Below are 72089 nucleotides of genomic sequence, written 5' to 3' on the forward strand. Positions count from 1 at the left end.
CTCAATAATAATGGGTGGTATCAATATTGATAGTCTTATTACTGATACTTGGTGAATAATGTTGAAAGTGGGACATATAAATTCTAATAGGTAAAAAATTTAAAATTAGCTAGAAAGTGATCAGAGGGTTGATTGACCTTACTAGTTTATTTTTTTTTTATCAGACACTATTATCTGAAGAATCTTTATCTCATTTAAGCCATATGATTGTAGAATTTGTAGTTTGAACATCCAATAAACTTCTTTTTTTTTGTGAGGGTTTTAAATCTATTGTGAACGTTTGGATATATGAAGTCAATTGGAGTCACAACTATTGGTTGCGATTCCATACTGTGAAGTTGGTACAATGTCTTGATGCATTGTAAAGTAAAAATTTATTTTTGATGTTCAAACATATTAGAGATGGCATTTACACACAATCAGATACATTATAAATCTGTATTGAAAGGTCAGGTTATATTTGATTATGAATTTTTCTCCTGTTTTTCTGTTTTAGTTGAGTTATGATGTGGTTTTACAACATAAACAGTGACGATGGCCACATTTAATGCTGCCTTTGCGAGTATCTTCCCTTGTTGTTTGGTTGTGTTATTTTAAATGACTGGGGGCATGAATGTTTTTGATTGTAGGAGCTCTTCTATGGATTAATCTTGGTCTTTCAAGGATGCTCAGTTTTGAATTAGGGTTTGTTTTTGAGAATATGCCAGTTCTTCTGGAGAATCTTTTGCAACTGGTGCCAAAAAATTTGTTAAATGTGACGATGTAATTCTATTTTTGTCCTTTTGGATTCCCATTTAGAGGTTTTTTTTTCTCCAGGCAGGATTTTCAAAGTATTTTTGTCCTGTAAAATTCATTAGAGTTTAATTTTTTGGCCAGCCTTTTTCGTGAAATCATTTCTCTAGAGTGTTTCTTGAAGGTACTGTCTAGGGTAAAGTTTTTCCTGATCCTTTTGTATTGACTGAAAGATATATTTTACAACCATTATGGTGTCCACTGGTGAAGTTCAGGTAACTGTTAGTATCCACCTCTTTGAAGTAGGTTAATGTAATAAACTATCCCTCTTTGTGGAAAATACGTAGATCCAGAAATTCCATTTCAGTATTGTTTGTGCCCATGGTAATCCCCTAATTATTTTAATTTTTGCTTTGGCAGAAAAGTTCTGTAAAGGTGGTGTCACTCTTTTTGACGGTTGCTCATATGTAAGTCTAAGCATTTTGTTAGGAACACTATTTGCTAAGTGGGTGTCTCAGGGTCTCCTTCCTGGTATTTCACTGGGCATTTTATTCTGATTTTGTATTTATTATTTATTATTTGTGTAGAGTTAGATGACATCCATTGTTAGTAGTAGGAAGTCACTTTCTCATTTGAGGCTTTGCCGTTCTTGGATTAATGCATCTGAGTCCTTTAGAAAACTTGGCAAATTTACAATGTATTCCTGTAGAAAAAGATTGAGGTAGTGAGATACGTAGATAGCTGGTAGCTGAATTCACGTTTGAGATAATAGGTTTTCCTTGTGGATTCTGTAAATATTTGTATATTATTTGGAGGTTTAAAAAAAAAAATGCTTTGCATGATTGTTGAATGATAAGAACATTTCTTTCATCTTCGGTTAGACTCTATTGTAGCGGCAATGAATATTTCCTGACATTTTTTCTCCATATTTGGAAAAGGATCATGGGTAATAGGTTTATAATAATTAGTGTCCGAAAGCATATTCATGGATTCTTTCTCATAATAGTTTTAATTTTGAATAACGTAGCAAAGTGTGGAGAACCACCTATCACACAATATCGTAGTCAGATCACATTGGTGTACACCACCCAGTATAGCTATATGTATGAGGGAAGGGAAGAGGGAGAAAGTATATGATCTGAATAAGGGAAGGGAAGAGGGAGAAAGTATATGAATTCAGATCATATACTTTCTCCCTCTTCCCTTCCCTCATACATATAATTTTGAATAACAGTGCCTCCTTCTTTGTCTGCTGCCAGAAGAATAGATACAATTTTGTTTTTACAGTTTTTTAGGGCAGTGTATTATACTTTGTTGAGTTTCTGACCCCTAAATTTTCCTTTTTGAATTACTATTCAGATTGTTAAATTCGTTAGCTACCAAATCATGGAATGCTTTGGTTATTTGTCCTTTCAGAAATGTTACAGGAGTGTCCGTGTCATGCTTAGTTTCATCTCTTTGCATAGCATAATGCCTCTGAAGAGTCAGTTTACGTGCAAACTAATAAAGATCTATAAAAAAAGGTCTGATGTATAAGCAATAACTTGATAGGTAGAAGATTTTCAAGGTTTTAGTGGAGGGTTTATCTTTACAGAATATCCCTAGATTATTTTTCCTTTTCTGCCCCCCCTTGATTCCCTCTTCTCCTCTTTTTCTTTTTCTTTTGGTTTTCGGCTGAAAAAAGACGTGATCGGTTAGTTTGAGATTTCTTGATTATTGGTTTTCCTTGGTCTGAAAAATTATTGGAGGAGGTGGGGTTCTGAACTAATTGTAAAAATGGTACTGAAACATTAGGACCAGCCTGGGAATTGTCAATAGTGTCCAAGAATTGGGAATTTTCTTCTGCAACAGATGATTCATGTATGTTGAGAAGTGAAATATTGTTAAAGTCTAAATTTGTGGTATTTTTTTAGAAACTCCAATTTGGAGGGGGACAATGCTGAATCTTTTTGAATATTTTTAATATGGCATTCGCCAATCACTTGTATTACAGATTTGGCTTCTAGCAGCAGCAGGCTGCTTATAACTCTTCAATGGGAGACAGCGCATCCTGCTCATCTCCATGGCTTTCGTATGCAGAACGGCCACCAGCACTAGTGCATACGGGAGCTATGGAGAAAAGCGGTTGTTCTGTCTTTCACTAAAGAATTATGAGCAGCCGGTAGCACAGACTTTACACTGTCCGTGCTGCTGCTAGAAGCCAAATTGGTAATACAAGTGACTTTATTATTATAGTGCACACTACTTCACTATAATAGTTTTTGACTGAAAGTGGAGGTACACTTTAAATCCTGCAAAACTCCTTTAAGATAATAGATGTACAGTAAATATATAAATATAGGTAAATAACTATATTATGATTTCCTCATTAAAAAAATCTCCAAAGGTGGTGTTTCACACTGAAAAAGATGCTTAGATTTCTACTTTTTTTTAACAGGTAGTTAGTTGCTGGTAAAACTGTAAAAGCATGTTTCAAAAGCCCATTACTGGAAAGGGAAACGGAATTTTTACATATACAATATTAAAGGGGTTGTCTACAGACAATTAACGTAGGTGGTGATGTTTCTGGAAAAAAGCAGACCCTTTATTCTACCTCTGGAAAACTCCTTTAAACCAAAAAATGCTCTAAAAAAAAGTCATTATTATATACCACTTCAATAATAACCTAAGAACTAGAACATAAATGCTATTATATTCTGCTCTATGAAAAAAAAAGTATTTGATTGGTGAAATTCTCACATCTAAAACAGCATTTTGTATTTGTATACAGAGGTTGCGGATTTGAAACCTGTAGTGAGGTGTGATGGTGGTGTAATGATAGCTTCTGTCAGTCAGTGCCAGCTGGAGAAACTCGGATACGACGACAGCAGCTTTCACCTTAGTAATAACTCCAATGATTGCACATTTTCATATCCAGAAGTTATGAACAGTATTCACGCACAAAGTATTCAAGTAAAGGCAACCATAGGATGGTGTGGGAATATTGTTCAGGTAACATTATTATTATTTTTTTTGCTTTTTAGAACAGCTTTGTTATCATTAAAATTATAATTAATATTACTTTAATAAGAACTATACTTTTTTTATCTTCATTCTTATATTTAATTTAAATGTGCTATCTTTTTAACACTGCTGCATTGATTAGCTGTTGTTACCAGGAAAATATGCTGCGATCAATACATTTCCCCTGCAGGGCAAATTAAATAGGCACTACACTTTGAACAAACTTTGCATAAATCAATAGTATAAGTGAATCTAAGAAACTTGGTAATATATTGTTTATCAGGCTCCTTCTCTTTGCTCCTAATTGTTCACTCACTCTGAGTTTACTGCTATATCCGTCACCTCAAGACGAGACAGGCTATAAGCTCACTGAGGGATCAGGCTACAGCTGCCCTTACACGTTTATGCAGAGGGGAGGGGGGAGAAGGGAGCAGAGGGAGAGAGAGGCGGATAGAAACAAAGACTCTGCAGCAACTTCTGGTAATAGTTGTCTCTCACCCCTATGCTGGATTCTCGGCTACACTGCTCATTACTGCTATAAAATCTCCTCCATGCTGCAGCTTATATATATATATATATATATATATATATATATATATATATATATATATATACATATATATATATATATATATATCTATATACATATATATATATATATAGAGAGATATATATATATATATATATATATATATATATATATATATATATGTATATATATCCAAGGAAAGAGACTGGAAGCAGCACTCAGCAAAAAAAATGTGAATTTATTCACCCAACACAGCAACGTTTCACTTCCTCCATGGAAGCATTTTCAAGCTTCCATGGAGGAAGTGAAACGTTGCTGTGTTGGGTGAATAAATTCAAATTTTTTTTGCTGAGTGCTGCTTCTAGTCTCTTTTCTTGGATATATGCATGAGGAGCACGTCACTCCTTGATATTTGAAGCTAGCACCAACCGTTTCTGGCTATAGACACAGTGCTGCTCCTATCTTTGGATCTATTATATATGTATGTATATATATATATATATATATATATATACATACATGTGTGTGTGTGATAGACATAGGAGAGCAGGATTCTCCTCCACTCTATGTGTAGTGTATGGAAGACATAATAGCCATTAGGCTCTACCCACAAGCTCAGATACAACTGAATATTAAAGATAAGTATGCAGAGGGCAAAACTGCTAAATAATGCTATATACAGGTCATGTAATGGCCAGAAGTAGTATTATTCATCATGTACACACATATGACAGCTTATTCTGAAATCACCTGAAAAGTTAGGCACGCTTTAAGTGATACCTGCTAGCCATTCAAGAGTAATACACAAAGGGGCTGGGTGCGCCCAAGCAGGAGACTCCCCTTTATTAGGACCATATGGCCTAACAAGACATATGTAAAGGGGTTGTTGAGATGAGAAACCCATTTCAATGCAGAAATCTGTTTGTTAATAAAATTAGAACATTAAAACAATAATATGATGAAACAGCATTTATTCAGTTCACTTTGTAGTTTGTGGTTTTTTTGCATGAGGTTTTCAATATAGAATTACATAAAAAAGAAAAGCCAGAAGTAGTCATAGCTTATGCATGCTGCCATTTATAAAAGGCACATCATGTTTTAAAATCAGAGCAGTGCATGAGTCCCTTGCCCAGTGCTGCAACCATCATATTGTCATGGGTTTAAGGTAAGACCAAATAAACGTAAAAGTTCTAACATCCAATTTACGTATAATACGCTTAGTCCGCTTCCTCGCTATTTACAGTGCTGTTTTTCTTTTTTGTTCTTCTCCCCTCCTGTTTCTGAGTAATGATGCTCCGTACTTTAGGTGCCCGATATGATATTTGACTGTATTTAGCCAATAGGGCGTGAAATACAGTTAATCTAAATGGGTGGAGCTATCTTTACAGCCTCTGACGCTGTCCAATCAGCACGAGGTAGCTTATGCCGAGCCTTGCCCAGCGAGACCATGCTGGGCAAGACTTCTAATCAAACACATTTGTCATAAGCTGCCTCGCGCTTATTGGACAGCGTCAGAGGCAGTGAAGATGCTCCGCCCAGGGAGATTCACTGTAGTTCACGCCCCATTGGCTAACTACATTGAATTAGCATATTGGGCACCTAAAGTCCTGAGCATCATTCCAACAAAATAAAACAGGAACGAAGCAGGCTTAAAGTAACATTTGTCATTTGGATATTAGGACCTAGTGACTGGTCCTCTTTGAATGGAATAAAACTTGATAGAAAGTGCAAATTTGAAACCACACCCACTTTTCCCATCACATTTACATGTGTTGGAAAAAGTAGCACAGGGACCACTGCATTAAATCGCCAAAGTAACAACTCCAACAAAACACCCATCTAGTTTAGCCTGTGTCATAGTAAAATAATCCATACATGCCACTGTGAAGCAAATAAATTATTGTCTTTTTTCACACAGAATGATTCTACAAAAATCTATTTCACCAACACTCTACACATCGATACAATTCGAAAACCACTCATCACCAAAAATCCAATCGTCCTCAACTTTACCTGTGAATACAACCTGACTATGCAGACCAGCCTCAACTTCTCTCTAAACCCTGTCATAAGGTGATATTCTTATGTGAGATTCCTACAGGTATTTGTGGTCATGCTATAATTTTTTTGTCGGATCCCAGAAAATTGGATGGGATCCGAAATTAATTGATAGCTGTGAACACTCTCGATTAGCCCCTCCCCCTAGAGGAACGTGAATATTTATGGAAGAGTTGGAACTGATCGCTTCCAACCTACAGCTTTCACATGTCTTAGAAATAAAACCCTATTGTCCCTATTATAACAGACAACATAAAAAAACATCTTTTGTAAGTAATGTGTTTCTTAATTTTTCAGCACTGTTGTTATACCCTCATCGGAAGCTGGAACTGGTTCCTTTACTATCACTATGGCTGCTTATTCGAATACAGACTTCACTACTCCAATACAGGAGAATGAAGAAATACTTGTTGGATCAAATATCTATTTGGGGCTGTTTTGTCCCACTTTGGATGGCAGTTCATTTTCTTTAAGGGTAGAGAAGTGCTTTGCTACTCCAAGCAGTAACCGAGATGATCTCACTAGTGTTACACTCATAAGCGGAGGGTAAGTCAAATTATTCTTACCATTTATTTTTTCATATCATTGGTGAATAGATAATGCCATGATGCATACCAACATACTGAACGTGTGCATAAAAAAGCTTTTGTCTAGATAGAATACATCAGGCTCAAACTATACTAACATTGAATGGACATGAATCTGCTCTACTAATAACAAACTATTTGTAAGTTACATCAAAAAAGTTAATTTCATTGATTATAAAATAATGTCATATAATCTGTATTAACAGCTGCGCAGTTAGTGGCGATGCCCTTACTGTAGTCACAGTGAATGGAAATTCTTCTGAGGCCAGATTCCAAACCAGTGCATTTCTATTCCAAGGATTCAGTGAGGTGTATATATATTGTGATGTTACCCTATGTAGCAAAGCAGACGTATGTGATGTGGTAAGTAAGAGGACTTATTACTAAGCAAATTTGTCATGATGAACATACTGCTGTTTATAGTGCTTTACTAGTAATCTGCTGGCAAGTTCATCATTCCAGAGCTCTCTTCAAAAATCACTTAAGATTCTGACATAGAAGAATCTGAGCTAATTCTTACATAGTACGGTTGAAAAAAGACATATGTCTATCAAGTTCAACCAAGGGATGGGAGAAAGGGAAGTGATGGTAGAAATGATAAAACTTTGTTTTACCCATATTGTTCCTGCGGAAGTTTTAAAAAATAAAAATAATAAAAATAATAAATAAATAAATAAAAAATTACCCAAAAGGCATTAACCAATCTTCCCTAAAAAAGGAAATATTCCCTCCTGATCCCAAGTGGCTATGCGACTGGATCAACATTCAAACAAAAATTTTATGCATTGACATAGGAGCTGATATTTTTTTGTTCTAGGAAATTATCTAAGCCTTTTTTAAAGCCATCTACTGTCCCTGCTGTGACCAGCTCCTGCGGTAGACTATTCCATAGATTCACAGTTCTCACAGTAAAGAAGGGCTGTCGCCTCTGCAGGTTGAACCTTTTTTTCTCCAGATGGAGGGAGTGCCCCCTTGTTTTTTTTAGGGGGTTTTACATGGAACAGGATTTCACCATATTTTTTATATGTGCCATTCATATTTTTATAAGTTAATCATGTCCCCCCTTAGTCGCCTCTGTTCAAGGCTAAATAGCTTTCATTATTTTAATCTTTCCTCATAACTTAGATTCTTCATGCCCCTTATTAGCTTCGTTCCTCTTCTTTGTATTTTTTCCAACTCCAGGCTATCCTTTCTATGAACTGGAGCCCAGAACTGAACTGCATATTCTAGATGAGGCCTCACTAATGCTTTGTAAAGTGGTAATATTACATGCCTGTCCCGCGAGTCCATGCCTATTTTAATACATGACAATATCCTGCTGGCTTTTGAAGCAGTTGATTGACTTTGCATGCTGTTGTTTAGTTTATGATATACAAGTACACCCAGATCCTTCTCAACAAGTCACTCTTCCAGTATAGCTCCCCCTAGGACATATGATGCATGCAGATTGTTGGTACCCAGATGCCTAACTTTACATTTATCTACATTAAAATTCATTTGCCAAGTGGACGCCCAAACACTCAGTGTGTCCAAATCGACTTGTAATTTATGAACATCTTCCATAGACTGAACATTACTACATAGCTTGGTGTCATCTGCAAAAAAAAGAAATAGTGCTATTAATCCCATCTTCTATATCATTAATAAATAAGTTGAATAATAGTGGTCCCAGCACTGAACCTTGGGGTACACCACTTAGAACCGGGGACCATTCAGAGTAGGAAGTATTGACCATAACTCTCTGGATAGAGGTTTACAAACTATACTTTCTAAACCTATAGTCCTTAATTTACCCATTAGACGTCTATGAAGGACAGTCTCAAATGCCTTTGCAAAGCCCAAAAACACTATGACCACAGCGGCCCTTCTGTCTAGGCTTCTGCTCCCCTCTTCATAAAAAAAACAAACAGGTTGGTTTGAAAACTTCTGTCCTTAGTAAATCCGTGCTGGCTGTCACTTATAATACTATTTTTTTTGTCACATATGCCTGTATATAGTCCCTTAATAGCCCCTCAAGCATTTTTCCCATGATGGATGTTAAACTTACAGGTCTATAATTATCCGGGGAAGACCTAGAGCCCTTTTTGAAAATATCCCAAGGTTCAATTGATTTGTGGTTAAGCAAAAAGAGGGGATGCCCTTATTTCCAGCCAGCTACGAAAGTATGAGATAGGATAAAATATAACTTTTATTGGATATAGTTAAATAAATAAATAAATAAATAAATAAATAAGTAAACCAAAACAGAACGACACACTTGTTAAAAATTAGCCAATGCTCACTGGCAATGGGAAATTTGCATACCTAAGATGGAATCATTCAGTACAGATACATCTTAGGTATGCAAATTTCCCATTGCCAGTGAGCATTGGCTAATTTTTAACAAGTGTGTCGTTCTGTTTTGGTTTACTTATTTATTTATTTATTTAACTATATCCATTAAAAGTTATATTTTATCCTATCTCATACTTTCGTAGCTGGCTGGAAATAAGGGCATCCCCTCTTTTTGCTTAACTGCAAATCAGTTGAACCTTGTGATAGTATTACGCCTGCCAGCTAGCTGGGTCTCTCTCCCCCTTTTTTGCTAGACGTTTTGAAAATAGGGACTACATTTGCCCTGCGTCAGTCCCTCGGCACTATACCAGTTACTAGAGAATGTCTGAATATTATGAAGAGGAGGACAGAAATAACTAAACTAAGTTCTTTAGGCCTGATTCACATGAACGTGTTAAACGTCTGTGGGACGGCAGTTGAAACAGCGGCCGTCCCACGGACCTATGTAATTCATTGTGGCCATTCACACAGTCGTTGTTTCAACGGACCGTGTGAAGGGTCCATGGGAAAATAGGACATGTCCTATCTTTTCATGCATCACTCATCCCTCCATAGACTCTCAACTATGGTGGATGCGTGACATCGCGTCCCGCAGCACTGAGCACGGATGCACCTCAGACGTGAAAAACTGTAGTTTTTCACGTCCGAGATGCGCAGCGTTCGTGTGAATCAGGCCTTAAGAACTCTAGGGTGTAACCCATCTGATCCCGGAGCCTTGTGCACATGTACTCTTTTTTTTAGCTTGGACCATATCTACATTCAGCCAATTAACTATATTAGTTGACATATTAAGAGTACTGGCACCGGCTACATCAGCTGCTCTTTCTTCTGTTATATATACAGAGCTAAAGAACCTATTTAGTAACTCTGCTGTCTCCTGATCCCCTGTGACCAACTCCCTATTACCACTATTTAGGGGTCCTACATGTTCAAATCTTGGCTTTTTTGCAAACCCGACAATGTCACTATAGAAACCGTACTATCAATGTCCTATCTTGATTGGTGAAGCGAAACTTAAAGCATATTCTCTTTTCTACTTCCAGTGTAAGACTGCCCGCTCAGGAAATGCTGATTTCTCACAAGTGGGAATAAAACTGAATTTAGCAGGTAAATCTGATTCTTAGAGCGCTATGGATAGCACAATATTGATAGACATCTATATAGAAATCTTTGTGGTTATACAGTAAATCTTTGTGGTTATACAGTAAGCAGAGTATATCAACCTTCAGTAAGACAGTACAACAACCAATTAGTATAATAAACTGGAAATATGAGCTGCACATAGAAGAGTTGTTACCAGGGTACATTAAACCACTGTGCATTAAGGCCTTGTTTACACAGTGCAGATTTGCTGCAGATTTTGCATGCATTATTTAAGCCAAAACAAGAGTTGGATCCATGAGTGCAGACCTATAAGGCCTTTCATCATATATTTCTTCTGCTTAAATTCCGTTCTTGGTTTTTGCAAAAAAAAAAATTTGCAAAATCTGCAGCAAATCAGCACTATGTGAAGAAAACCAAAATGGTATGGGTAACCGAGATAAGATAAATGAAGAATGCAAACAGTGCTAGTACATAATAGTCTTTTAAGTATAGGATACAAGCTTATTGAATGCATTCATGGAAGTCAATGTACTATATACTTTGTGGGAAGATTTCATATATCATTTTCTCATATGAATCATGCTATATGGTTTGATTAGAATTATTAAGAACGTTTATGTGCATATTGAGCAGAAGTTAACCTTCAATTCAACTTTACTTTAAACAAAATTCTCCCTCTAATTCTTACAAAGGCTTTTCTATTCGGGAAATTAAAGGGATTATTTGCTTTGGACAATCCCTTTTTGTTAGATGGGTCCCTAGATATGACATTGATCACAGAGTATCCTGTTGCTTGGATCCACTGTGATAAGATCTAATCTGTTGAGAAAGATGGCAGCAAGTGTTTAATTCCCCTGCAGCGCAACCACTGCAGAAATTAAGCTTTACATGAGAGATAGAGTTAAAGAGAGTTAGAAAAATATGTTCCTCCCATTAATAGGTATTTTTTATAAGAGGTTACTGGTAAGGAGAAAAAAAAAAGCATTTAATATTAATAAAAAGTACATTATAATGCTCACTAGACTAGCACTAGACCATTTTACAATTTGACTAAAGTAAGTCTTATATGATATGGCCTCTTATATTGTACAGTACTTTTCTACTTCATAGTCATATGTCTGCATTATGCTCTTTTGTGTCCTGTAGATGCATTATATCAATTACATAAGGAAGAACAGAGTTATATGATATAACAAAATGAATATATACATAAAGCAGAACTGAGCTATGTCATATCAATTATCAAGGAATATTGTTTTTAGCATTTCTGATATCCAATGTTTGATTTTTCGCCTTTTTTTCAGCTTATGATTACAGTAACTCTGGATATCACACAGGTAAGATCATATTATTATACAAACAATAATAGCTTTCTTTTCATAAAGCTGACCATGCTTAGTATAATTTGTCAGAACATATAAGAAATATTCAATCATACTTACAGGTAGTTGTACATCCAAGTGACCAGATACATGTAATGAAAAGATATCTGGACACATAAGAAGCTACTAAGCATATGTCCATAATCGAGCTGCACCCAGTTAGACTTCGTTCACTTCTGCGCCAGGGTTCTGTTCCGACGTTACATCGGAGCTTTCTGTCGGAACGGGACCCTGACTGACACAAACGTAAATTAAAGGTTTTCATTTCCATCACCATTGATTTATAGCATAGTCGACTACGCTATTGATTCCGTCAAAACGACCGAACCCTTGCACAATGGAGACAAACGGAAATCATTGGCAGCGGATCCGTCACCATTGAAATCAATGGTGACGGAAACGGAAACCTATGGTTTACGTTTGTGTTATTCAGGGTCCTGTTCCAACGGAAAGCTCAGACGGAACGTCGAAACGGGACACTGGCGCAGATGTGAACGAAGCCTTACATGGCACAAGTTTTACTTTCTCCAAAATTTGTAGGATTTATTATTCGACACATTGAGCCTATACTGTATGCAACAAAACCAAGGATTAACTCAGGTTTTACCAAATGCAGGGATGGAACTATAGGCAGTGAATGGGTTGCGGTTGCATCGAGGCCATGGAGCCCGAACTGCTTGTTCCAGAATTTGCATAGGGTCCCAGAAGCTTCAAGTTACCCCTCTGATAGAATGTGATGCCCAGTATCACTATGTTCTTGGTTTCGAGTAGCGGGTATACTCCAACAGTGCGAATATATCCCTACAGTAACTATAACATAATCATGAAAAGGTGATCAGAATTTCGTTTCCTGTATTAGTGAACAACAGATTTATACAGTTTATAACATTGTAAATGTAAAACTGATATACCACGCTAGTTCTATACAGTATGTATGATATATAATAATCCCTTATGTATCTCTTTCTGTCTAGCTGCATCCTGGTCTATGTTGGCTGCTTCCCTGCTTGGATTGTTGTCTGTGAAGCTCTTCTAACAAGATCTCTCAGACTCATTCTGCTGAAACCCATAGAAATGGACTAGATCATGGGTATTAGTTGTAATGAAGGCTTTTTTTTTTTCCTTTGGGACTATAGTTAATTTATTTTTCTTCTTAACCCAGTTATAGTTGTCTAATAGGACTCTGAGGAGGTTATGAACATAAAAGGGACAATGTCTCGTAATAATAAAATACTTACTCCCTTCCTGTTAGAACTGGCATATCACTTTGCTAAAAATGGCTTCTTAGACATATTCAACATATTCTCTTCTTTTTTCTGTGCTACTCAAATCAGAATCACACAGTCCTGTATGTATTTATCCTTTCATTGTATAAAATAAATGTATTTGTAGTATACAAGATTTGTGTCTGCTCATTAATCAGTAAGTTAGTTAAGAACTAATAATGTAGGCTGTGTATTTTCAGTTTAGTCATGGACAAGTTCCACCTTTGGCCTAACACATTATTATACTGTAGTAACATATTACTATCATTATTATTATTATTATTATTATTATTATTATTATTATTATTATTATTATCATTGTGTACAAAGCGTATAATAAATTCCACTATCAGTATCAGTGTTCTAGCCTTTTCCCATTCAATCTTCAATAGCTTTCTTTAACCCCTTCCCGCTCCTTGACGTACTATTACGTCATGGCAGCTGTATCGTTCGCGCTCCATGACATAATAGTACGTCACGGGAGTAACGGCCGTTTCGGCCGTCCTCCCGACACATACAGGAGCTGTGACTCTGCTGTCTTGTTCAGCAGCTGTCACAGCTCCTACAGCGGGGACCGATCGCTGTGTCCCCGCTGATTAACCCCTTAAAAGCCGCGTTCTATAGAGATCGCGGCTTTTTAGGGGTTAAGCTGCCATCGCCGGCCTGCTACGCGATAGCGGCCGGCGATGGTGACTATGGCAACCGGACACCAAACAATGGCGTCCGGCTATGCCATAGACGGAAGCCTAGTGGGTCCTGACAACGTCAGGACCCACTATGCTTGCTGTCAGTGAGTAGCTGACCGTTCTAATACACTGCACTACGCATGTAAAAATAAGAAAATAAAAGATTTAAAAGTAATAAAAGTAAAAATCCCCCCTTTTCCCTTATCAGTCCTTTATTATTAATAAAAATATATAAACAAACAAATAAACTATACATAATTGGTATCGCCGCGTCCGTAACGGCCTGAACTACAACATTATTTCATTATTTATCCCGCACGATGAACGCCGTAAAATAAAATAATAATAAACCGTCCCACAATCACAATTGTTTGGTCACTTCACCTCCCAAAAAATGGAATAAAAAGAGATCAAAAAGTCGCATGTACCTAAAAATGGTACTGATCGAAACTACAGTTCGTTACGCAAAAAATAAGTCCTCGCACGGCTTTATTGATTGAAAAATAAAAACGTTCTGGCTCTTAGAATAAGGTAACACAAAAAGTGAATGATTTATTACAAATAGTATTTTATTGTGCAAACGCCATAAGACATAAAATAAAACTATAAACATCTGGTATCGCCGTAATCGTATCGCCACGCAGAATAAAGTGAATATGTCATTTATAGCGCACGGTGAACGCTGTAAAAAAAAAAAGAATAAAAAAACAATAGTAGAATTGCTGTTTTTTAGTCACCACGCCACCTAAAAATAGAATAAAAACTGATCAAAAAGTCGCATGCACCCCAAGAAAACTACAATGGATTCCTCAAGGGGTCTAGTTTCCAAATTGGGGTCACTTTTGGGGGGTTCCCAATGTTTTGGCACCACAAGACCTCTTCAAACCGGACATGGTGCCTAATAAAAAAGAGGCTTCATAATCCACTAGGTGCTCCTTTGCTCCGGAGGCCGGCGCTTCAGTCCATTACCGCCCGAGGGCCACATGTGGGATATTTCTCAAAACTGCAGAATCTGGGCAATACGTATTAAGTTGCGTTTCTCTGATAAATCCTTTTGTGTTATAAAAAAAATGGTATAAAGAGGATTTTCTGACAAAAAAAAAAATGTATATTTCACCTCTACTTTGCTCAAAATTCCTGTGAAACACCTAAAGGGTTCATAAACTTTCTAAATGCTGTTGTGAATAGTTTGAGGGGTCTAGTTTCTAAAATGGGGTGTTTGATAGGGGTTTCTAATATATGGGCCCCTCAAAGCAACTTCAGAACTGAACTGGAACCTAAAAAAATAAATAAATGAGGCAATACTTCGCTTCTTACATTATACTGAGAATGAGCCGTGCCCACCCCGAGATGACCCCAGTTTTGACCGTTTGTATAAACGGAGACCCCTATTAGACCGTCTCAGTGCCCGGTTTTCCCAAGAATACACCCCCGAGAAGTGTATTTCTATTGATGAGTCCCTGGTACATTTTAAAGGGAGGGTTCAATTCCGCGAGTACCTGCCGGGTAAGAGGGCAAGGTATGGCGTGAAGATGTATAAGCTGTGAGAGTGCATCAGGGTATACCTACAGGTTTAGTATAGATGAAGGAAAGGCCACCCCCAAACCAGACTGCATCCTGGACTACAATAGGTACATGGGAGGTGTGGACTTGTCAGATCAAATCCTGAAGCCCTACAGCGCCATGCGTTGTGGTATAAGAAGCTGGCCGGGCACATCATACAGATGGCTTTGTACAATGCGTACGTGCTACGTCGATGTGCAGGCCAGACGGGAACTTTCCTGGAATTTCAAGAGGTGATTATCAAGAACCTAATCTTTAGGGACCAAGAAGGGGGGGGCACCCAGTACTTCTGGAAGCGAGGCCACACGTATCGTACCAAGGTGGCAACACTTTCCAGGGGAAGTTCCCCAAACTGGCAAGAAGGGAAAAAGTCAAAAGAGGTGCAAAGTCTGCTATAAGAGGGCGATAAGGGAGGACACAATATATCAATGTGACGCGTGTCCCGAATAACCAGAGCTCTGTATGAAAGAGTGTTTTAAAATTTATCATACATCCCTTGGTTTATAATTTACCCCAATTTTACTTACCCTGATGCACTCCGCACAGCTTATCCCCCCTCGTCTTTCCCCTCTGAGCCCTGCTGTGTGCCCAGGCAGCTGATAACAGCCACATGTAGGGAATTGCCATACCCGGGAGAACCCACATTACAGTTTATGGGGTGTAGGTCTCCGGTCAAAATGCTCACTACACCTCTAGATGAATGCCTTAAGGGTGTAGTTTTTAAAACGGGGTCACTTCTTGCGGGTTTCAACTGTACTGGTACCTCAGGGGCTTCTGCATACATGACTTCGCACTAGAAAATCCCCAGTAGGCCAAATGGTGGTCCTTTCCTTCTGAACCCTCCCATGGGCCTAAACTGCAGTTTATCACAACAAATGGGGTATTGCGGCACTCAGAACAAATTGCGCAACAGAATGGGGTATTTTGTTTCTTGTGAAAATAAGAAATTTTCAGCCAAAACTACATATTATTTGAAAAAAATAATTTTGTTTTCATTCCCAGCCCAATTCAAATTAGTTCTGTGAAAAAACTATGGAGTCAAAATAGTCACAACACCCATAAATGAATTCCTTGAGGGGTGTAGTTTCCAAAATGGGGTCATTTGTGATTGGTTTCTATTACTTTGATAGCTCTGGGGCTCTGCAAATGCGACATGGCACCCGAAAACCAATCCAGCAAAATCTGGACTCCAAAGAACACACAGCGCTCCTTTCCTTCTGAGCCCTCCCATGGGCCCAAACGGCAGTTTATCACCACAAATGGGGTATTGCCGCACTCAGGATAAATTGGGCAACAAAATGGATTATTTTATTTCTTGTGAAAATAAGAATTTTTGAGCTAAAATGACATATTATTGGAAAAAATATATATTTTTTTTAATTCCCAGCCCAATTCAAATAAGTTCTGCGAAGAAACTATGGGGTCTAAATGGTCACATTACCCATAAATGAATTCCTTGAGGGGTGTAGTTTCCAAAATGGGGTCACTTCTGGTGGATTTCCATTGCTTTGATACCTCTGGGGCTCTGAAAATGCGACATGGCACCCGAAAACCAATCCAGCAAAATCTGGACTCCAAAGAACACACAGCGCTTCTTCCCTTCTGAGGCCTCCCATGGGCCCAAACGGCAGTTTATTGGCACAAATGGGGTATTGCTGCACTCAGAAGAAATTGGGCAACAAAATTGAGCATTTTGTTCCCTGTGAAAATAAGAAATTTTGATAAAAAATTACATCTTATTGGAAAAAATGTCATTTTTTTAATGTCACAGCCCAATTGAAATAGGTGCTGTGAAAAAACTGTGTGGTCAAAATGGTAACAACAACCATAAATGAATTCCTTGAGGGGTGTAGTTTCCAAAATGGCGTCACTATTGGGGGATTCCTACTGTTTTGGCACCTCAACACCTCTTCAAACCTGGCATGCTGCCTAAAATATATTCTAATAAAAAAGAGGACTCAAAATGCACTAGGTGCTTCTTTGCTTCTAGGGCTTGTGTTTTAGTCCACGAGCGCACTAGAGCCACATGTGGGACATTTCTAAAAACTGCAGAATCAGGACAATACATATTTAGTAGTGTTTCTCTGGTAAAACCTTCTGTGTTACAGAAAAAAAAATGAATAAAATTTAAATTCCGCAAGAATAATGAAATTTGCAAATTTCACCTCCACTTTGCTTTAATTCCTGTGAAATGCCTGAAGGGTTAAAAAACTTTCTAAATGGTGTTTTGAATACTTTGAGGGGTCTAGTTTTTAAAATGGGGTGTTTTATCAGGGTTTCTAATACATAGGCCCCTCAAATCCACTTCAGAACTCAACAGGTACCTTAAATAAAAGGCATTTGAAATTTTCTTAAAAATATGAGAAATTGCTGTTTATGTTCTAAGCCTTGTAACGTCCAAGAAAAATAAAAGAATGTTCAAAAAACGATGCCAATCTAAAGTAGACATATGGGAAATGTGAAGTAGTAACTATTTTGGGTGGTATAACCGTCTGTTTTACAAGCAGATGCATTTAAATTTTGAAAAATGCAATTTTTTCAAAATTTTCTCTAAATTTTGCAATTTTTCACCAATAAACACTGAATATATCGACCAAATTTTACCACGAACATGAAGCCCAATGTGTCACGAGAAAACAATCTCAGAATCGCTTGGGTAGGTTTAAGCATTCCCACGTTATTACCACATAAAGTGAAATATGTCAGATTTGAAAAATGGGCTCTGAGCCTTAAGGCCAAAACTAGGCTGCGTCCTTAAGGGGTTAAGATGAAAAGGAAGAAACATCATGGTTAGATTGCTCTATCCAATACAGTCCATACTAAAATCTCCTGAATTATTGATAGTATTATGATCTGGCAGCTAAGAAAGACTATGGACCTGACAGGTTGACTATATTAGTATCCATAGTCTTAAGGACTTCTTGTGTATGGACATCCTTAGACAGATGTCTCACCACATTGTAATTAGTATACCCAAGGTTGGACATAAACAGCAGAAGGCCCGACCCCTGTGTAAGAATATTATATAGGCCCCTTGCTTTTGAATAACAAGGTATAGAGTACCCCTTTATTTCTCTAACAATTTTCCACTCATTGTGATCTATGAACTTCATTAGCTCAGTCCCTTACATGCAATCTAATAGACAGTTGGATGCTACTTTTAAAGCAGATTTTCCAAGTTAATAAAAAAAATGTGGCCATGGGGAGGGCGGGCAATGCAATAAAACAAAAACAGTGGCATTACTCACATAACAGCTCCCCCGGAAATTCCAACGCAGCTGCTCCGGTCCTTCCCGCCGTTGTTTGTACCATAGCTGTAACAATGGCGTGTCCGTATACCCATGTGATCGCTAAACCCAATTGCTACAGTGATTGACTGTAGCAATTACGTAGGTATACAAGCACATCATCGCTTCAGCCACGTCAGCAAACCACGATACGGACAAGAGCGGCTGCACTTGAACGCTGGGGGATCTGCCGGGAGAGTAATGGTATTTTTATTATTTTTTCGTTTTTTTGCATTCCCCCATTCCCTTTGCGACTTGTTTGGTTAACTCGGAATACCCGTTTAAGGCAAGAGTAGGCCTCCTTACCTACTGGGCCCCTGTACAACTGCACAGATTACATGGTATGTCCTCCCCTGAACATACCTACAAAACCTTTCAAGAATATGTGTGATTTTCTAGTTATACTTACTTGAAGAATTCTAGAATATCAGCATAGGTATTTCCCCCTTTTCTTTTCACAGACGTACACTGTCACTAATAATTGTAAGCTATAAATGAGAATAGTTCTAGTCACATGTGTAGAAGAGAATGATTGGTTATTGTCATTTGTACAGATGTAGTCCTTTTTATCTTGGCTTTTAATGCATTAAATAAACAGCGTCAAGAGACTTAAACTTGACTTTTTTAATGACTTTTCAATGGCTTTTGTTGTGTGATATCACGCTGCAGCAAATTATCAGAGTCAAGATAAACTTGGCTACATCTGTATTCATTAAGTAATTGTAATGGAAGTCACTGTAGGTTTGGAAGCATTGCCTTACAAGTGCTAGAAGGGATTCATCACAAATGCACATATGACTAATGTTCAACCAGATATCTAATAATGTTACCAAAATGATCTGGCACATGTGCTATGGAGAAAAAATACATTGCTGCGTCTTCTTTTGTGTGTGGAAGAGCTTTATTGAAAAGGGGACATCAATAAATAGAGCCAAATGGCTCAGATTGTGAGATTTTTATCCCAACCATACAGTGACAGTGAGATACAAACTGAAGTTTTGCAGAAGCAAAAAGAAACTCTTCCGTAGTTCACACTTGCAAAATAATAAAAAGCCATTATCTGCTGAGGAATTCTCTTTAAACCACCCTCATATAGATTCTTGTGGGGAATAATGTACATGGGTGGAGCTGCAAGACGACATCTGACATACACTCTCAGGGGCCAATTAGAATTGACGCTTTTTATTTTAATGGACAGATCGGAACCTCTGAGATTAGCGGCACAGAGTTGCAGCCCAACAAATTTTAAATTCCCTACTTGAAACTTTTTTCGTTTCTAAGAATGCACTATGCCTGCACAGTTAACTGATCTTTAGGGTGGTTAAAGAGGCTCTGTCACCAGATTTTGCAACCCCTATCTGCTATTGCAGCAGATAGGCGCTGCAATGTAGATTACAGTAACGTTTTTATTTTTAAAAAACAAGCATTTTTGGCCAAGTTATGACCATTTTCGTATTTATGCAAATGAGGCTTGCAAAAGTACAACTGGGCGTGTTGAAAAGTAAAAGTACAACTGGGCGTGTATTATGTGCGTACATCGGGGCGTGTTTACTTCTTTTACTAGCTGGGCGTTCTGATGAGAAGTATCATCCACTTCTCTTCAGAACGCCCAGCTTCTGGCAGTGCAGATCTGTGACGTCACTCACAGGTCCTGCATCGTGTCGGTACCAGAGGCTACAGATGATTCTGCAGCAGCATCAGCGTTTGCAGGTAAGTCCATGTAGCTACTTACCTGCAAATGCTGATGCTGCTGCAGAATCATCTGTAGCCTCTGGTGCCGACACGATGCAGGACCTGTGAGTGACGTCACAGATCTGCACTGCCAGAAGCTGGGCGTTCTGAAGAGAAGTGGATGATACTTCTATGCACAACGCCCAGCTAGTAAAAGTAGTAAACACGCCCCGATGTACGCACATAATACACGCCCCGATGTACGCACATAATACATGCCCAGTTGTACTTTTACTTTTCAACACGCCCAGTTGTACTTTTGCAAGCCTCATTTGCATAAATACGAAAATGGTCATAACTTGGCCAAAAATGCTCGTTTTTAAAAAATAAAAACGTTACTGTAATCTACATTGCAGCGCCTATCTGCTGCAATAGCAGATAGGGGTTGCAAAATCTGGTGACAGAGCCTCTTTAAGTGCAAAGAAAATAAAAAAAGTTGATGATAGAAGTATCTTTGAGAAAATGGGAAATTAATGACAAAGATAATTGTGGTTGTTTTTAATTTGGATAGTCAATGTTCCTTGTTTGCTATTTTTTATTGAGAGTCACAACGGTACCTCGATGAGACTCAAGTTTTCCAATAAAATGGCTATCCAGGAAGCATGCCATGACGGTCCGGACTATTGTGGTCTTGTGTTAGCTGTATTTTCCCCCAAAAGCTATTAATGATGGAGGCTGGGTGAACCTCTGAACTGTATTAATATTGTAACATTGGAAGCGTCAAGATAAGACGGAAAAGTTCATTTTATTATCTTTCCATTTGGCACATGGTGGCACATGGAGTACCTATGGCTCCATATTATAGATCCGCAAGGGCTCTGTCTGGTCAGGTCATAAAACTAAAATAAATGCAACAAATCCATAAAGCCTGCACAATTCCTTATTTAGCGTTAGATGTACATGGATTAAAAACATCATGAAGCTAAAAGTCAGTGCAGTGTTACCATGTGATGTAACAATGTAAGTATTGCATTTGCAAAATCAATCAATATTTGGTGTAGATTTAAGCTGTCAGATGTAAAACGGTTGAAAGCGTTGTTTCCCTTTGAATGTATCATCTGCATCACTTTTTCTTTAGTGTAACTAAACTTTGAAAAATCTTTTGACAGAAGTTGTCAGAAATCTTGATCAGTCGGGGTCTAAGCACCAAGACCCCCACCGATCGCTAAAACTAAGCTACAGTAGCACTAGGGTGAGCGCTGTGCCGCTTAATTTCTGATTGGCTTTCCACCGAAATCCAAGAGAGTGGTGTACGGGCTCCATAGAACGTCTATAAGTCTGTACACTGCTTGCTCGAATTTTCGAGGAAATTTGGTTAGAAATTAAGCGGCACATCGCTCACCGGAGCGCTTCAGCAGCATCATATTAGCGATCTGTGGGGGTCTCAGTGCTCAGACCACCTCTGATCAAAACTTCTGACGTTACTATGACTTGTCCAAAAAATTTTTAAGTTTAGTTACACTTTAAATGGTATGGCAAACTGGAAATGATTCTCTTTGTCTACACTTACCAAAGAATGCACTTGACAGTGAAAAAAAATTGTCGATTCCCAAATTTGATAACATCCTGGCTCACAAACCTATGTATTTTGTTGGAAAAATAAGCAAAATTGTATGAACCGCAGATTGAGACATCACAAAAAATTATTTTGAATTCGACTTTGATGCAGCATAATTAACTGCAGGCTTATGATCTTAATGTGCCATACTTGCTCCATAATATAGACATATTTGGGAAGATTTCCTAAGACTGGCCTTTCATATGCCAGTCTTAGATTAAAGCCTGCATGCCTCTTAATAAATTTGTTGCATCTTCGCCAGCTATGTAAAGTTATGCCAGTTTTGGGTGTAAATTATAGTAAATCTGGTGAGCCGCAGCTAGCCCTACCCAATTTTGCTAAACCCTGCCCACAGTTTTTAAAACTGTAAAATGGCAAAACGACACAACTTATGGCACAAATATGGCATGCGCCATAATTTGTAAATTTTTAACACCAGAAAACTTGTGTGAAAGCTGTTCTTAAATTTCCCCTATTCTTCCCTAGAAGCAATGCTTTTAGGCGAGGATGCTTCCACAATATGGAGTCTGATGGACCATATCATATAGAAAAATCTAAGCATACAGAGGTACAATAGACCCCTATAGAATTATTTTGGTACTCTGTTACGACTCCAAACAACTCGGAGATTGTACAGAACTGTAATACGGTTGCGTGCATGACCCCTGAGAGGACTGAACGACAGCTGCATTGGAAATTGTAATGTTAGTCATGCTGGGTGCCATCCATTTTTTCCTTGAAGAGAAATTAATAAGACACAGCTAAATAGATTCTTCATAACTTGACAGAATATGATGATTCAATTACTTCTTTTTTATAAGTTAATAGATTTATTATTGATTTTTTTTCTTTTTAATGTTATCAGACATTAGATGTGTTTGCTTGTATGTTGAGCCAAAAATTAAGGTAAAATGGGGAGTGACTGTACTATGTTTCCTATAACATAGATTTTGCGCAAGGTATGTGTCTTCAGGCTAGTGAAGGACAGCCTTTCACCAAAAAAAAAGAGGTGATATATGCATATCATCACATTCTTTGGTTTATGTACATTCTTCAGATATTACAATAATTGCAACGAGACTAGCAAGTAGGTTACCACACAAAGGAAAGAAAGAGTTAAATGTTCACAAGTCTTCCCTCTAATTGACAAGTTCAGCCAATCCTTCAATCATTGTGAAATTCTATTAATTTCAGGTTCCAATTACATTGACCTCCTTCCTGCACAGTCCTCTCCCCTTTACCACTACATATATATATATGAAGCTTCAAAGAGAACATTTTAGCACACCCTAGTTAGAACAGTTGAGGTACGTCTTGTTTTAGGGTGCAGAGATGAAATTACTGTGTCTCTTTCTTCTGGTAGCCGCACTGAAGTATACCGGTAAGATGTTTCTATTTTATTTGCATGTTATTATACATCCATGTTAAATGTAATGTCCAATTCACACAACGTTTTTTGGTGCTGATTTTGATGCAGGATCCGTGTCAGAATCAGCGCCAAGAAACACCCCAAATCCCACTCCATTGATTTCAATGGGGGGGTAGAGGGTTTTTACCCTGCCCTAAACCTCCATGAAAATCAATGGGAGGCAGGCAAAACCACTTTGTTTGGAGCGTTTTTTGACCAGAAAACTCCCATGGTTTTTGTATTTGCTTCATTAAAAATAAAATGGGTAAAAAAAAAATCCTCAAATAACGCTTGCGTCTAAATTTTGAGGCAGATTTTTGCAGCTTTGGCAAAATATGCTGTGCGCATATACCCGAGATTATAAGCAATTCATATGTAATAATAGATTTTATTTTATGTTTGTATTATGTCAATTATAATATGGTCTCTTTTTAGCTTGATATTTTTGTTTTGTGGGTTCTGTCATTTAGAGTTGGTTTCCATTGGGGAAATGTGCAGTATTTATTTTCTTATTTTTATACCGAATGGCATTTTTCTTGCATAGAGTTTTATGCTATTTTATAATTATAAATTAGAATCTACACAGCTTTAGCAATTTTACAAAGAAATTGTTCAAAATACTACACAGGCTAAAGATTTCCTTTAGGCTGGATTCACACACAGTGTTTTGCTGCGTTTTCGATGTTTGTTTTTTCTTTTGCATTTTGTGGTGCTTTTATTCGTGGGGCCAGATGTTACATTAAAGTCTATACTAAAATATCAAATGCAATACACAACTGAGTTTTGGTTTGTCGTGTTTTTGAGGCAATTACGTGGTCAGTGGCATATTTTTCCAAATGCAGCTTGCTCTGAGTAAGGCATTTTTTTCAGGTGTTATTCCCGTAGGCTTCTATATAGGACTTTAAAAAAAATCATACAATGCTTCTAAAAACGCTAGCATTTTAAATTTTTGTATTGCCTTAAAGTTAATGTTGCAAGTCAAAGCCATGTTAAAAAGTCACTGTGTGGACTTAGGCTTTACACTGTCCTTTGTCTCTTGGATCGTGCTGTGGTTGACCATGTTTAACTGGTTGCCGACACAGGACGAGTATGCTCGTCCTGAGCGGCGAGCACTTTGCGCATTAGGACGAGCATACTCGTCCTGTGTGACAGCCGTTCCTGCGCGCGTCTGTGCGCGCGATCGAGAGCGGGGCAACAGCTGTAATACACAGCCACGGCCCCGCTCTGACAGCGGAGAGGAGAGAAACATCTTCTCTCTACCGTTAACCATTTGAACGCCGCGATGAAAGCTGATCGCGGCGTTCAAAGAGGGGGGACTGCACATTGATTGCGTCATAGAATATAACTGTGACGCGATCAAAGCCCACAACTCGTATGGCCAGACAGCCCAGGGTCCATTGAAGGACCCCAGGGCTGTCTGAACATATTTCCTGTTGTTAGGGCATACTGAGGTATGCCCTAACAACTGCCTGTGTACAATCAGTACACAGGCTAATGTACTGGCATATAGATCTATGCCAGTACATTACAGCTACAAAATCAAAATCAAAATGATAAATCCCTTTATGGGATTAAAAAAAAAAAGTTAAATGAATGTAAAAAAATTTTAATGATAAATAAATAAATAAAAAGTAAAAAAATACACAGAAACACACATTTTTTAATAATAAATAAACTTTTTAAAATATAAGTCCCAAAACATGAAATAATATAGACATATTTGGTATCGCCACGACCGTAACAACCTGTACAACAAATGTATAACATTATTAAAAAAACATTGTAAAAAAAAAAAATTAAAACTGCAGCGGAACTGCTTTTTTTCTGCATTTTCGCTAAAATAAAAATTTATGGAAATTAAACGATAATATATTTGTACCAAAAAATGGTACCTACATAAAGTACAACTCGTCCCGCAAAAAACAAAGTCTCATACAACTACATCGTACTAAAAATAAAAGAGTTATGAGAGTCGGGATGCAAAGAGGGGAAATATAAAAAAATTGCTCTGTCCTCAAGGCCAAAATTGGCCGTGTCCTTAAGGGATTAAAGCTCTAACTCTTGCTAGTTTTCTATCTATCTATCTATCTATCTATCTATCTATCTATCTATCTATCTATCTATCTATCTATCTATCGTGCTTTGGTTGACCATGTTTAAAGCTCTAACTCTTGCTAGTTTTCTATCTATCTATCTATCTATCTATCTATCTATCTATCTATCTATCTATCTATCTATCTATCTATCTATCTATCTATCTATCTATCTATCTATCGTGCTGTGGTTGACCATGTTTAAAGCTCTAACTCTTGCTAGTTTTCTATCTATCTATCTATCTATCTATCTATCTATCTATCTATCTATCTATCTATCTATCTATCTATCTATCTATCTATCTATCTATCTATCTATCTATCTATCTATCTATCTATCTATCGTGCTTTGGTTGACCATGTTTAAAGCTCTAACTCTTGCTAGTTTTCTATCTATCTATCCAGTGGCGGATTAAGTAGACCATGGGCCCTGGGCTGTTACCCAAACTTGGGCCCCCCTTCCTCACCGCCGCCCTGCCGTAACTATTTTTAACACTACCTTTTTGGGCAAGCATTAACAGTGTTACGATTTCCCTTGTCACAGCGCGGTGTCCCTACATACTGACAGTATCACACTGTGCAGGGACACAACCTCCTGACAAGGGGAATTGTCTATTAGTCCTGGACTGCAGACTTTTTGTGAAATACAAGGATTCCTATAATAAACATGTCAGGAGAGGTGACAGATTCTCTATAAATCTAGTGACTCACAGGTGACGACGTCTCAGATTCTAGTAGTTTTTTTCCTCTTTTCTTCTCCATCCGGTCCAGCACTCATGACGACTTCTCCCGGCCATGACTCATTTCTGCAGAATTTGCCACTCAGACGTCTCCTCACTTTTCCAACATTTCCACACCTATAAACGAAAATAAAGTTATCATGGTGCCACATACTGTGCCCCTAAATATAATAGCACCAAACACTGCGCGCCTGAATATAATAATACCACACACTGTAAAACACCACATACACACAGCCCCCTGTACATAGTGCCACACACAGCCCCTGTAGATATTACACACCCCCATAGATATCGCCATACACAGCCCCCTCTATATATCACACATCCCCCCGTAGAGAGTGTTACACACAGCCCCATATAGATAGTGCCATACAGCCCCCTGTAGAGAGCGCCACACAGCCCTCCCCCTCTTGTAAATAGCACCAAAAAGCCCCCCCTATAAAGAGCGCCACACACATACCACTGTGGATAGCACTACACAGCCCCCCCTTGTATATAGTGCCACACAGCGCTCCCCCTTGTATATAGTGCCACACAGCGCTCCCCCTTGTATATAGTGCCACACAGCGCTCCCCCTTGTATATAGTGCCACACAGCACTCCCCTTGTATATATCCCCCTTGTATATAGTGCCACACAGCACTCCCCTTGTATATATCCCCCTTGTATATAGTGGCATACAGCGCTCCCCCTTGTATATAGTGCCACAAGGTTATGTACACATTTAAAAACTTTATCATAATTTTATATATATATATATTAGTATGTGTGTGATTGATTGATTTTATTAAAAAATATTTTCACTTTTTGAGATACAGCTGCTTTGTATCCTGTATCCGTCAGGTCAGCAGGACTGACAGGATCAGTGACACGCAGGATCCACCTCAAATCTATCACATCTAAGATTATAATTTAGCGCAAGGCCCGTTTCACTGATCCCGTCAGTCCTGCTGACCTGACGGATACAGGATACAAAGCAGCTGTATCTCAAAAAGTGAAAATATTTTTTAATAAAACGGAATTACAAAGTTGCACCAAACACACATTTTTATAAAAAGAAAAAAAAAAAGACGTGATTTTTGCAACGTTTTTTTCCGTAGACAATGCAGGTTTCCTTTTTTATCGTTTTTATGCACACTTTTTTGCTATTTTAGAATTTTTATTCATAAAGTTTGAAAATAATAGTAAAAAAAATAAGCTTTTTTACGTTTCAGCTATTTTTTTTGGTAATAACATAGTTTTACCCTAAAATAGACCTTTTATTTGTAATCGTCATTGTTTACCGTAAATTTTAATATATTACATGTCTATATTAGGGTAATTGGGTCAGCGCTAGCGTTACAACAATGTTTGGCGGGAGGGGGAACGTTTTTTTTTGGGGTGGGTATTTTATGTGTATTTATTATTTAATTTTTTTTTGCACTTTACTTTATTATTTTTTATTACTATGGTCTGTTCCTCAAAGGTCAAAAAAGACCTTTGGGGAACTTTATATATTTTTTTTCTTTCTTTTACACCATCTTTTCCCCTGTAACTGGAGCTGCACAGCAGCCCCAGTTACAGGGGAAATCAGCCCTCTCATAGTGACGATTGTCACTAATAGGGCGGTGCTGGGTCTAGTAAGACCCAGCAGCAGTATGTTAGTAACGGCACCCGGCGATCATGTGACCAGTCACATGATCACCGGGAGGAATAGAGACAGCGCCGCTGCTGCTGTCTCTATTCCTATACACAGCGTTCATTGAACGCTGTGTAAGAAGACATCGGAGAAGACAGAAGCAGCGAAAGCTGCTTCTGTCTTCTCCTCAGGGTCCCCGGCAGTCACTGACTGCCGGAGACCCGACATTCAGCTGCCGAATCGCGCGGGCAGCAAGTTAAAACCCGAGCCGTAGAAAGTCTATGGCTCGGGTTTTAAGGACCCGTCCCTGACCGCTGGCCGTAAAAATACAGCCAGCGGTCGGGAACCAGTTGGGCAGGAGGATAAGCCGACTAACCTCAGCGCCGGTGAACGCCCGCCCGGGTCTTCTCTTGCAGCTTTAGAGCAACAGAACAGCCGTCCGTCGCTGTTCTGTTACTCATGGCGACGCCCGCACTTGTCAGGGAGGCGTGTCCTACCCCTTTCCCGGCCAATTCCCTGCTCCTCCCCTCCTCATCTTCGGAAATTAGCAGCGCTAGCGCGCTGAATAGTTTTGTACGATAATGTGCGGTTCGGGCTGCCATGGGCCCCCTGGGAGCCTCGGGCCCCGGGCGGCCGCCCGAATCGCCCATATGATAATCCGCCACTGCATCTATCTATCTATCTATCTATCTATCTATCTATCGTGCTGTGGTTGACCATGTTTAAAGCTCTAACTCTTGCTAGTTTTCTATCTATCTATCTATCTATCTATCTATCTATCTATCTATCTATCTATCTATCTATCTATCTATCTAGAAATCAAAAAATGAGCAGCAACTCCAATAGTAAGGGTGAAAAAAGTGGGTACTTTTATTGCCCGTGCAACGTTTCAGCTCCGGCTTGAGAAAGGCTCCAGTGAACGGAAATTTTTTGACTTCTGTGTATCTGGGACTTGGTCTGTCCCTCAGAGCCTGCACCCACACGCTGCCGGTGCTGCTGGACTTGGTATCTATCTATCTATCTATCTATCTATCTATCTATCTATCTATCTATCTATCTATCTATCATCTTTCTCATAGCTCTCTCTCTTCCCCTCTCCCAATTTATCTAATGCTTGTGTGTCTTTTTTTGTGGGCAGCTTGGGATAGAACTTGTGTGACAATGATTTTCTTATTGTGTGTTACTATAACATGAAATCTGGACAGGTTTGTTTTTCTTGTTTGCTGACTCTTAAACTTCGTTCTAGTTAGTGTGAAGCAATTGAAATAGCTGTATCTGCTATGAGATTTTCATCAAACCATCAAGTACTCTGAGACAACATTTACAGTACATAGAATTATTATTACATTAACACTGTTAGTAATTTTCTTTTTTTTTCTCTCTCTCTTTTAGATGCCGCATGCTACAGTGAGTATACTATTATATGTTATCACTTGGGAAGCAGATTAAATGATACCCACTACTTATTGCTTATAACATTCTTGTGGAAATCCTACTCTGAGTATTACAAAGTACTAGACACTGTACTCTTTTCATACTGGACAGCAGTTGCTGTTTTTTCCTACATCAGCATTAAAATTGTATTGTTTATTGTTTGCTATGTATAATATATTAGGAACATCATAAAAAGACACATGAAAGTTGACAATCATGAACAACGGTTATATTCTGAATAACCTATTACATCCAGATTGAAAAAATAATAATGCAATATTGCATTTAGATATATAGATGTAAAATTCGGCCTTCTACCGGCTACTTTTTTTTTTTTACCAAGATCGTGGCTTTGGGGGAAGGGGAAATGTCTGCTGGGGTCCTTGTGAAAGGTAGGGGGTAGGATGCCAGAAGTCACTCTACCTTGCTGTATTTAGGTACAAGGCAAGTGCGGTGCACTTAATCTTTGACCCTGTTGAAGGAAAACCTAGTAACATTATATAAGTGAAGTTGTCTTCTTACAACATGAGGATGAATATACAGATGTAGCCATCTTTAACTTGACTTTTACCGCATTAAATACACAGTGACAAGAAACTTAAACTTGACTTTTTCAATTGCTTTTGTTGTGTAATATTACGCTGCTGCGTCAAGATAGACTGGGCTACATCTGTACATGTACAGTTGTATATTTAAAAATGAAATATTATGCTACATAATATGTTCTTGTCTCTACAGATGGCACCATTGTGGAATGTGATAGCTGTGGTGGCTCCTGCACAACGAATGAATGTTTCTGCCTTAATGGATTAGATCCGTGTGTCCCCACAACACAGAATAATTGTCCTTCACAAGTGAATAGCTGTTGCCCCCTTAATTATTACTATAACAGAACTGCACCCTGCTGCACAGGTGAGAAGAATAGTGCAATGGCATGCTGAATTCCTTAAAAAACGATCTGTTTTACCATCAATTTATTTTAACCCTAACCTCTTCTGTTTTTTAAAGTGCCTTTTTATTTTTTTTTATTTCAGATCAAGTTTTATGTAATCCACCATGTGCTGATGATGAAATGTGCAAGGGAGAAACATGTGTGTGTGATACATCCATTTACAAGAACAAAAGTGAGTGCAGTATCTTTTTTTTTTAAACAGAATCATTCAAAATAAAAGTATTTTTTTTAATGATTATTACGCTATTTCTCTCTCTGCCGCTATGAAATATATCACGCTAGAACTGCATTTCCTGTTTTAGTAGATACTTGTATTGGCAATGAAATAATAGTCCTGGAGTATCTTTTAAAATAACTTTGTGTTGTTCTACTCCTCTGTAAGGCTGGGTTCACACGACCATGTTACGTCTGTAATGTACGGAACGTATTTCGGCCGGAAGACCCGGACCGAAGACAGTGCAGGGAGCCGGGCTCCTAGCATCATAGTTATGTACGATGCTAGGAGTCCCTGCCTCTGCGTGGAACTACTGTCCCGTACTGAAAACATGATTACAGTACGGGACAGCTGTCCTGCAGCGAGGCAGGGACTCCTAGCATCGTACATAACTATGATGCTAGGAGCCGGGCTCCCTGCACTGTCTTCGGTCCGGGTCTTCCGGCCGAAATACGTTCCGTACATTACGGACGTAACATGGTCGTGTGAACCCAGCCTTAGGGTATGTTCACACGATAGCAGGCATTTATGGCTCAAATGACAGACTGTTTTCAGGAGAAAACAGCTGCCTCGTTTCAGCCGTAAATGCTCCTCCTCGTAATATACGAGGCGTCTGTGACGCTCGTATATCTTGAGCAGCTCTTCATTTAGTTCAATGAAGAACAGCTCAAATTACGTTGCAAAGAAGTGCCCTGCACTTCTTTGCCGAGGCAGTCAATTTACGCCTCGTCGTTTGACAGCTGTCAAACGACGACGCGTAAATTACAGGTTGTCTGCACAATACGTCGGCAAACCCATTCAAATGAATGGGCAGATGTTTGCCGACGTATTGTAGCCCTATTTTCAGGCGTAAATTGAGGCATAATACGCCTCGTTTACGTCTGAAAATAGGTCGTGTGAACCCAGCCTTATAAAAGACGAACAGATCAAAGCAGTTTTTTTTTTGTTTTTTTTTAAAAAAGATGCTCCTGAGGAATGCAAGTATTTACTTAAATAGACACGCCAGGAGAGCTGATAGATCCTCAGCAAGTGTTGTAAAGTAATGTACAATAGCAAAACTGACAGCCAAGAATCAATTACATCTATTGAGGTTCACCAGTCAATACAATTTCCCTGAAGAACACTTTTATTAGTTGACATCCTGAAGTTACAAATAGCTTCTAATGGGGTACAGATGTAGACGTTTTTATCTTGACTGTTAGGCCCTGTTCACACTGAGTTTTTTTGACTATTTTTTTGGAGCGGAAACCGCTCCGCAAAACTCGTCAAAAAACGCCCGAAAATGCCTCCCATTGATTTCAATGGGAGTTGGACGAGTTTTTTTACCGCGAGTAAAAAAAACGCGTTGCAGTAAAAAGAAGCGACATGACCCATCTTGAGGCAGTTTCCGCCTCCAAAACCCCATTGCAATCAGTCAGAAAGGGTAAAAAAACACCTTGACGAGTGTTTTGACGAGTTTTTGTCAAACCACTGTGCAAAAAACGTCTGGAGCAGTTTTTGCAGGAGAAATTTTCCTCCTGCAAAAAACTCTGTGTGAACACAGCCTTAAGGCATTAAATACACAGTGTCAAGAAACTTTATCTTGACTTTTTCAATGGTTTTTCAATGGCTTTTGTTGCGTGATATCACGCAGCAGCAAGTTACCAGAGTCAAGATAAATATGGCTACATCTGTACGTGCCAATCATAAATTTTATGTGAAAAAAAGCACAGAGCCCACTTACGGTGAGTTCAAAGTACAGTACCCCATAAACGCCAGACCCTGTGCCCTCATACATGCCAGCCATATCACTCACATATGGAACAACCACAGAGCCCCCACAAAGTGACAGCTCTCCATAACTACCAGTCAGTGTTCCTATAAGTATTAACTACTGTTCCCTCATAAGTGCCAGCCACATTGCCCTTATACAGTAAGTGCCAGACACAGTGTCCATGGCTCTTCGACTCCTACAAAGCTCCACTGTGCCTGGATGAGCACTCAGAAAGGCTCGAGTCCCAGGTGGCCACTGTTTCAATGCCTAAATCTATTGGAGTTCATGGCATATCGGGGAAAGTGGAACAAGAGCAGTTCTTTAATTTAGTTGGCACATACTGAGCAAATCCAGTACTGCACTGCTCACATTGGTATAGTTTGAAGATAGAGTAGAGAGATTTATGCTTTAAAACATACTTGTTTATGCTTCACCCCATTTTTAAGTTGTTGGCTTTCTGACATATCCCCAATTCTACAGTCCACGAGTGGCCACATAGCATGAGCTATGGAAGAACCCCACGTCACATGATACTGTGGCGGTTTCCTCCCCTCATCAAGTGTTTCTGGCATATTCTTGTAATCCGTCTGGGCAGCTCTATGGCCACCTGTGGATTGTAGAATATATAGGGTATATATAGGGTATATACTGGAGCACAGGCGGTAACTGTTTCATACAGCGATGAAATGAAATCATGAATTATAATACTGACTTTCTATTTGCAACTTTAATCTTTCCAGCCATTAAAGACCTGAAACCATCAGTGCAGTGTGACAGCGATATCATGCTGGTCTCTATGAGCAGATGTCTCTTGACTTCTCTTAAATTTGATTATACCACCATTGCGCTTGCTAATAATTCAGGCAATTGCGGCCTCGGTAAATATTTCACCACTGAAAATAACATTATAATAGATCATATCCAAGTGGAACTAAAATCTGGGTGGTGTGGAAATATTATGACGGTAAGAGATCTATCTTTTTTTCTGTTAATTTAAGTTATATAATCTCCTATTATGGTATATTCACTCACGGCAGATCCTTTGCAGAAAGTTCTGCAACTGAAAAATCCATTCCATACATCTGAATGGGGTTGTTTTGGCCTGGTTGCTATGACAAGCCAGAGAAACGACATTGAGGGGTAACAGCCGTTAAAGTGTAGACCATGTACCAGGACAGTCACGTAGCAGAGTCAAACAGTTCAGGGTTCTGGTTGGGTGGATGCATCAGTGTCGGGTACTTACTACAGGAGCAGTTGTCAGGACGGTCATGAGGCAATCCAGGGTTTGGTAACGGTGATGTATCAGAGACACGTATGCAGTACAGAGGATAATCCAATGGAGTAGTCAGGCAAACCAGGCTTTGGCAAAGGTGATGCAGCAGAGCTGGGTGCCTTGTACAGAACAGCAATCAGAAAGGTGTTCAGGCAATCCAGAGTGAAGTAGCAGTGATGTAGCAGGACTGGGTGCGTAATACAGGAGAAGTAGTCAAGAGGGTCGTCAGGCAATCCAGGCTTCTGTAACGATGATATAGCAGAGAAAAATATGCATTACCGAATAAAATCCAATGAGGTAGTCAGGCAACTCAGGGTGCAGCAATGAGGATGTAGCAGAGCTGGGTTAGTGGTACAGCTTTCAGAAGTCAAGAGAGTGGTCAGGCAATCCAGGGTTTGGCAATGGCAATGCAGCAGAGCTTGGTGCGCGATACAAAAGCAGCAATCAGGAGGGTAGTCAGGCAATCCAGGGTTCGGTAAAGATTATGTAGCATAGCAGAGTTTGCACATGGAATTATTCAAGGGAGTAGTCAGGGACAGAAACAGATCACAGCAATAGTTTAAGTTTGCACATCTTAACGGGTTGTTCATTCGCCTGAAAGGTAAATCTACAACAGCTCTGAGCTGCCATAGATCTCCACTATAATTTGCACAAGTTTCTGGCGTAAATTACAGTAAATATTTCAAAGAGTAGTGACCCCGTCTTTTGTTAAATCACACCCTTTTTGAAAAGTGCGTGACGCCTACAGTTGCAACTTTTTTCTGCCTCTAGAGTGGTGCAAATCACTGCATAGATGAGGGCCATTGTATATCTTATCTTCCATTATTCCGTAGTTACAACCTGTATTATAATCCAGAGCTGCACTCACAGCTCTGCTGGTCATCATTGGATAAATTCGACTAGCTTGTTATCACACATATCCCTAGCAGCTTGGCTTATCTCCCATAATGCAGGGGAATAGTTAGTTTTTCCTACACCAGATTACTGTATAGTGCCTGATATAAACACTTTAGTTCCCAGAATGCAAATCACCAGAGCAGTTAGCAAGGAATGCTGTAGGAGTACAGCTCTTAAGCTTGTAAAATTGTGAATGCTGTTCTGGACTAAGTAATGGAATGTATTTCTAAAGTTATTCCATTTCTATGTAGATGCCTTCTATATGTAAACTGTAAAATGGTGTTCAATGGTAGACGTCACTTTAAATAGATTTTTTTTTGCGCTCCAGAACTTGTTCTACATCACATAGATACGTCCCATAAACAAGACAAGATTACGTAATCTGTGTCATAACTCCAAAATTAATCTAAATTGTCTCATTTGCAAAATATTAATTTCTTTATTAGTCCTTGTCAGAAATAGAAGGTATATTCCTAATGTACTGTATATGTACTGTATATTCTGTATGATTATTTTTCACTGGATCTTATCTCCATTTTCTTGCTCCAGAATGATACTGAAAAGGTCTATATTTCTAATACCATTCACGTCGATATTCTGAACTCTCCACTTATCACAGTGAATCCACTCCGCTTTAATTTCACATGTGCCTACAACCGTTCCATGAGTCTTACTCTGAATTTCGCCTTACATCCTGTTGTGGGGTAAGAATATTACAGATAATTACTTATATAGAAGAACATACTTCGTTGTATCGTACTTTCAAGTACGTAAATAATATTTCCCATTGCCACTTCTGCAAAGGTTTATAATACAATACAAAAAGAAATGCATACTTAGAAATACATTTTAAATGTGAGATTAGATTTCCAAGAATATCATTGGCAAGAATATCATAGTCTGCAGCACTGTTGTAAATAATGGATGAGAACCTGACCGAACCCATTATAAGCCAATGGGGTTCGTCCCGATTTGTATCTGTTTACAAATGGACTAGGCATAGCTGTCATGGTTCTGGTATAAATGGAAGCCATAAGGCTGGGTTCACACGTGGCGGAATTTCACTTAAATTCCGCTGCGGACACTCCGCAGCGTTAATCCGCAGCAGAGCCGTTTGTCCATTGACTTACACTTTAATTTAGCAGTGTTCGTTTAGACGAGGCGTAAAATTCCGCTGCGGAGCATAGGCTGCGGAGCGGAATTTGGTGTCTGCAGCATGCTCTGTCTGTTGCGGAGCAGTGGCGGACTCATGGCGGAATTTCTCCATTGACTTCAATGGAGATTCAAAGTTCCGCAATGAAGTCCGCAGCTGTCATGCACATGTCATGTGTGCTGCGGATACGTCTTGCTTTTTTAACTTGACATTTCTTCATTCTGGCTGGACCTATGTATTTCTAGGTCTACAGCCAGACTGAGGAAGTCAATGGGGCTCCCGTAATGACGGGAGCGTTGCTAGGAGACGTCAGTAAATAGTCACTGTCCAGGGTGCTGAAAGAGTTAAGCGATCGGCAGTAACTGTTTCTGCACCCGGGACAGTGACTACCGATCCCAATATACAAGTATCTGTAAAAAAAAATGAAGTTCGTACTTACCGAAAACTCCCTGCTTCTGTCTCCAGTCCGGCCTCCCAGGATGACGTTTGAGTCTAAGTGACGGCTGCAGCCAATCACAGGCCAAGCACAGGCTGCAGCGGTCACATGGACTGGCGCGTCATCCAGGGAGGTCGGGCTGGATGCCGAAAGAGGGACGCGTCACCAAGACAACGGCCGGTAAGTATGAAATTCGTTTACTTTCACTAGGGAAAGTGCTGTCCCTTCTCTCTATCCTGCACTGATAGGGAGAAGGGAAGCACTTTTCCCGCAGTCCGCAGCAGCTAGTCCGCATCAATTTTCTGCACATTTTGTGCAGATCCGCAGCCGTAATCCGCAACCCGGATTAGGTGCGGCATTGATGCGGACAGTTGCGGAGGAAATCCGCCACGTGTGGTCATGCCCTTAGGCTGTGAACATGTGGGAAATCTGTGTTTATGAATATGATTTTTGTGTTTATATTCTGTTTTAAAATCTTATTTGTTTTTAGAATAAATTTATTACATGAAACCACATTTTAATCAACTTATTTAGTTATATTTTTGGAATAAATTATACTATATTATCATCCAATAGCCATTGGAACCCAAATCAAAATATCAAATGAAAAATGTGCCAGAAATTTCACACTTTTTATTAGACCATAATATTTTTAAGTTTGGATTTACACACAGTGTTTTGTTGCGTTTTTGTGAGTTTTTCGTGCCGTTTTTAATGGCGTTTTGGGGGGGGGGGGGTTTAATGCAGATTTAAGTGCGGCCAAATGTTACATTAAACTCTATACTAAAATGTTAAATGCAATACACACAACTGCATTTTGGTTTGTGAAGTTTTTGAGGCAATTTTGTGGTCAGTGGCGGTTTTTTCTTGGCCTTTTGTTGAGGATACTAATACATATCCCAATTCAGAAACCCATGCACATGCTACAAAAACTGCCCAATTCAGGTATATGAAATTGATTTTTCTGTCGCAGAGATTTCCGCAATGCATCTCGATCATGTGAACATACCCTAAGAATTCGCTATTACATATAGTAGGTAGTATATACTTAATCTGAAAAATCACTCCATTTTCGGAGCTTGTCAATCAGATCGCTAACTTGAAACTCCTGGGCAGCAATGCAAACTATGTAACGGGGCACCAACTATGAAGCCTCATTTATAGTATTGGTGTTCCCAGAGTGACCTTGGGGCCCCTTCAGGCTCCAGGTGCCACCACAACCTACTGTATGCACCTACCGGTTCCTACCATCTTCACCCTGTTAGTTTGGCTTTTATTTTTCAAAGAGCTGGGGTTGCTGCTCATTCGGCTGTACTTGGCAGCCTGTACTCTGCTGAATAATCTGCAGAGCAATGACAGTAAATTTCAATTTCCAATTACCCTGTAAGCTTATTCTAATTTCAAAGGCTGCTATTCTTTATTCATTTTATTTTTTTCCCTAGCAGTGAGAAGTTAGAAATAAAAAAATAAGAGATAAATCAAGTAAAAACTCAACATCCACACTTCAGGGATAATGACTTTAATTTTCCAAACAAATGAAGTTGACTTCTTAAAGCAATTTTCTTTATTTATATTTTGTTTTACTTCTTTTTCCAGTACTACCACCCTTCCAGGCATCAATGGAACAGGATCATACGGCATTACCATGGCTGCATTTTGGGATGACCAATTCTCAAACCCAATTAAAGAAGGGGAGATGATTACTGTGGGCACAGACTTCTTCCTGGGATTGGTAGTTGATAAAGCAGATGGAGATGTGCTTACATTGAGAGTCGAGAAGTGCGTTGCTTCAGGAACCAATAGTACTGATTCTACGAGTGTTACGTTTATGAATGGAGGGTAAGTAGACTAAATGCAAAGAAATTAATACATTAGCAAAGAGCAATCAGTTATCTATGTGTGTAAATTAAACAAACTTAATTAGACATTAACAGAAATAATCATCCCCATCTGTTAAACTTTAGCTTGTTCTTAACAAGGTCTATAGTACTACATATAGTAAGGGTCGCACCTGACAAGTCATAGCTAATAAGACATAGGTGCTAATACTGTATAATGAGAGCCTAACTATACTAAATTCACTTGTGGATAACCCTCAAAATCCAACTCTCTCCTCCAGGTCATACTCCCAAGCAAGCTAAGATATAGACATATAGGTATAACATCATCCTCATACTGGAGAACTGTTCGTGATTTTTTATTTTTTCCTGGGCTATAACAGTAGTTCAGTATCTATCATACAGACTCCAAATTTTGGATCGGAATTGATTTATAATTCCTTATATTAACCTCTCTGTTTGGTGATATGACCGATAGTTCTGATGCACTGTGCCCATTATAGTAGTGCAATGTTCATGTTTACCGAGCTAAACTGTAGTAGATTATCCCTGTTCATTGGATGTTGTCACTTTTAGTCACAGTCATATGATTTTTCCATTGTTAGGCTTCGTTCATATCTGCGTCAGGGCTCAGTTCCGATGTTCCGTCGGAGCTTTCCGTCGGAACAAAGCCCTGACTGACACAAATGGAAACCATAGGTACCTTTTCCATCACCATTAATTTCAATGGTGACGGATCTGGTGCCAATGGTTTCTGCTTGTGTCAGTTGTGCAAGGGTTCTGTCATTTTGACGGAATGAATACCGTATTCGGCTGTGCTATTCATTCTGTCAAAGCGACGGAACCCTTACACAACGGTGACAAACGGAAACCATTTGCACCGGATCCGTCACCATTGAAATCAATGGTGATGGAAACGGAAACCTATAGTTTTCGTTTGTGTCAGTGAGGGCTCCGTTCCAATGGAATGCTCTGACGGAACGTCGGAACGGAGCCCTGACGCAGATGTTAACATGGCCTTAGCAGTAAATTATATTATTTTACCTATTTACTTCCCAATGCTTAGATAACATTATATAGATTGTAATCATTGACATCAGTGAAGCTCATTCATTTCTCTATCTCACACACATACATTCATCTATTATACGTAGTTTAAGGTCTGGAACTATTACAAAACATTTTTAATTAAAAGTTGATACATAACAAACATGTTCATTTCAGTTGTGCAGTTGAAAGTGATATCTCTGCAATAGTGGAAGAAAATGGACAGTCCCTTCAATCAAGAATCCGAATTAGTGCATTTAAGTTTGAAGCAACAGAGACCGTTTTCATATTCTGTAACGTGCGAATGTGTGACAAAAGCTCTGACTGCCATAAGGTGAGAATTATTTATTTATCAAGGTATTAGTATTGTTAATGACAATCACTTGTTCTTACAATGAAGGGAAAATTTTATACAAACTTGGAAAGGTATTTGACCATCAAGTGCAGGGTTAGACATGGCGGATTTGCAGTGGAAATCCGCAGCATACTTTTTTTATCTTTGGTTTCTATAGCTTTTTAGTTTACTTGATGAAGACCTTACAGAAAACAACAGCGTATAAAATAGCTTGGGGTGCAGAATTTACATTCTGATGTGGAGAAGCATGGAATTCTCACTGCGGATTTCTTCCTTTGCAAGGCTGAAACCTGTGGCAAGTACGCTGGGAAATCTCCCATCTGGATGAACCATCACATATGTGGAATTTGCAGCAGATTTATTGCGTAATTTCCACGATTTTGCAGCAAAATCCGCAGTGGAAAATTTCCGCCACATCTGAACTTGTCCTAAGAAAACAACCTCTGACCACTAGATGCATGCAGCGGTATTTCAGTCTGTTTGTCATGTTTCATTACTATGCAGACAAATGTTATACCTCACCTTTCACTATGCTTACCCTGAATGAATAACCATTTATGCGCACAGTTTTATCTCCCTGCGGCTCTTGAACAGCATTTTTCAGGGTGTAGATAATGGTAAAATATATTCTTATTGTTTTCATATGTGGAGAAAAAACATAGACATAGGGAGAACATATAAACTTATGCAGATTTTGCCTCTATTCGGATTCACACCTAGAACTCCATTGCTACAACAGTGCTATCCACTGAGCCCCTTAATTTAATTGTCATCCTTAAAGTCAAAAATTCTGCTCTTGAATTACATTTTACAATATTTCACAGTTTAACTTGAATTAAAAAGTTAAGTAACATTGTAAATACTTTGCTTTACTGGGCTTGTTCAACTTTTAATGATTTGATATTTTATTGGAGAGTAGAAGACAAGCAAAACAGTTCTACACAATCAAATTCAGTTTGAACTTCCCAAAAGTTTCAGATTCATCGAATTCTGAAACTTTTGGGTTTTTGTGGCACACAAATCGCAACAAAATTGCGACCGTCAGCGGACACCAGCCATTTTGAAGATCACATAACCTAGGACTGGCTTCCCAATAATGCCTTGCGGGTTACATTCCCAAAATGTGGTTATCCCCGACTCTACCAATATATTTTGCCTTCACTTTGACATTACTAATGCTGGGGTAGGATACAGTCCTACAAAACATCAGAGAGTTAGACACAAGTTTTCAGGGCAATTGGGGCATTTTTTAATTGGAGCAAAATTTTTGGGGATCGAATCGGACGTTCTATTTAACCAATTCGGGCCCGAAAATAATTTCACCATATTTGCTCATCTTTACCAGAGAGCAGTGCATTGTAAGAGTTCAGATGAAAGTTACACAGATGTAACTAAACTGTAGAATACACAAGTATTAAATGCACAACCTCCTCTGTCCCTGAAGTTCAGCATGCTGAATAGACAGTCATACATTTGATTGTCACATGTTGTCTCTTTCCCCACCAATACCCAGCATTCCTAGTTGACTAGTAAAAAAAATGTGATGGCAGAACATAGGTTTTTTTAGGAAGAAACCCAAAAACAACATAAATTGCCGTCCTTAATTTTGCCCTAGACAACCGTTTACTTTGCCTCATGCCACCCCTGATGTATATGAATGAAGGAAACAATATAGAATTATCTGAAATCTATACAAACATGGAATAGCAAAGTATTTACAAAATTACTAAACTTTATATTTACATTTCAACTGTGAAATTTTAAAAAGGATATTCCCAAACTCAACAATTATCACCTATACATAGAATGGGAATTTCAAACCCCCAGATCCTCTCCACTCCACCCCTTGCAGTGAGGAGGAGCTTGAATTGAGCGGTGATTGGACATACGTCCGCCGCTCCATTGAATAACTATGGGAATAACAGAAACAGCCAAGCACTGTACTCAGCTGTTTCTGTCTTTTCTATAGACTTTGAATGGATCAGCAGTGCGCATTCTTGTCTGCCGCTCCATTAAATGTCCTCCACAGTGCGGTCGAGCAGTGAAGAGGAACCCACGTTCTCGCAATCGGTGGGATCCCAGCGGTTGGGCCCCCTGCAATCAGACAATTATCACCTATCCTGTGGATTGTTTTCTTGTTTTCTGGTACAACCCCTTTAACAGAAGGTATTTTGCATTAAATTAAGGTTTTTGGCTGCGTACAGACATCTAGACAATTCAATTTTACTATAGAGTAATAATACCATAAAAGCTGCTTGAAAGTCTCTTCTTAAAAGTGCAGAAAATTCCATTCAAGTATCAATTAAAAAGAACAAAATTGCTAGTGAGTTGCAATTTTTTAGTCACTCAATTCCTATGTACAGAGTTGTCATGTGACAAATTGTATGACACAATGTCTGTGTGTAGTCCTCGTCATACTACTGAATACATTGAAAATCACTCTACAGCTAAAGTGGGGATATTTTACCAAATCAGTATACAGAAGTGGCAGCGTGGACAATGAAGAAAAATGGATTGGTGCACAGAAACAGTTAATGATAAATTTAGCTCTGCTACATGGGTGGTTGTGGGTAGAAAATGCTAAGGTAGTGTGTTGCTGCATTTTTAGTCCAAAAACCAATCCAAAAGCAAATAATTATCCTTTTTAAGAGTAATGTCGGTCAATAATAGACCCTAATTATTCCGATTGTTATTTTGTAATGGACCTTTCTCTCCTTTGACTTCAATTGTGTAGAACCACAGTAAACAAAACCATGATCATGCTCTAGTTTTAAGATATAGTACTTATAGCCTACCATAGTGTTTTTCATAGTGTGGTAGTGTCATGCCTTTCAGCTGCCCCTCTACTGATACATATGAACTTACCCTTAGGTTGCTATACAATACCTAGGTAATACACTCACCTCAGCTGCTCATTGTGTATGTTAACCAGAAAAAGTTATAATTACTTACACCTCCTATAATAAAATCCATCATCAGCAATAATAATCTAGGGAATAAAATAATACTTCATAGGTTAGCTACACAAAACTAACTTCACTTTCTGCATTTGTCAACAGTGTGATAATTCATCTATTGTCCGGTCTGCTTCAGACACCAGGCAAATTGTGCTACCACTTCCATATGAAAGTAAGTCACAAAGCCAAGTCTCACCAGCTTCTTTATAATTATTCCTTTTATCAAATGAAGAGAAAAATGTTTCTGCTTATTTCCACTGATGTATCATATTGGTTGTGTCCCTCTTATAACTTCTTAGTGACACAGATTATGCGGAAGTTTATGATAACCCATGGATAGTAATCTGTCTGTCATTGATTGGACTGCTGTTCTATGTCAATGCTCTATCTCTTTTTCAATGTTTTTCTATTACTAGAAGGTTTATATTAATTATTTCCTTATTCAATATTTCTTTCAGATTATGATTTTACCAGCAGTTCTGTGTCTCATTCAGGTAAGATGGCTTCATATGGTATTCTGCAGTGTACATTGCTCTTGCATACACACTTTATTTCTCCTGTTTGGATAGATAGATAGATAGATAGATAGATAGATAGATAGATAGATAGATAGATAGATAGATAGATAGATAGATAGATAGATAGATAGATAGATAGATAGATAGATAGATAGATAGATAGATAGATAGATAGATAGATAGATAGATAGATAGATGAGATAGATAGATAGATAGATAGATAGATAGATAGATAGATAGATAGATAGATAGATAGATAGATAGATAGATAGATAGATAGATAGATAGATAGATAGATAGATAGATGATAGACAAATAGATTTGTTTTTCAACTATCAATATATTATTTGTATGTTAAAGCTGCATGATATACATTGTTTTCTCTTGTTTTACAGCATTACCTTGGACTGTACTGTGCACCACTGTACTGGGATTTCTGTCCGTTAAATTGTACTGAGAAGCTGCCTTCTCGAGCCTGATGAAATCCTCGGTTTACCCAGTAATGAGCAGTGGGACTATAAATAATTTATTTTCTTCTTTACCATTGCCATACTAGCATTGTATATATTTATAAGGGTAAAAGGAAAGGGATATTTACTATCTTCCAATATGAAATAGAAAAACTTTTGACAACTGTTTACTGAAATCCACATTATCAATTATATGCAAATTTTTATGTATTTACCTACTTTTTTTTCCCAATAAATGTATGTGCATTATGTCTTGTGTCTTCTGGCTTATTTCATATCAATCAATTCTAATGTTACAATAATAAATACAAAATACATAATAGATGGATAGATAGATAGATAGATAGATAGATAGATAGATAGATAGATAGATAGATAGATAGATAGATAGATAGATAGATAGATAGATAGATAGATAGATAGATAGATAGAAAAATGATTACGAGAGGAAGAATAAAATGGGTTAGACAGGGCTGAATTTTATCAGCCTAGAAACATTGCTTAAACTTTAGCCGGATCTCATCTATATGGCTCCATGAACACCTATTAAAAGTTCTCATCTGACACCCACATCTGAAAACTATCCTTTTGACTTTGAGATTATTGCTTTCAACATTGAGGGTCACCTGTAGTCCAAACACTGGGTCACATTCTGAAATATCCGGTTCTGTATAGCAGAACAGATCAAACAGGACAATTGCCCATCCTCAAGCCTCCATGGTGGTTCCCCAAGGGACTTTTCAAATGTCCCCATATAAAGTAGAATTTTTCAATCAATTATCAGACTAGTTTTCTGGTGGCTAAGGATGTTACAAGAATTTGAGGATAACAACAGTTCTAAGAGATTGTGGAACTGTAGTCATTTAAAAGCATTGCCAGCCTTCTTATGAGTAAATATATGAGCACAGGGATAACAGAGTCCATTAAAAGTCATACTATGCCACCCAGACATGCTAAGTAAAGAGACAAAATCTCATACAAACGAAAATATGGTTAATATGACGGTGAGAGAAAAACATGATTTCGGGCCTATCAAGTCTCTTGCCCTTTCTCTGTCCTCAGTTCAAAGCTGATTATGTCATGTTTTAAATCCAAGGACATCTGAAACAATCTATTTTGAAATGACTATGGTTGTTAGGCAATGTAATCCTAGCAACTAGATTGTCAGGGATGATTCAGTTAATAGATCAAAGCTGGAACATCCTTGTGCTAACAACAGAGAAAGGGAATACGATATTGGCATTAGTCATGGCACGCCATTCCTATCTTGCGCTGGATGATCTATTATTTTCAAGGACTCTACAAAGGACCAGGGGACATCCACTGCGAGTGGAAGAAAGACTATTCAGACATCACTATAGGAAAGGGTTCTCTACAGTTATAGTAGCAAAACTTTGGAATGCCCTACCCCAAGAGGTAGTGATGGCAGATATTATGTCAGCATTTAAAAAAGGTCTCGATGCTTATTTACTGACGAATGGCATCATATATATATATATATATATATATATATATATATATATATATTTTTTTTTATTTGGCAAGGACGTGGTGTCCGAGGCACAGTTAGCTCCGCCCACAGCCTGACCTGCATGAAGCCTGTGAGGAAGGAAATGTGAGTGCTCAGTCTGTCAGTTGTTTGTGCCTCTATTTGTCTGTGTGTCTCTGTGTTTGTGTGTGTATAAGTTCCAGTATGTGTGTATGTGTGTCTTTGTGTGTGTGTGTGTGTGTGTCTATATATGTATCTGTATGTGTATATATTTCTGTGTGTGCATCTACTACATTATCTGTACTCAGAGAGTTATCACTGTGTTATCGGTGGTGTTACATAGGACCAGGGCCGGCCCTAGGATAGGTGGAGCCCTGTGCGAAATGATCTTTCGGCGCCCCACTCCGTCATTAAAAAAAAATGCCCCATAGAAAAATTATAATGCCCCTTTAGTGCCCCCATACAGTATAATAATATTGAATAATGAATAATATATTACAACCTATTCAAGGACACAGTATTTTGACCTCTAATTGTGGCCGCAATATTATGCCCCCTGTAGTACCCCTACACAGTATAATGTCCGCTTACTGGCCCCCACACAGTATAGTGCCTCCCTGTAGACAGTGCCATAATCCCCCACCTCCTTTTTGTAGACAGTGCCATACAGCTCTCCCTTGTAGACAGTGCCATACAGTCCCCCACCTCCCCCTTGTAGACAGTGCCCCCAAACAAAAACAAAAATTGTACTCACTTAGGCCCCGTTCCCATGACAAACTGAGCTGCTCCATGACGGGTTCCTTAGCCCAGTACAGAGTTTCCCAACCTTTTCAGACTCGAGGCAGCACTGGAAAAATAACATTTCCTCAGGGCCCCCCTACCAAAAATTGTTTTGAGAAAGACAGAAAACGGCTAAGAACAAGCACTACACTCGTAGGGTATGTTCACATACATTTTTTGTAAGGCAAAAAAAATCTGCCTCAAAATTCCTTCAGCAACTGACAGCTTTATGTGACCTTTTTTTGTGTTTTTTCTTAAGCTGTTGAAGCGAATGCAAAAGACGCAGGAAAAAAAGCTCCAAACGAGCGCCGCATGCATTTTCTGCCTCCTGATTAATTTCAATTGGAGGTCAAAGGCGGAAACCATTTGAAGACCATCAGCCCCCCGCTCACAGTAAAATGACCATCAGCCCCCCACTCACAGTAAAATGACCATCAGCCCACCACTCACAGTAAAATGACCATCAGCCCCACAATCACAGTAAAATGACCATCAGCCCACCACTCACAATAAAATGACCATCAGCGCACCACTCACAGTAAAATGATCATCAGCCCCCCACTCACAGTAAAATGACCATCAGCCCGCATCTCACAGTAAAATGACCATCAGCCCCCCACTCACTGTAAAATGACCATCAGCCCAACACTCACAGTAACATGACCATCAGCCCCCCACCCACAGTAAAATGACCATCAGCCCCCCACCCACAGTAAAATGACCATCAGCCCCACAATCACAGTAAAATGACCATCAGCCCACCACTCACAGTAAAATGACCATCAGCGCACCACTCACAATAAAATGACCATCAGCGCACCACTCACAGTAAAATGATCATCAGCCCCCCACTCACAGTAAAATGACCATCAGCCCGCATCTCACAGTAAAATGACCATCAGCCCCCCACTCACTGTAAAATGACCATCAGCCCAACACTCACAGTAACATGACCATCAGCCCCCCACCCACAGTAAAATGACCATCAGCCCCCCACCCACAGTAAAATGACCATCAGCCCCACAATCACAGTAAAATGACCATCAGCCCACCACTCACAGTAAAATGACCATCAGCGCACCACTCACAGTAAAATGACCATCAGCCCCCCATTCACAGTAAAATGACCATCAGCCCCCCGCTCACAGTAAAATGACCCTCAGCCCACCACTCACAGATTCCCCTGTAGGTAGCGCCAGACAGCCCCCTTTTAGGTAGCGCCAGACAGCCCCCTTTTAGGTAGCGCCAGACAGCCCCCTTGTAGGTAGCGCCACACAGCCCCCTTGTAGATAGCGCCACACAGCCCCCTTGTAGATAGCGCCACACAGCCCCCTGTAAAGAGCGCCACACAGCCCCCTGTAGAGTGCGCCACACAGTCCCCTGTAGGGAGTGCCACACAGCTCCCTGTAGGGAGTGCCACACAGCCCCCTGTAGGGAGTGCCACACATCCCCCTGGTAGGAAGTGCCGCACAGCCCCATGCTATGGAGTGCCGCACAGCCCCCTGGTAGGGAGTGCCGCACAGACCCCTGGTAGGGAGTGCCGCAAAGACCCCTGGTAGGGTGTGCCACACAGCCCCCTGGTAGAGAGTGCCACTATGGCAGCCGCAGCAGCTGCTAGCGGCGCCACCGCCCTCATGCCCGGTGTCACCGCTATCAGCCTCTATGGCTGCTACAGCGGTAGCGACGGCCACTAAGTTAAGAAGCGCCCGGGTGGAAAGGCGACTGCAGTTAGTGTGTGTATCCCCGCTGTTAGTTGCAACGGCGCAGGGATATACACAACTGCTGGCGCCCCTCTTGCAGTGTGGCAGCTGGCGCTCTGTGCGACCGCACTGGTCAAACGTATCCAAGGCCGGCCATGCATAGGACTGCAGGTAACATCTACTATATTATCTGTAATCAGAGAGCTATCACTGTGTGTTATCTGTGGTGTTACATAGGAATGCAGGTAACATCTACATTATCTGTACTCAGACAGTTATCACTGTGTTATCTGTGGTGTTACATAGGACTGCAGGTAACATCTACTACATTATAGGGTAACAAATGGAAGGATGTCCACGTCCTTTACACTGGGTGAATAATCTACTATTCAGCAAACTATTCCGCATTTTCAAATTTTAGTAATTAGGTTTTAAAATACACATATTTATTTATAATATTTTACAAATACTTATCATCATTCCTTCTCCTAGCAAACCCGTATAATGGGTTTTCTATACTAGTTGAGGGTTATAATTAATCAAGGAATGAATCATAGGTAATTTATTGAGAAAGGTTGAACCTGATCGACCTGCGTCTTTTTTCAACCTTTGTAGCTATGTAACTATAAAACATACATTTTGATGGAGTAATCTTTAAAATGAATGTCCACCTTTTATAGTCGTGTCATTTTTAAGACATTAATTTCTTAATATATCTTTATAGTGATTGGAGCTCCATTTTTCTAGAACTGAGCTCCAAATCCTACGCATAGACATACGACATACTGTGTTGATATTAAGTTCAATGTATAAACAGTATGAGTAAGCACCCCCTAGAGATGGCAGAATGTTATCAATAAACTCTGTCTATGTAAGGGATTTGGAACTCTGTAACAGAAAAACAGTGCTCCGACTGCCGTAAAGATATATTATAAAAAAAATCAGCACAGAATGTTGGACCTATTCAGATTTAAAAAATAAATAAAATGATGTTCAAGGGCGGACATTCACATTAATGTAATGATTTCTAGTAGTGGCTTGATGGTTTAGGAAAGAGTCACTAATTGTGACTTTATTGAAATTCAAAGTCCTTATCACAATTAAAGGAAAATCCAGTCAAAACAATCTTCTGATATGTAATAAATACAGTACATGTGAGAAGATTACATTGGTGAAGTGGACAATCATTAATTTCCAGAACGAAAGCACTCTACAGAGAGATCAAAGCCCTTTGACACTACTCAGAGATCTCTGTTACTGAAACATCCTAAACAAAGGGCCATTCAAACCAGTGGTAGTTTTCATTGTCTTTATTGGTTTCCATTATGTTCTATCTGCTAAGATACTACCTTCAGAGAAGGTGCATCCTTGCCTCTGCAGTCCATAAAAATCCTAGTTTCCATTCCTGTCAGTTATTGCCGCTAAACATGACAACATAGTAGCTATTAACACTAAACATAGATAATCAACATATTGGTTGTCAGTAAACAGATCATTTTATCTCTTAGCAATAGCACAAAAATACAAACATTTCATCTATTTAATATTAAAGAGAAATTCTCACAGTATAAATTAACCCAAAACAGAGGAATAATTGAAAAATAATTGATAAAACATTAATATTAATATAATCTATAGGCATTGAAGCTGCTGTATATTCCGACACATTCGTTTACACCGCAGGAAAATGATGCGTAACATTTATTGGGTTTCCACTTTTTTAGTAGTGCCTACTAGAGATGAGGAAACTGATTAAAAGCGATACGATTTGCATTAAAGAGGCTCTGTCACCACATTATAAGTGGCCTATATTGTACCTGATGTGATCGGCGCTGTAATGTAGATTATAACAGTGTTTTTTATTTAGAAAAACTATCATTTTTGACGGAGTTATGACCTATATTAGCTTTATGCTAATGAGTTTCTCAATGGACAACTGGGCGTGTTTTACTATATGACCAAGTGGGCGTTATACAGAGGAGTGTATGACGCTGACCAATCAGCATCATACACTTCTCTCCATTCATTTACACTGCAGATAGCGATTTAGCTATATCGCTATGTGCAGCCGCATACACTAACATTACTGCAGTGTCCTGACAATGAATATACATTACCTCCAGCCAGGACGTGATGTGTATTCATTCTCCTGACCACTACTGTAGCGTCTCTGTGAGTTACAGCACAGCAGGCGTAGTCTCGCGAGAATACGATGTAAGCTGTCATTCACTGCGAGATCTCGCTGTGCTGTGCTGTAGTCTCACAGAGACGCTACAGAAGTTGTCAGGAGAATGAATACACATCACGTCCTGGCTGGAGGTAATGTATATTCATTGTCATGACACATGAGTAGCGTTATAGTGTGTTTATGTGACTGCACATAACAATATAGCTATATCGCTATCTGCAGTGTAAATTTATGGAGAGAAGTGTATGACGCTGAATGGTCAGTGTCATACACTCCTCTGTACAATGCCCACTTGGTTATATAGTAAGACACGCCCAGTTGTCCATTGAGAAGCTCATTAGCATAAAGTTATATAGGTCATAACTCCGTCAAAAATGATCGTTTTTCTAAATAAAAAACACTGCTGTAATCTACATTACAGCACCGATCACATTGTGTACAATATAGGCCACTTATAATGTGGTGACAGAGCCTCTTTAAGTTTCACTCTTTGAGCTGTTTCATGAATTGTTATAGTCTCAATAAGAAAAAGGCAAACAAAATATAATTCAAGAGTTATTAAGGATCAGCTAACAACACTATGTTGAAAATTTTGAGCTAATAAAAATTCCGAACCTCTGATGTAAAGGGGTTATCTTAATAAGGCAACCCCTTTCCATATGCTCTTATAGAGCATATGGACATCATAGGGGAGGATCTGCTGCTCTAGACCCTCCTTAGTGAGCCAGAGCGAGGAGCCCTTAACAAGAGCAACTCTTGCTCTGATTGGCTCCTTCCAGAATTTGAATGATAATACTAGATTCTTCTTTCAGCAGCCACTGGCTGACGCAGCTTCCAGGGTTCGGCATGTGGTGCCAGGGTTCGGCATGTGGTGGAACGGGTGGACAAATTGCTGGGAGGGGCTGGTGATGATCCAGCTGTCGTGGTCCATGTCGGTACCAACGACAGAATAAATGGTAGGTGGAGGAGCCTTAAGAATAATTTTAAAGAACTAGGATACAAGCTGAAGGGAAGGACCTCCAAGGTTGTATTCTCAGGAATACTGCCTGTGCAATGCGCATCACAGGAAAGACAGCGGGAGCTCAGGGAGTTAAATGCATGGCTGAAGTCTTGGTGTAGAGGAGAAGGATTTGGGTTCCTAGAGCACTGGGCTGACTTTTCATTGGGGTACAAACTGTATTCTGCAGATGATTTGCATCTAAATGGAAGGGGGTCCGCTGTGCTGGGGGAGAGAATTCTAGCTGGGGTGGCGGAGTATTTAAACTAGGGCTGAGGAGGGAGGTCAATGTAGAAAAAAAAGGAGTAGCCAGGTTAGAGAGGGGTCAGACTATATTGGTGGGGGAGAAACAGAATGTGGGGAGAGGACTAGACAACAAGAAAAGGAGATCCTTTCGTTACAAAACATCAGTGTAAATAAAAAGGCCCGATTAATGTCAAATCACATTTCTGATAATAAAAGTGAAAAACTGACAGGCAAGTTAAAGTGTATGTTCACAAACGCCAGAAGTCTAGCAAGCAAAATGGGGGAGCTGGAGGCCTTGGTACTGGAAGAAAATATAGATATAGTTGGTGTTGCTGAAACATGGCTGGACTCTTCACATGACTGGGCTGTAAATCTACAGGGTTTTACACTTTTTCGGAAAGACAGGACAAATAGGAAAGGTGGTGGTGTATGTCTGTATGTGAGAAATGATATGAAGGCGAGTGTGAAAGAGACAATAGTGGGTGAATACTGTGAGGAGGTTGAAACCTTGTGGGTGGAACTAGAAAGGGAGGTAAACACTGAAAAAATTACTTTTGGTGTAATCTATAGACCCCCCAATATAACTGAGGAGATGGAAGTTCAGCTATATAAACAGATGGAGCGGGCTGCACAGGCGGGTACTGTAGTGATAATGGGAGATTTTAATTTCCGGGATATTAATTGGTGTCATGGTTCGGCTTCAACTGCAAAGGGGAGACATTTCCTCAACCTGTTGCAGGAACATTTTATGGGCCAGTTTGTGGAAGACCCGACTAGAGGTGAAGCTCTGTTGGATCTGGTCATTTCTAATAATGCAGATCTTGTTGGGAATGTCAATGTTCGTGAAAACCTCGGTAACAGTGATCATAATATAGTTACATTTTACCTATACTGTAAAAAACAAACGCAGGCTGGGAGGGCAAAAACATTTAATTTTAAGAAAGCCAATTTCCCCAGGATGAGGGCTGCAATTCAGGATATGGCTGGGAAGAACTAATGTCAAATAATGGAACAAATGATAAATGGGAGATTTTCACATCTACTTTGAGTTATTATAGTGCAAAATTTATTCCTATAGGTAACAAGTATAAACAACTCAAATTAAACCCCACATGGCTTACACCTTCTGTGAAAGGGGCAATACACGACAAAAAAAGGGCATTTAAAAAATACAAATCTGAGGGTACAGCTGTAGCCTTTGTAAAATATAAAGAGCTTAATAAAATCTGTAAAAATGTAATAAAATTAGCAAAAATGCAAAATGAAAGGCAGGTGGCAAAGGATAGTAAAACAAATCCTAAAAAATTCTTCAAGTATATAAATGCTAAAAAGCCAAGGTCTGAACATGTTGGACCCCTAGATAATGGTAATGGGGAGTTGATCACAGGGGATCAAGAGAAGGCAGAGTTACTAAATGGGTTCTTTAGCTCTGTATATACAACAGAAGAAAGAGCACCTGATGTAGCCGGTGCCAGTGCTGTTAATATATCAGTTGATATACTGAATTGGATGAATGTAGATATGGTCCAAGCTAAATTAAATAAAATAAATGTGCACAAGGCCCCGGGACCAGATGGGTTACACCCTAGAATTCTTAAAGAGCTTAGTTCAGTTATTTCTGTCCCCCTTTTCATAATATTCAGAGAATCTCTAGTGACTGGTATAGTGCCAAGGGACTGGCGCAGCGCAAATGTGGTGCCTATTTTCAAAAAGGGCTCTAGGTCTTCCCCGGGTAATTATAGACCAGTAAGCTTAACATCCATCGTGGGGAAAATGTTTGAGGGGCTATTGAGGGACTATATACAGGATTATGTGACAATAAATAGCATTATAAGTGACAGCCAGCACGGTTTTACTAAGGACAGAAGTTGTCAAACTAACCTAATCTGTTTTTATGAAGAGGTGAGCAGAATTCTAGACAGAGGGGCCGCTGTGGATTTAGTGTTTTTGGACTTTGCAAAGGCATTTGACACTGTCCCCCATAGACGCCTAATGGGTAAATTAAGGACTATAGGTTTAGAAAATATAGTTTGTAATTGGATTGAGAATTGGCTCAAGGACCGTATCCAGAGGGTTGTGGTCAATGATTCCTACTCTGAATGGTCCCCAGTTATAAGTGGTGTACCCCAGGGTTCAGTGCTGGGACCACTATTATTCAACTTATTTATTAATGATATAGAAGATGGGATTAATAGCACTATTTCTATTTTTGCAGATGACACCAAGCTATGTAATATAGTTCAGTCTATGGAAGATGTTCATGAATTGCAGGCAGATTTAAACAAACTAAGTGTTTGGGCGTCCACTTGGCAGATGAAGTTTAATGTAGATAAATGTAAAGTTATGCATCTGGGTACCAACAACCTGCATGCATCATATGTCCTAGGGGGAGCTACACTGGCGGATTCACTTGTTGAGAAGGATCTGGGTGTACTTGTAAATCATAAACTCAATAACAGCATGCAGTGTCAATCAGCTGCTTCAAAGGCCAGCAGGATATTGTCGTGTATTAAAAGAGGCATGGACTCACGGGACAGGGATGTAATATTACCACTTTACAAAGAATTAGTGAGGCCTCATCTAGAATATGCAGTTCAGTTCTGGGCTCCAGTTCATAGAAAGGATGCCCTGGAGTTGGAAAAAATACAAAGAAGAGCAACGAAGCTAATTAGGGGCATGGAGAATTTAAGTTATGAGGAAAGATTGAAAGAATTAAACCTATTTAGCCTTGAAAAAAGACGACTAAGGGGGGACATGATTAACTTATATAAATATATTAATGGCACATACAAAAAATATGGTGAAATCCTGTTCCTTGTAAAACCCCCTCAAAAAACAAGGGGGCACTCCCTCCGTCTGGAGAAAAAAAGGTTCAAGCTACAGAGGCGACAAGGATTCTTTACCGTGAGAACTGTGAATCTATGGAATAGCCTACCACAGGAGCTGGTCACAGCAGGGACAGTAGATGGCTTTAAAAAAGGGTTAGATAATTTCCTAGAACAAAAAAATATTAGCTCCTATGTGTAGAAATTTTTCCTTCCCTTTTCCCGTCCCTTGGTTGAACTTGATGGACATGTGTCTTTTTTCAGCCGTACTAACTATGTAACTATGATGATAATAGCTGATTTCTGGTGTTTTCTGAAGCCAGATCTGCGGTGATCGCCTAGCTCATTTAATTTGCAAAAGGGTATGTCTCCATGATACAACCCCTTTTCTCACTTACCGTCCATGACAGCACCACAGGAGTATAGAGCCCTGCCTCTATTAGTGACAGGAAACACACAAGAGGTTAAGTAGCCCCTCCCGCTTCTTTCCTCAGTGATTTTTCCTGTCCCTATTGGGCATGCAAGCTGTGCTGGTGTGAGTCTGTTAAGCTTATTGTAAAGGGTTAATCACCACGCAGTCCTCCATGAGCTTCCCAGCCATGCGCTTCCCAGCAACAGGGAATGCTACTGCTGCTCAAATGCGGCATGCGTTCCGTCACTTCCGGCGGAACGAGTGATGTACTTCTGGTTGCGGATGCCGAGGTGTCATGGCGACACTCTGTTTCCGGCGTCCGCATGGAATGGGCTGCAGTGCAGAGCTTCCAGAGGGCAAGCAGAGGAGGAGTGCACTACCGATTGGTAGATATAATCACGCAGGTCCCGGTGATCAAGGTTACAGGTCACCCAGACACAAGACCTCATCCTCTCAGGTAGGACTGTTTGTATCACTCCTATCTTGACAGTAATCATGTCTGAGTCTGAGAAGTCTGCCTCCAACCCCGGCATGGTGGAGCCTAACGTGTTTCCCAATCCAGTCAGGCGTTAATCACACGACAGTGATAAACGGCCATGTGAGGGCCGTTTTTTTAACGGCCGTCACACGGCCATTTTCAGAACAATGATGCTCTATGGATGATTTCAAACGGCTGTTTTTATAACGGCCCGTGAATAATGGCCGTCAAAAAATAGGACATGTCCTATTTTTGGTCGTTTTAACGGCCTGACGGCCCCCATAGAAGTCAATGGATCTGTTTTTAATGGCTGTCAATACATGTAACAACCGTTAAAAAACGGATCTGTAACATGGGGATTTGCAAGGGAAGTACTAATTCCCTTGCTGGCTATCGGCGGCGCGATGACACATACTCACAGATGCAGCGCCGACTTCTTCTGGTCTGGTCGTTAGTATCACGGGTTCTGCGAAGGCGCCACAATGACATCGCGCCGCCTTTGCAGATCCCGTGACACTAACAACCAGAGCAGAAGACAGTGCTGCATCGGTGAGTATGTTTCATTGCGTCGCCGCAGATCCCGTGAAGACGAGGGACCATACCTGAAGAAGACAGTGCTGCATCAGTGATTATATAGAGCATTCAAGTCGGGCTGTGTGGCATCATATACATCGGGGCTGTGTGGCATCATATACAGGAGGGTTGTGTGGCATCTACAGGGGGGCTGTATGACATCTACAGGAGAGCTGTGTGGTATCTACATGGGGGCTGGCTGTGTGGCATCTACAGGGAGGCTGTGTGACATCTACATTGAGGCTGTGTGGCATCTACAGTGAGGCTGTGTGGCATCATATACAGGGGGTCTGTGTGGCATCATATACAAGGAGGCTGTGTGGCATCATATACAGGGAGATGTGTGGCATATACAGGGAGGCTGTGTGGCATATACAGGAAGACTGTGTGGCATCATATACAGGGAGGCTGTGTGGCATCATATACAGTGAAGGAAATAAGTATTTGATCCCTTGCTGATTTTGTAAGTTTGCCCACTGTCAAAGACATGAACAGTCTAGAATTTTTAGGCTAGGTTAATTTTACCAGTGAGAGATAGATTATATATAAAAAAAAAAAAAAGAAAATCACATTGTCAAAATTATATACTTTTATTTGCATTGTGCACAGAGAAATAAGTATTTGATCCCTTTGGCAAACAAGACTTAATACTTGGTGGCAAAACCCTTGTTGGCAAGCTCAGCAGTCAGACGTTTTTTGTAGTTGATGATAAGGTTTGCACACATGTTAGATGGAATTTTAGCCCACTCCTCTTTGCAGAACATCTGTAAATCATTAAGATTTCGAGGCTGTCGCTTGGCAACTCGGATCTTCAGCTCCCTCCATAAGTTTTCGATGGGATTAAGGTCTGGAGACTGGCTAGGCCACTCCATGACCTTAATGTGCTTCTTTTTGAGCCACTCCTTTGTTGCCTTGGCTGTATGTTTCGGGTCATTGTCGTGCTGGAAGACCCAGCCACGAGCCATTTTTAATGTCCTGGTGGAGGGAAGGAGGTTGTCACTCAGTATTTGACGGTACATGGCTCCATCCATTCTCCCATTGATGCGGTGAAGTAGTCCTGTGCCCTTAGCAGAGAAACACCCCCAAAAGATAATGTTTCCACCTCCATGTTTGACAGTGGGGACGGTGTTCTTTGGGTCATAGGCAGCATTTCTCTTCCTCCAAACACGGCGAGTTGAGTAAATGCCAAAGAGCTCAATTTTAGTCTCATCTGACCACAGCACCTTCTCCCAATCACTCTCAGAATCATCCAGATGTTCATTTGCAAACTTCAGACGGGCCTGTACATGTACCTTCTTGAGCAGGGGGACCTTGCGGGGACTACAGGATTTTAATCCATTACGGCGTAATGTGTTACCAATGGTTTTCTTGGTGACTGTGGTCCCAGCTGCCTTGAGATCATTAACAAGTTCCCCCCGTGTAGTTTTCGGCTCAGCTCTCACCTTCCTCAGGATCAAGGATACCCCACGAGGTGAGATTTTGCATGGAGCCCCAGATCGATGTTGATTGACAGTCATTTTGTATGTCTTCCATTTTCTTACTATTGCACCAACAGTTGTCTCCTTCTCACCCAGCGTCTTACTTATGGTTTTGTAGCCCATTCCAGCCTTGTGCAGGTCTATGATCTTGTCCCTGACATCCTTAGAAAGCTCTTTGGTCTTGCCCATGTTATAGAGGTTAGAGTCAGACTGATTAATTGAGTCTGTGGACAGGAGTCTTTTATACAGGTGACCATTTAAGACAGCTGTCTTTAATGCAGGCACCAAGTTGATTTGGAGCGTGTAACTGGTCTGGAGGAGGCTGAACTCTTAATGGTTGGTAGGGGATCAAATACTTATTTCTCTGTGCACAATGCAAATAAATATATATACTTTTGACAATGTGATTTTCTGTTTTTTTTTTAAATATAATCTATTTCTCACTGGTAAAATTAACCTAGCCTGAAAATTCTAGACTGTTCATGTCTTTGACAGTGGGAAAACTTATATAAAATATATATATGTATATATATAAAATATGATTATGAAGTAATGAATATGTTGAATCACTATGACGTATGGTTGTTTAAAATACACTGAGGAGGGAGGCAGGGAGGGGCTTCTTAACCTCTTGTGTGTTTCCTGTCACTAATGGAAGCGGAGCCCCATCCTCCTGTGGTGCTATCATGGAGGGTTTCTTAGAAACTGAATTACCGGTAAGTCTAATTCTATTTTCAGAGAAGCAATGTATTTTATTCTAGCCATAAGATGGTGCCACCTTTGACAAGGTATGAATGTTGCCGTAATTTATGTTCTAAATTAAAGCGGTTGTAAATTCACCATTATTCATATGCAGAGGCACTATATTTTTAAATGCATACATCCATATGATAGCATGGACCTCCCTCTATATAAATCTATAAAAATCTATATAAAAAGGTGGGTTGGTTAATAAATGCCCTACTCCCTGCATTTATAGACTAAAAGATCAGCACTTTGTTCTTGCAATCAGCAGGGGTTACAATCGTCAGAGCCATGCCATCCTAGTGATATGCCATCAATTTCTGTCCTGAGACAACCCTTCTTTGTGATATATTTGTGGTAGAAAGGTATGCGGGTATATTTCTCATTTACTGTCATAACTCCTTGAACAGCTATAACTTAAAAAAAAAAACACATTTTCTGTAACTGTAGATCGTTCCTAAATATCAGATTTAAAAAAAATGGTGGCTTACTCCTCCTTATAGAAAGGCTTCAACTCATCCTTTCCATAGGGAGGAGAAAGCCATACATTTGGATGTTAGTGGGCTTTCTTCAATGAGCTCCCATTACATGACATTCTCCCACCAATTCTATTGAGTTCATTTATGGTCATTGAATTGAAAAATAAAACAAACTTCGGCTTCAATCATTATTTGATAGACTGACTTTAGGGCTGAAGTCTTGTTGCAAGATATTCTTTTTTAAAACTTGCTTTCAGAAATCATTATATTCTGATATTCTCGTATAGAATTTTCTGGTAAGTTACAGAATTCATAGGTTTATAGGTCCATAAATGGTGGCAAGAATTCTTGGTAACATAGCAGCATTTAGCCCAGACCATGAAACTTCTACCATGGTGGTTCGCAGTTGGTATAAGATTTTAATATTCGGCTTCCCTCACGCATAAAATTTATAAACCAACAGGTTCTATTTGTGACTCTGTCATCCATAAATCTCCATAATCTGGAAATCACATAGAAATGTCCTATTGTTATTTAGGACATGTAACACACACATGTTCACACACACACACACACACACACACACACATGTTCGTTCACACACACACACACACACACACACATTTTTGGAGGCGTTTTTTCTTCTGTAACATTTTGAAAATGCGTTTTTTTCTGCAATGTTTAAAATCCTATTGAGAAGCCTATAAGTGAATGCTGGAAAAAACACCATATTTAGAGCATGCTGCATTTTATAAAAGATGACCACTGACCTTAAAGAGGCTCTGTCACCAGATTTTGCAACCCCTATCTGCTATTGCAGCAGATAGGCGCTGCAATGTAGATTACAGTAACGTTTTTATTTTTAAAAAACGAGCATTTTTGGCCAAGTTATGACCATTTTTGTAGTTATGCAAATGAGGCTTGCAAAAGTCCAAGTGGGTGTGTTTAAAAGTAAAAGTCCAAGTGGGCGTGTATTATGTGCGTACATCGGGGTGTTTTTAATACTTTTACTAGCTGGGCGTTCTGATGAGAAGTATCATCCACTTCTCTTCAGAACGCCCAGCTTCTGGCAGTGCAGACACAGCCGTGTTCTCGAGAGATCACGCTGTGTCGTCACTCACAGGTCCCGCATCGTGTCAGACGAGCGAGGACACCGGCACCAGAGGCTACAGTTGATTCTGCAGCAGCATCAGCGTTTGCAGGTAAGTAGCTACATCGACTTACCTGCTAACGCCGATGCTGCTGCAGAATCAACTGAAGCCTCTGGTGCCGATGTGTCCTCGCTCGTCTGACACGATGCAGGACCTGTGAGTGACGTCACAGATCTGCACTGCCAGAAGCTGGGCGTTCTGAAGAGAAGTGGATGATACGCTGTGTCGTCACTCACAGGTCTTACTACTGTTTAGTAAGGTCCATGAACAGCAGCAAGACTCCACAGAGAAGACTGAGGTGAGCTGCTATGTAAGTATAAGGGGATGGATTTCATTAAGGGGTCTGAATTGAGGGGGTCTGGTGTGGGGACTGTATTTAGGGGGTCTGGTTTGGGGACTGTATTTAGGAGCTCTGGTTTGTAGACTGTATTTAGGGGGTCTGGTTTTGGGACTGTATTTAGGGGGTCTGGTTTGGGGACTGTATTTAGGGGGTCTGGTCTGTATTTAAGAAGTTTGGTGTCTGTATTAGTTTAAGGGGTCTGGGGTCTGTATCAGTTTAGGGTCTGTATATTTAGGGGTCTGTGTTAGTTTAAGGGGTCTGGGGTCTGTATTTAGGGGGTCTGGGGTCTGTATCAGTTTAAGGGGTTTAGGGTCTGTATATTTAGGAGTCTGAGTTAGTTTAAGGAGTCAGGGAGTATGTATTCAGGGGGTCTGAGGTCTGTATCAGTTTAAGGGGTTTAGGGTCTGTATCTTTAGGGGTCTGTTAGTTTAAGGGGTCTGGGGTCGGTATTTAGGGGGTCTGTATTAGTTTGACATCTGGGGTCTGTATTCATTTATGGGGTCTGTTTAGGGGGCCTGTTCTAGGGGTCTGTATTTAGAGGTCTGGTCTGGGGTCCGTATTACTTAAGGGAGTCAGGTCTGGGATCATTATTAGTGTAGGGGTTCAGGTCTAGGGTCTGTATTTAGGGGGTCTGTATTAGTTTGAGGTCTGGGGTCTGTATTTAGGGTGTCTGTATTTAGGGGTCTGTATTAGTTTATAGGGTCTGTATTTAGGGGGCCTGGTCTAGGGTCTGTATTAGTTTAGGGGTCTTTATTTATGGGTCTTTATTAGTTTATGGGGTCTGTATTTAGGGGGCCTGCTCTAGGGTCTGTATTAGTTTAGGGGTCTTTATTTAGGGGTCTGTGTTAGTTTAGGGAGTCTGGTCTGGGGTCCGTATTAAGGGAGTCAGGTTAGGGGTCATTATTAGTGTAGTGGGTTAGGTCCAGGGTCTGTATTTAGGGGTCCTGTCTGAGGTCTGTATTTATTTATAGTGCTTGTTCCGGGTCTGTATTTGTTTAGGGGGGTGCTGGCAAGGGGACTGCAATAGTTTAGAAGTTCTGGTTCTGTATGTATTCTATGATCTAGTCTCGGGTCCAAATTAATTACTCTGAGTAAAAGGGGTTGTCTGGGCACATCGATAGGTCATCAGAATAAAAAACGGTCTGTGCCCGGACAACCCTTTTAATGTATGGTTCGGGGCCTTTGTGTCTAAATTTGTGTTTTTCTATAGAGGTTGGAAATGGCTGCAGAAGTGATGGGCAAAGATGTTTCATCAGGAGAAATCGCCATAACAGTCTGCGTCAGATGGAGAAGAAAACGACTCACCTGTGAGTCACTGGATCTATAGGGGATCCTGACATGTCTGCTGTAAGAAATCCTTGTATTCTACATATCTTTGTGTACTCAGGACTAATAGACAAATGTTTTACCATTCCCATTGTCAAGAGGAACTGTGATACTGTCAGCGATGGTTGGAGACTGTCAGTATGTAGGGACACAGCCCTTTGACAAGGGGAATCATAACACCCATTTGCCAATGCTCGCACAAAAAGGTGGTGGGGAAGGGGGCCCAAGTTTGGGGAACAGCCCAGGGCCTACGGTCTACTTAATCCGTAACTGGGCCGGGAGTATGTCCCGCTGTCAAACTAATTCTGAAGCAGGGAACCATCAGCTCCCTGCTTCAGAATTAGTTCAGACTGGAGGGAGCTCCTTTGCTCGCCGAAGTCTCCCCGGACACAGCTCTACTTTAAGCGCTGCGCTCGGGGAATCCCTTGACGGTACTGTCCAGTTATGAGCGGAATACCCGGCCAGAGTCGGCAACGGGGATTCCGCTCAAGGATTAGCCACTGACGTCACTGTCCATATATGGACAGTACCATCAAGCGCTTCCCCGAGCACAGGGTTTAAAGTAGCGCTGTGTCCGGGGAGTCTTCGGCGAGCGGAGGAGCTCCCTCCGCCCTAAAATAATTCTGAAGCAGGGAGGTGAAAGTTCCCTGCTTCAGAATAAGTGGCTACTCCTTGAGCGGAATCTCCGTTGCCGATGATCTGGCCGAGGATTCCGCTCCTAGAGGGAAGTCCCGATGTTACTGTCCATATATGGACATTAACGTCAGTGGCTCCTCCTGGAGCGGAATCCCCAGCCAGAGTCGACAACGGGGATTTGCTCAAGGAGTAGCCACCGACATCACTGTCCATATATGGACAGTGACATCAGGGCTTCCCTCTAGGAGCAGAATTCCCAGCCTATGCTGTGTCTGTGGATTCCGCTCCTAGAGAGAGTACCAATGGCGCTATCTACCGGCCGGGAGTAGTGCTATCTATAGGGGGTGGCACTATCAACATGTCAACTGTTGCACTATATAGGGTCACTATCTACATGGGCACTGTGGCACTATCGAGAGGGCACTCGCACTTTATATATGGGCACTGGCACTAGGGGCAGATTTGGGGTATTATACTGTATAAGGGCAGCTGTGGGGGGCATTATACTGTATGGGGCAGCTATGGGGGCATTATGCTGTAGGGGGGCTTTAAGCTGAATGGGGCAGCTATGGGGTTTTATACTGTATGGGGCAGTTATGGACATTATACTGTATAGGGCAACAATGTTTACGCTGTTTACGTAACTACCATTCAGTTCTATGGGACATACAGAAACAGTGTACCAGAAACAAGCTTAGCACATAAATACAACACCAGAACCAAGCCCAGTACATAGATACATCACCAGAACAAACCTCAGTACATATATACAAAACTAGAACAAAGCTCACTACATATATACAACACCAGAACCAAGCTCAGTACATAAAGACAGTACCACAACCAAGCTCAGTACATAAATACAGCCCCAGAGCCAAGCTCAGTACATAAATACAGCCCCAGAACCAAGCTCCGTACATAAATACAGCCCCAGAACCAAGCTCAGTACATAAATACAGCCCCAGAACCAAACTCAGTACATATATACAGCACCAGCACAAATACAGCTCAATTGTAATGGATCGGGGAGGGAGACGACAGGTGAGCCCTAATCTACCCGCAACTCAGTCCCTGCCTAGTTGCACGGCCCGTCCTAAGTGACGGCGTACAACTGGGCGACGGTCCCTACGCTCAGTAAGTGCAAGACAGACAACACAAGACAAGGGCACACAGAAGCAAAGGGGAAGTAGGAGCAGTTGCCCACGGAAAACCATGAGCAGCAGGCAGTGGTGAACGAGCCGAAACCAGGAGAGTACGTAGTAGCAAAACAGAGCAGGAGAAAATTCAGGCAAGCCAGGGTCAAAAAGTAACAGCGGTCAATCAGGTAAATAGCAGGAATAGCAGAGCAAGCAAACAAGAGAATCACAGGCAAGGAGCATGCTGCAAGTGAGGGTATAAATAGACCATGGGCGGGAGCTAGAACCATCAGGCCAGGCTGTGATAGGTTCTCCCTCTCCTCAGCCTGCAAGCCTGAGTGGTAACAGATCGCGTCACTCTAGCAGACCTAGGAGCTGATGAAGGCTGATTAACCCCGGGCATCGACACAGAACCTGTGTCAGGCAAACCCTTTACATCAATTTAGTGTAACCCCTGCTGTATAGGTTTGTATGGATAAAACTACAGCTCCCAGCATGGGCCGAACAATGGTAAGGATATGCTGGGAGTTTCTGTTTCCCCCCCAAAAAATATCATACCACCCATCATCTCGCTGCAGATCATACAGTGACTACAGTACTGATTAGAGGCAGAATAAACATTTACATTAAGTGACTTACCGGTGACTTCATTTCGGATTCTAGTTCTTCTTTTTCTTTATTCTTCTCCATCCGGTCCAGACCTCAATGACTTCTCCCGGCCACGACCTATTTCTTTGGTTTTTCGCTCAGATGTCTTGGGCTTCTCACTTTTCAAACATTTCTGCATCTATAAACAAAGATGAAGTTATCATGGTGCCGCACAATACGTCCCTATATATAATAGTACCAAACACTGCACCTCTAATTATAATAACGCCATACACTGTGTCCCTGATTATAATAGCACCATACACTGTGTTCCACACACACACATAGTGTCCCCTGCAGATAGTGCCCCCATAGAGCCCCCTGTAGATAGTGGTCCCATAGATAGTGCCCCCATAGAGCCCCCTGTAGATAGTGCCCCACATATAGCCCCCCTGTTGATAGTGCTCTACATATAGCCCCCTGAAGATAGCACTCTACATATAGCTCCCCCTGTATATAGTGCCCTACATATAGTCCTCCTGTAGATTGTGTCCCACATAAAGCCTCCCCTGTAGATTGTGCCCCACATATATCCCCCTGTAGATTGCGCTCTACATATAGTGCACCCTGTATATAGTGCCCTTCATATAGTCCCCCTGTAGATTGTGTCCCACATATAGCCCCCTGTAGATGGCGCTCTATATATAGCCCCCTGTAGATTGCGCTCTACATATAGCGCACCCTGTATATAGTGCCCTACATATAGTCCCCCTGTAGATTGTGCCCCACATGTAGCCCCCTGTAAATGGTGCTCTACATATAGCGCCCTACATATAGTCCCCATGTAGATTGTGTCCCACATATAGCCTACCTCCTCCTGTAGATAATGCCGCCCACACTTTTTAGTTGAACAACAACAAAATTTACATATTCACCGTGATCCCGTTCCCACGCCGTCCTATGTCAATGCAGGCCTGCTCTCTTCTGAGCAGGTATGCTGGGGCTGAGCGACGCCATCGCACCACTTGCGTCGTTGAAAGGCGCTGACTGGCAGGGCAGAATGACATGCCCCGTCAATCAGCACCCTTCAACAATGGAAGCGGTGTGATGACGTCATCACGCCGCTACCATCGTTGCTTGGCAGGGCAGAATGACTTCCCCTGCCAAGCAGCGCCATTCAACATGTTGAAAGGAGCTGATTGGTGGGACAACTCATTCTGCCCTGCCAATCAGCATCATTGTAAGGCGCTGAATGGTCAGGCACGGAACGTACCCGGCCATTCAGCGCTTAAGCATGTAATTGTACCTGCGCTCTATAGACACAGGTACAATTAGTGCAGGAGAGGCTGGCGGCGGCTGGTTTCAGTTGCTCCGCCGCCCCCTCAGAGAGGCAGCAGGGAGGATGGTTCGGCCCTATTCCCTCTCAGCCCACCCATCCTTCCCATTAGCGGCGCTACCGCGCTGCAATGTGTTTTTTTTTAAATGATGTGCGGTTCCATATGGTCCATGGCCGCCCGAACCGCCCATATGATAATCCGCCACTGCTCGCAACCCACGTCAAGTGTCCTCATTGGCTTGCGAGTCCCTAACTAATAACTCCAACCAGGATCAACTAACTAACTAAAAAAAAACAGTCCTGAACCAATTCAAAAATGACAACTTCCCATATCCAACCATGTTCCACCGTGGATTGCATCTATCTGCCAAGGGACTGCCCCAGCAGAGGACACAAAGTAGTCCGCATAGAATTCCCGCATCAGCAGTCCTGCTGTTTCGGGTCTTCCATACAGGGTGTTGTCCACAGTGATGGAAGAATTTGCAGGTACATCATGCAGGTCAATGTCTAGCGCTGACTCGTGAATCCTACAAAAATTGTGCAGAATGACACTGGCTTGGATAACCAGCATCACATTCTGGGGATCCAATTGAAGGGGACTCTGGAATAAACGCCATTTGTTGCTCAGAATCCCAAAGGCACATTCCACATACCGTCTCGCACGGGTGAGCTGGTAATTAAAAATGCGCCTCCGGTCATCAAGATCATGGCGGGGGAATGGCCGCAACACATGGGGTGATAGCTCAAAACCTTGATCTGCCACGATGACGAATGGCACTGGTTGTCCTGAAGATCCAGGAAGTTGTCTAGGTTCAGGAATGGCGAGCTGGTTGGAGAGAAGACATTCACCCATTTGGGAAGCCCTGAAGATGCCAGCATTCGAGGAGCTCCCATAGGCCCCTATATCAACAATAACAAACCGGTAGTCGCTGTCAGCCAAGGCCAACAGCACCACCGAGAAAAACTGTTTGTAATTGTAATATAGGGACCCAGAGTGAGGCTGCTTCTTCACACTAATGTGTTTCCCATCCAGCGCACTGACACAGTTGGGAAACTGTGCATATTAGTAGAGGCCCTCAGCAATCCGTAGCCAATCTTCTGCCTTGGGCTGTGGCATCACCGACGCTCTCAGATGCTGCCAGATAACTTCACCAAAAACTCAAAATGCAGTGATGCAAATGAGTTGCTGGTTGCCAGGAATCTGGGAAGAAAATAAAAAAAGAATTAGTACTGCTGGTACAGGGTGACAGGACATCAGTTGGGGACAACTACGGTTATGCAGAACATGACGGGAATGCACAGGGGACAAGTACAGTTATACTAACTGTAGCAGGGCATGGCAGGAATGGGCACAGGGGACATTATGTGTTTTACCTGAGGGTGAAAATGAGCCGTTCCTCTGGAGAGATGCAGCGTTGCAATTTGGTGTCCTGTAAGGAGATTTCAGGACGGAGGTCCGACAACAGACGGTCAAAGCTGGTGATCGACATGCGGCAGAAGTTGTGAAACTTCTCCGGGTACTTCCGCAGGTCTTCATATAGGGTATGGAAATGGCCCTTCCTGGGCCTTTGGGAGACAATGGGGTGAACCCAATACTTCCTCTTCTTTCTCAACGGTTCCTCGTCCAGTATAGATCGCTGTCCAAATCATCGCGAGATAAGCCAGCACAGCAGAGCATCATCCACACCAGTGTCTGTAATCCTTGCTATGAAATAAGCGCCAAGATCCCAAACTATATCAGCACAGGAATCCCAAACAGCTCTCACAATGCACAAATGCCAGATAAAATGGCGTCTGAGCGATCATGTGACCCTTTTAAGGGGTTTGGACATGATTGGATTGTGACATCATTTCCAGCCCCCCCTTTTTTTACGGGTCCGTAAATACAAGTGGGATACAGGTGACAACGGACCCGTATTTATGGGCACGGGTCCGTAAATATGGGTGGAATACATGTGTCAAAGGACCCGTATTTACGCCAGTATTTACGGGAGGGAAAAAATACGGTCGTGTGCATGGGGCCTTAGCCAACAAAATATAAGCTAGAGCAGCTAGGCAAAAAATTCCTTTTATTTATGATCAAAATCATAATAGAATAATAAACCCCAAAGATATCACAAATAGTTTTGCTAAGTATTATAGCACACTGTATAACTTAAAAAATGAAAGTGGTGCACCTCAGCCCACCCCTGAATTAATTAAAGACTTCCTGTCCCATGTGACACTTCGTACCATTTTAAAAGAAAAATTAGACAGTCTCAATGCTCCGATAACTATGATAGAAATACTAGAAGTAGTGAGGTATCTTTAAAACAACAAATCACCTGGACCTGTTGGGTGTACTATTAAATATTTTAAAACCTTTAGTCTCCTACTATCCCCCGTCTACTAAATAACTTTACCTGTATTATAGAACTGGAACCTAAAAAAAAAAAATTAGGCAATACTTCGCTTCTTACATTATACTGATAGTGAGCAGTGCCCACCCTGAGATGACCCCAGTTTTGACCGTTTGTATAAACGGAGACCCCTATTAGGCCATTTCAGTGCCCGGTTTGCCCAAGCATACACCCCCGAGAAGTGTATTTCTATTGATGAGTCCTTGGTACATTTTAAAGGGAGGCTTCAAGTCCGCCAGTACCTGCCGAGTAAGAGGGCAAGTTATGGCGTGAAGATGTATAAGCTGTGCGAGAGTGCATCAGGGTATACCTACAAATTTAGGATATATGAAGGGAAGGAAACCAGTATTCAGCCCCCACAATGCCCCCGCCCTTACTGGGAGTTAATGCAAACATTTTTGTGATTTGGTGCACTCTACTGGACCAGGGTGACTACCTTTACCTGGATAATTTTTATACCAGCGTCCCACTCTTCAAGTGCCTCACTTCCAGAAGTACTGCGGCATGCGGCACTGCTAGAAGAAATCTGAGAGACCTCCCTAAGGCTCTGCTAGGGGAAACAAGGGGTGAGAGCAGGGCACAATCTAGAAGCAACATATTGTGTGTCAAGTACAAGGACAAGAAAGATGTCCTTGTATTGACAACAATACATGGCCACACCAGTACCCATGTACCTGTATGAAGTACCAAACAGAGACCCCTAAACCAGACTGCATCCTGGATTACAATATGTAAATGGGTGGGGTGGACTTGTCAGATCAAGTCCTGAAGCCCTACAGTGCCATGCGGTGTGGTATAAGAAACTGGCCGTGCATATCATACAGATGGCATTGTACAATGTGTACGTGCTATGTCAATGTACAGGCCAGAGGGGAACTTTCCTGGAATTTAAAGAGGTAGTTATCAAGAACCTAATCTTTAGGGACCAAGAAGGGGGCACCCAGTACTTCTGGAAGCGAGGCCACACACATCGTACCAGAGCAACACTTTCCAGGAGAAGTTCCCCAAACTGGCAAGAAGGAAAAAACTCAAAAGACGTGCAAAGTCTGCTATTAGTGGGGGATAAGGAAGGACACAATATATCAATGTGACACGTTTCCTGAAAAATCAGGGCTCTGTATGATAGAGTGTTTTAAAATTTATCATAGATCCCTTAGATTTTTTATCTACCCTGACGCACTCCGGACAGCTTATCCTCCTCATCTTTCCCTTCTGAGCCCTGCTGCGTGCCCAGGCAGCTGATAACAGCCACTTGTAGGGTATTTCCGTACCCAGGAGAACCCACATTACAGATTATGGGGTGTATATCTCTGATGGCGCATGCTGGGCACAATATATTGGACACTGAAATGGCATAGATATATAGAAAATGGCAAATCTCACACTGCACCATCTGCTGCGCATTACCTTTTAGACAATACCTGTGGGATACAAATGCTCACTACACCTCTAGATGAATGCCTTAAGGGGTGTAGTTTCCAAAATGGGGTCACTTCTGGTGGGTTTCCATTGCTTTGATACCTCTGGGGCTCTGCAAATGCGACATGGCACCCAAAAACCAATCCAGCTAAATCTGGACTCCAAAGAACACATAGCGCTCCTTTCCATCTGATCCCTCCCATGGGCCTAAACAGCAGTTTATCACCACAAATGGGGTATTGCCGCACTCAGGATAAATTGGGCAACAAAATTGGGTGTTTTATTTCTTGTGAAAATAAGAAATTTTGATCAAAAATTACATCTTATTGGAAAAAATGACATTTTTTTAATTTCACAGCCCAATTCAAATACGTTCTGTGAAAAAACTGTGAAGTCAAAATGGTAACAACAACTATACATGAATTCCTTGAGGGATGTAGTTCCCAAAATGGGGTTACTTTTGGGGTATTCCTACTGTTTTGGCACCTCAACACCTCTCCAAACCTGACATTCTGCCTAAGATATTTTCTAATAAAAAAGAGGCCCCAAAATCCACTAGGTGCTTCTTTGTTCTGGGGCTTGTGTTTTAGTCCACGAGCACACTAGAGCCACATGTGGATCATTTCTATCAACTGCAGAATCTTGACAATACATATTTAGTAGTGTTTCTATGGTAAAACCTTCTGTGTTACAGACAAAAATGGAATAAAATTTAAATTCAGCAAGAAAAATTAAATTTGCAAATTTCACCTCTACTTTGCTTTAATTCCTGTGAAATGCCTGAAGGGTTAAAAAAACTTTCTAAATGCTGTTTTGAATACTTTGAGGGGGTCTTGGTTTTAAAATGGGGTGTTTTATGGGGGTTTCTAATACATAGGCCCCTCAAAGCCACTTCAGAACTAAACAGGTACCTTAAATAAAAGGCTTTTGAAATTTTCTTAAAAATATGAGAAATTGCTGTTTATGTTCTAAGCCTTGTAACGTCCAAGAAAAATAAAAGAAAGTTCAAAAAATTATGCCAATCTAAAGTAGATAATGTGAACTAGTAACTATTTTGGGTGGTATAACAAGCTGTTTTACAAGAAGATGCATTTAAATTCTGAAAAATGCTATTTTTTTCTAAATTTTCTCAACATTTTGCAGTTTTTCCACAAATAAACACTGAATATATCGAACAAATTTTACCACTAACATAAAGCCCAATGTGTCACAAGAAAACAATCTCAGAATCGCTTGGATAAGTTTAAGCATTCCGAAGTTATTACCACATAAATTGAAATATGTCAGATTTAAAAAAAAGGGCTCTGAGCCTTAAGGCCAAAACAAGGCTGCGTCTTTAACCCCTTCCAGCTCATTGACTTACTATTACGTCATGGCAGCTGTATCGTTCGCGCTCCATGCCGTAATAGTACGTCACGGGAGTAACGGCCGTTTCGGCCGTCCTCCCGACACATACAGGAGCTGTGACTCTGCTGTCTTGTTCAGCAGCTGTCACAGCTCCTACAGCGGGGACCGATCGCTGTGTCCCCGCTGATTAACCCCTTAAAAGCCGCGTTCTATTGAGATCGCGGCTTTTTAGGCGTTAAGCTGCCATCGCCGGCCTGCTACGCGACAGCGGCCGGCGATGGTGACTATTGCAACCGGACACCAAACAATGGCGTCCGGCTATGCCATAGACGGAAGCCTAGTGGGTCCTGACAACGTCAGGACCCACTATGCTTGCTGTCAGTGAGTAGCTGACAGTTCTAATACACTGCACTACGCATGTATTGCAGTGTATTAGAATAGCGATCAGGGCCTCCTGCCCTCAAGTCCCCTAGTGGGACAAAGTAATAAAGTAAAAAAAACAGTTAAAAAAAGATGTGTAAAAATAAGAAAATAAAAGATTTAAAAGTAATAAAAGTAAAAATCCCCCCTTTTCCCTTATCAGTCCTTTATTATTAATAAAAATATATAAACAAACAAATAAACTATACATAATTGGTATCGCCGCGTCCGTAACGGCCTGAACTACAAAATTATTTCATTATTTATCCCGCACGATGAACGCCGTAAAATAAAATAATAATAAACCGTACCACAATCACAATTGTTTGGTCACTTCACCTCCCAAAAAATGGAATAAAAAGAGATCAAAAAGTCGCATGTACCTAAAAATGGTACTGATCAAAACTACAGTTCGTTACGCAAAAAATAAGTCCTCGCACGGCTTTATTGATTGAAAAATAAAAACGTTATGGCTATTAGAATAAGGTAACACAAAAAGTGAATGATTGTTTACAAAACGTATTTTATTGTGCAAACGCCATAAGACATAAAAAAAAACTATAAACATCTGGTATCGCCGTAATCGTTTCGCCCCGCAGAATAAAGTGAATATTTTATTTATAGCGCACGGTGAACGCTGTAAAAAAAAAAAGAATAAAAAAACAATAGTAGAATTGCTGTTTTTTAGTCACCACGCCACCTAAAAATAGAATAAAAACTGATCAAAAAGCCGCATGCACCCCAAGAAAACTACAATGGATTCCTCAAGGGGTCTAGTTTCCAAATTGGGGTCACTTTTGGGGGGTTCCCAATGTTTTGGCACCACAAGACCTCTTCAAACCGGACATGGTGCCTAATAAAAAAGAGGCCTCAAAATCCACTAGGTGCGCCTTTGCTTCGGAGGCCGGTGCTTCAGTCCATTACCGCCAGAGGGCCACATGTGGGATATTTCTAAAAACTGCAGAATCTGGGCAATGCGTATTAATTTGCGTTTCTCTGATAAATCCTTTAGTGTTATAAAAAAAATGGTATAAAGAGGATTTTCTGACAAAAAAAAAATTTGAATTTCACCTCTACTTTGCTCTAAATTTTTGTGAAACACCTAAAGGGTTCATAAACTTTCTAAATGCTGTTGTGAATACTTTGAGGGGTCTAGTTTCTAAAATGGGGTATTTCATAGGGGTTTCTAATATATGGGCCCCTCAAAGCAACTTCAGAACTGAACTGGAACCTAAAAAAATAAAAAAATGAGGCAATACTTCGCTTCTTACATTATACTGATAATGAGCCGTGCCCACCCCGAGATTACCCCAGTTTTGACCGTTTGTATAAACGGAGACCCCTATTAGACCGTTCCAGTGCCCGGTTTTCCCAAGCATACACCCTGAGAAGTGTATTTCTATTGATGAGTCCCTGGTACATTTTAAAGGGAGGGTTCAATTCCGCGAGTACCTGCCGGGTAAGAGGGCAAGGTATGGCGTGAAGATGTATAAGCTGCGAGAGTGCATCAGGGTATACCTACAGGTTTAGGATATATGAAGGAAAGGCCACCCCCAAACCAGACTGCATCCTGGACTACAATAGGTACATGGGAGGGATGGACTTGTAAGATCAAGCCCTGAAGCCCTACAGCGCTATGCGGTGTGGTATAAGAAGCTGGCCGTGCACATCATACAGATGGCTTTGTACAATGCGTACGTGCTACGTCGATGTGCAGGCCAGACGGGAACTTTCCTGGAATTTCAAGAGGTGATTATCAAGAACCTAATCTTTAGGGACCCAGAAGGGGGGGCACCCAGTACTTCTGGAAGCGGGGCCACACGCATCGTACCAGGGCGGCAACACTTTCCAGGGGAAGTTCCCCAAACTGGCAAGAAGGGAAAAAGTCAAAAGAGGTGCAAAGTCTGCTATAAGAGGGGGATAAGGGATGACACAATATATCAATGTGACACGTGTCCCGAATAACCAGAGCTCTGTATGAAAGAGTGTTTTAAAATTTATCATACATCCCTTGGTTTATAATTTACCCCAGTTTTACTTACCCCGATGCCCTCCGCACAGCTTATCCCCCCTCGTCTTTCCCCTCTGAGCCCTGCTGTGTGCCCAGGCAGCTGATAACAGCCACATGTAGGGTATTGCCGTACCCAGGAGAACCAACATTACAGTTTATGGGGTGTAGGTCTCCGGTCAAAATGCTCACTACACCTCTAGATGAATGCCTTAAGGGTGTAGTTTTTAAAACGGGGTCACTTCTTGCGGGTTTCAACTGTACTGGTACCTCAGGTGCTTCTGCATACATGACTTCACACTAGAAAATCCCCAGTAGGCCAAATGGTGGTCCTTTCCTTCTGAGCCCTCCCATGGGCCCAAACGGCAGTTTATCACAACAAATGGGGTATTGCGGCACTCAGAACAAATTGCGCAACAGAATGGGGTATTTTGTTTCTTGTGAAAATAAGAATTTTTGAGCTAAAATGACATATTATTGGAAAAAATATATATTTATTTAATTCCCAGCCCAATTCAAATAAGTTCTGTGAAGAAACTATGGGGTCTAAATGGTCACATTACCCATAAATGAATTCCTTGAGGGGTGTAGTTTCCAAAATGGGGTCATTTGTGATT

At 40.6% G+C, this 72089-nt stretch overlaps 2 protein-coding genes across 2 annotated transcripts in view; both read left to right on the forward strand.

Annotated features, from left to right (window-relative positions):
* LOC142741819 (pancreatic secretory granule membrane major glycoprotein GP2-like) overlaps positions 1-12765 on the forward strand; it is a 19256-nt gene extending 6491 nt beyond the window's left edge. Inside the window, exons 5-11 of the mRNA XM_075851148.1 lie at positions 3503-3723; positions 6183-6337; positions 6620-6868; positions 7116-7272; positions 10287-10350; positions 11652-11684; positions 12704-12765. Of these exons, the coding sequence (XP_075707263.1) occupies positions 3503-3723; positions 6183-6337; positions 6620-6868; positions 7116-7272; positions 10287-10350; positions 11652-11684; positions 12704-12765 (941 nt within the window). The remainder of the gene's footprint in view (positions 1-3502; positions 3724-6182; positions 6338-6619; positions 6869-7115; positions 7273-10286; positions 10351-11651; positions 11685-12703) is intronic.
* A 10386-nt stretch (positions 12766-23151) lies between these two features.
* LOC142741197 (uromodulin-like) lies at positions 23152-42964 on the forward strand. Its single transcript, XM_075850590.1, has 11 exons — positions 23152-23200; positions 29073-29087; positions 29853-30026; positions 30149-30238; positions 32774-32997; positions 34753-34907; positions 37389-37631; positions 38855-39011; positions 42092-42161; positions 42448-42483; positions 42903-42964. The coding sequence occupies exons 1-11, from the start codon at positions 23152-23154 to the stop codon at positions 42962-42964; spliced, it is 1275 nt and encodes a 424-aa protein (XP_075706705.1).
* The last annotated feature ends 29125 nt before the right edge of the window (positions 42965-72089 follow it).

The sequence above is a fragment of the Rhinoderma darwinii genome, chromosome 2 (assembly GCF_050947455.1).
Source record: "Rhinoderma darwinii isolate aRhiDar2 chromosome 2, aRhiDar2.hap1, whole genome shotgun sequence".
In the NCBI taxonomy this organism is placed as follows: domain Eukaryota; kingdom Metazoa; phylum Chordata; class Amphibia; order Anura; family Rhinodermatidae; genus Rhinoderma; species Rhinoderma darwinii.

Excerpts from the sequence above, each read along its gene's own strand:
- LOC142741197 (XM_075850590.1), top strand. The coding sequence starts at position 23,152 with ATGAAATTACTGTGTCTCTTTCTTCTGGTAGCCGCACTGAAGTATACC. Across the intron at positions 37,632-38,854 it reads GTTACGTTTATGAATGGAGG|TTGTGCAGTTGAAAGTGATA; the intron begins GTAAGTAGACTA and ends TGTTCATTTCAG. Across the intron at positions 39,012-42,091 it reads AAAGCTCTGACTGCCATAAG|TGTGATAATTCATCTATTGT; the intron begins GTGAGAATTATT and ends ATTTGTCAACAG.